The sequence below is a fragment of the Peromyscus californicus genome, unplaced genomic scaffold, assembly GCF_007827085.1.
Source record: "Peromyscus californicus insignis strain IS unplaced genomic scaffold, ASM782708v3 Scaffold_20__1_contigs__length_68692818, whole genome shotgun sequence".
Taxonomy (NCBI): domain Eukaryota; kingdom Metazoa; phylum Chordata; class Mammalia; order Rodentia; family Cricetidae; genus Peromyscus; species Peromyscus californicus.
The window spans coordinates 66496448-66547303 of record NW_026294503.1 but is presented as its reverse complement, the minus strand read 5'-3'; the positions used below and the strand labels follow the sequence as shown (position 1 = coordinate 66547303).

Sequence of the window (50856 nt, the reverse complement as noted above, 5' to 3'; positions counted from 1 at the left end):
AGCCTGTGCACACGGGAACTTCTGGCTGCTTCTGCTCCCATTGTGTGTACAAAACTGTGGTGGCTTACATAACCAGTACTGAGTGAGCCAATGTCTAGGCACTGGGAATACCAAACAAATAGCATAAGCAGAGACCTGTGGGGCTCACAGTCTGCCGGGGACAGGAAAACCCAGCCACTAACAAGGCAGCATGTAACGTGTCCTCATGGCGTAGGAAGATGAGTAACTTTGGTGATCTCCGTAGAGGCCTGTGTGCTTCTGCAAGAATGCTTGTTTCTCGGGTGGCCAGCCAGCTGATTTGGACACAGTTCTCACGGGCAGGCCTGTCCTTCAAGAACGAGACTTGTTGAGGGGTAGCATTCAGGATGCCTACGACCTGTCTCCTCCTGTGTCTCACCCTTCCTTGACCATTAGTCGATCACTTAGTGAGCCAGGCTCTTCACACCCAGGGTCATTGTCTATTTCCCATTTATCGGAAGTCCACTCATCCTTTGCAGCCATGCTGAAATTCCACCCCCTCCCATGGGCCTGTGATGCTCGGTTTCTCTAGTAGGACCCATCAAGCTGCCTCGCCTGAAAAGAGAAGCAACATTGTAGCTGCTGTCCCGAAAGTCCCCAGCCCCCACTCTTCAGGTGAGCAAGCTGGAGCGCAGAGGAATGAGCCATCTGCTCATAGCACTGGGGAGCAGCAGGGCCTAGACAGGCATCTGTACAGCTGTGGCACCCCCTTGAGCCTATCTGCAGTTCATGCTTGTCCCTCCTCAACCCTTCAACACCCCCTTGCTCCATGGACCCTTCCTTACGTGTGGCTCAACTCAGGGTACATTTTCTGCAGGAATGCCCTACTGAGCAGAGTCCTCTTCATTGGGGAGAAAGGACTCAACGTAATGCAGAAGTCTCAATGCCTTGGCACACAAGTGATGAAACATCCGGGTTAGTAAGTTTATGTTTCTTACATATCCACATATCCACAGCTTACATAATTTATTATTATTATTTAAACTAGGGCTTTTTGATATTATCAAATGCTAAACTGCTCCTTGGGGAAGAGACAAAGTAAAGACTTTCAGGCCAATGGTCCTTTTAGACCTAGAGTTCTGGCTTTGAATTCTGGTCCTTTTGATCACCAGTTGTGGCCCAGTGCAAACTTGTGCCCTTGTGATCCAGGGAAGGGAGGTTAAATAGCTCGCCAGGAACCACATAGCAGGGAGGGGCATAGGTGGGCATCAAAGCTCAGTGAGGTTCTGGAGTCTGCACTCCTAGTTCTGACACAGCCTTACTTGTCAGGGAACTCGCCGTGGAGGACACCTCACTGTGGTTACGATTGCAGCTGCACACTGTAATGAGGACACACTTAGAGAAAAGTGTTGCTAGGTGATGACATCACCATGCAAACATGGGAGCATGCTTACACCCAGCTGGACAGTACAGCTCAACCCTTACTATGTGGCCAGTTGACACCACAGAGATGTGCTAGACATAAGTTGTACACAGCTGCTCCTGGGGTACCACAGTGAATAAGCAGAAAGCATACACTCTAAGATAATGATTCAACACAGTGTAGCAATGCAGAAATCAGTAACATTTGTTGTCTTGTCAAGTATCACTACTGCTCATAAGTGTGTGAGCTGCAGCTTTTTACACCTGGCTGTGCTGTAGATGTGTGTACTACAGCCTCACTATGAACACTCGGCTCCTACCCTGTGCTTCGATAGCTGGAGCATCATCAAGTGACAGGAATTTTTCAGTCTATGGGACCTGGTCATACAGATTGCTGTTTGCTGACCTGAATGTGCAATGTGTCGTTGCAGGATCTGGTTGGTTGGTAACTTCGTTTGCTGAGTCTAGTAGGGAACACCCTATGTAGCTGGCCTTTGACTTGCCATGGTCCTCCGGTCTCTGCCCCCAGAATACTAAGATTCCAGGTATAAGGCACCATATCTTGTCCACGGGACTACATTTACTTGAGTTTGTGGGGCTCTCTGTAAGATGTGTATTGGTTGGTTCAGGCCCCAGGAGTCCGGCAGCAGCAGGACCTGATGGAGCTGGACTGTGAAACATTGGATCTGTCTCCTGAAGTACTTTCATTCCCACCCAGCAAGAAGGTGCAAATCCTTCCTGTACCTCTAATCTGTGCACATACTGCCCTCTGCCAGCAGCTTCTAGTACTGCACCTACTGTGGGCCTGAGAAAAGACTCAGGGGGAGAATCCTGGATCAGCTCAGGGCCTCTCTGGAGGAGGTGCTGCTTGGCTCCCTGGCATGCCTAGACTGGTCCCAAACTCTGAGTTGTCGGGGCCCTGTCTCCTGTCTCCCCTCCTCCTCCCTCCCTCTCCGATCACTGAAGGAGAAAGGAGGCAGCCGCCTCTTCCCGAACCTCCTCACTTTCAGCAGCTAGCTGTCGTTTCACACAGCTTTTCATCAACAGATGCCTGAGAACCTTGGTGCCCTGTCAGAGGTCCTGGGAGTGTGGGAGGTCTGTCACTCAGCAACACTCCCTCCTCCAAACCCCACTGGCACCAGCCCCAGCCCTGGCTACAAGGGCAGCCTTTGAGTAACTGTCTCTCAAAGCAGATAAATCGGGTGTAGGAGTACTGACAAGGCACAGTCAGCACTCCGCAGAGCTGCACGTAGACAAACTTAGGTGGCTCCCTGGAGGAGGGTGCAGAGGGCTATGAGAGCGGGAGCTCTGTAAAGACTCTGCAGGTCCCCAGGAATCTATCCCTTCGACCACCTGCAGGGAGATGACTGAGTGAAGGACAATTACTCTGCACTGTCTGTCTGTCTGTCTGCCCTATTTGGCAGCTACTTCCAGCACCACCTGAGGGTCCTCCTATCTCCTCTGCTGTGGACCTCCCTTAGGAGACCCATGGCCCCAACTCTTTCTTATGCTTCTCGCCATCCATCCCCAGAAGGTGTGAGATTTTAGAGCTAGATCTCTGGGGTTCCAGGTCCTTCCTGCTGGAACTACAGATGAAGCACCAAGTGCTGGATGAAAGCCAGCTCTGGGCCTGAACTGCAGTGTCCCGGTCTGGAAGGGACGAGACTGTCATCCAGGTGGAAGGACACACCGCAGCCAGTCCTGGCACTTGTTTCTTGTGCTTCTAATGACGGACACAGGCAGCTCAGCATGCCTTGTTTGTTTGTTTCTTCATTTTTACAGTGGGAAAAAGAGAAAGCATTGGTGAGAGGTTGAAATGAGCTAAAATGTTCAAAGTGCTGAATCCAGTAACTAGTGCCTGGCAAGCCCCAGGCAAGGGGTAGTTCCGTGTCTCACCAAGGTGTGCCCGCCAGGCTAGTTCCATTCCCGCCCTGCTCCACTCCAGTCCCACTGCATTCTCCTCAGCCCCCAGGAGCTTCTTTCCCGTGGCTCCTGATTCGTCCGAGCACTGTCCTGCGCTCATTACACGCTGCCCCTCTGCTCGTCTTCATTATTTGGAAAACTAGCACGCCCCAGTCCTGGAGTTCACTGGTTCTTACTTCCAGTCTCCTTAGTCCCTGGTGGGTGTCATTCTCCCCTCTCAGCTCTGCTACTTCCTGACTCATTTTACAAGCCTCCTTCTGACCCGGCAGTGGGTGTCGCAACTCGTAGCCAGACATAAAACTCCACTCTCCTCCTTGGGACCCCTGATCACCTGGGAAGTGAAGACCCGGTTCCCTGGTGTCTGCCTCCCCTGCCACTTCTGCTGGAAGGGTGGGTAGCATCTTCCAGGCTACAGTGGGAGGAGCTGATGTTGTGGCTCCTGGCTCCAGTTGCTGGCATCTAGAGCCCCCTAAGCACACTACCCGCTCCTGCCTCTAATTCTATGACCGGTTTCCTTCTGTGGGGGATGGGGCTCGGGTCCCTCGCCGTACAGATACAGGGGGTTTCCTGAAGTCAGCAGGTGAACTGTCCCTTCAGTCCCTGACCGGGCAGATGTGTGTGTTTATGAACTCCAAGGGCTTGGCTCACCTTCTGTCGCCAGCCGCGGTGGGAGGCCCCTTTTCCTGTTTCAGCTTTTCACTGAACAGGCCTTTCCAGACTCCCTCTCCCTCAACACTCTAAGTTTTTCCTTGATATCCTACTTTTGTGGGTTCTTTGCCTCACCGTCCTCACCTTGTCTTGTATTGCCTGGTGCCCAATACCTTGGCCCTACCCCGGGGTGTCTCCCTGGCTCCCATCCCCTTCCCGATTCTATCTCCAGGTCTGGCAGGCTCCATTATTATGTTGGCCCAGGGAGGGGGCTGGCCGTTCCCTCTCCACCTGAGGCGTGTGCCACCACAGGCCTGGCCCACTACTCCCGCGTCTCCCTAGGGATGAGATGGGGCAGAACTTCTCCTTCCTGTTTGGACAGGGATGGTGGGAGAGAGAGAGCATGTCATTAGTGATGACTTGGCTTAATTACAGCCCGCAGCAGAACTGGGCTTGTTTACTCTGCAAATGGGCAGAGGAAGAGGTGGATCAGGCATCAGACTTCCAAGGCATGATCAAAAGATCAAGGCATTCTCTCTCCCCCCGCCCCAGCCCTTTTGTTCATCTTTGAAAAAGAATCACGCCACCATAGCTTCTCTGTGAAGGCTAGAGTCAGAAAGGACCTTACACGCATCTCCCAGAGTGGCGGAGGGTGGAGGGATTGTGGAACAAAGAGATAGATGAACCACTCACTGAATGCCCCCCCCCCCCCCCCCCGTGGTATTTTGGAACAAGTGAGGGGAAGAAATTCACCTTTCTCAGAGCAAGACTACACTTGCCTGGACATACCTGAGAGCATGTGAGCTTGGAGGAAAATGCCGGCGATGACTGGGCAGGTGGTGGGTGGGGCTGCACAGGCCTCAGAGAGCTTTTCTTTTAAAGAAGAGAGAAGGGGTGGGGAGAGCACTGAGAACGCCTGGTCTATCATAGAGACCAAGGGTCTGCCAAGTGGTTAAGGCTTTGGGTGTAGAAGCCTAAGTGGGAAGGGAGAATTGAAGTAGGAGGACCTTAGTGAGACCCAGGGCAGGATTTGCTGGAGCTAAAGGATATTCAAACTGGGGAAAATACAAACAAGTCCAAAGAAGCTTGCGGGTGTGTGTGTGTGGGGCAAGTTTCCTGAGCCAGAGCTCTAACAAGCTTGGGCTCGAATTCTGTTACAGTCACCGTGCTGAGGGACATCAGGTGGTCACCATGGTCAAGATTACTATTTGTCATGGCCATGTGAGTGCAAAACATATTGTACAGTATGCCCCTACTTACAAAAAAGTACACCAAAGAAGCGTAACTGCGACCTGAAACCTAGTGGCCACTCCTTTGTCACTGAGGTCTCTCTGAACAGTACCCTTGGGGGAAGCATGGGAAAGACACCTTTCTACACACTTCCTTCAGGAGTCAGGGGCTTTCTTCTGCAACAGACTGGGGATATTCAGGTGATCAACACTGAGGACTTCCCAGGAGATAGCCCTGAAAGTCCGACGTCTGGAACAATGCCTCATGCTTAGCTCAGCTAAGTAGTTTTTCCTCTACAGAACAGTATTGAGGCAGTCCCGGTCCCCTTGTCTGATCTGTACCCAGGGTTCCCACTCTCTGCCCCCTCATCCAGGGACTTCCTCTCTGACTTACCACCTGGCTCCAGAGCCCCAGATCATGTGCCTCTCTGGTGCATGCTCCTTTGCCAATGGGACTGAATCCTGCAGCAGCTGAAGAGGTTCATGTCAGGAAGGTGACGAGCTTGGAGAGGGAGCATGGAGACAATTGGAGAAAAGATGCCTTTTCTTGAGGAAGCTGCCTGATTGGGGGCAGAAACAGGGCCCTTTGTGCTGAGGATGTGCAGCGGGGCTGGGTTTCAGCGTTACACTCGGGTGGTAAGGGAAGACAGGAGACTCGACAACAGACCCTCGACTGCTGGCTCATCCTCTCATTGCTCCAGTTCGCTCAGAAGCCTTCAAGTTTCTTCTCTCCACGAATGACCTTGATCTACAGAATCTGCCCGGGATGGCTGTTTTAGGTACAGGGACACTCAGTAGATCAGAGGATTGGAGAAACATGATCTTCATTACCCCCTGCAAAGCAGACAGACATGACCTCAGCTTCATCCGTTTGGAGCTGCTATGCTGTCCCTCTTGGTACCCCTTCCTATTTTTCCCTGGTATGATGTGCTTTCAGGGTCGGACTTTTGCTTTCCCAGAATATTCTGTATCGACATGGTGACCGATCAGAACACAACAGACTCACTCATTTTCTTTGGAACTTTCCAGGGTCCCTGAACCGCCTAAAGCTCCCCGGCAATGCAAAGCCTACCTACAATACAGGCTCCGTGAGGCTGCCCCTTGGAGATTCTTGTGTGATTCCGCACTGCCTACAGGGAGAAGGGGACTACTTGAACAGCCTGCTCCCTGCACCTGTCCAGGCTATCCAGCCTTCTAGATCCCAGCCCACACCAGAAAGTCCAACCTCCATTCTGCTGGTAAAGATATATAACCCACAAAAAGCACTCTTCAAAGTAATTATTTAAAGAATCCAAATTTCAACAATAGCTACATAGCATACTGTTTCCTCCCAGCTGGATGTGACCTTTGCCGTCCTGATGCAGAGCAGCTGTGATGACCCACAGGAACTCTCAGGAGATCAGGACTATTGACATTTTCTCAGAGGGAGAGGGATGGTCACAAAACCCATGACACAAGATCCTTGAGATACACTGACACCCTCATGAGATCATTATCTGGTCCCTCTTCTCCCAGGCATTCCAGCTGCTACGACATAAGAGGAAGCAAAGGACTGTGCTGGGGACTTTTCAGTGGTCCAGGTGCCCACGAATTACCTGTATTCCCAGTAGTAACCCCAGTACACCTACTTGTTTGCCAAGCTGGACCTGATGAACTCTCACTTCGGGCTGTTGGCTCCTTCCCTGTTTGGGACAAATAGATCTCACCGTTATTGTTGAGTGTGTGTGTGTGTGTGTGTGTGTGTGTGTGTGTGTGTGTGTGTGTGTGTATGTGTGTTCTCTGGGACAGACACAGTTTGTCTGAGTCACTCATTGACACAGGCAGTGTAGATAAAACTGCAACAACCATCACAGAACACATTCCAGTTACACCTCTTCAGTGGCCTCCAGCTTGGATAGCTCCTCTCTTGAGTCTAATATATAGCGTGCACACAGTAGGTTTTCAGTTCCGTACCCACTGACTGAGTCAACCTCTCCCAGCTTTAGATACTTACTACTCCAATGAACCTACAGAGGAGTGTGATTGGCCGTGAGTAACTGAAGGATAGCCCACCTGGTGTAGGGTGGAGCTAGAGGAGATCCGGAGGCCGAAGCCAGTTCCAGAACTGCATCACCTAGGAGTCAGTCAGGAGGGCACCTCTGTCTCCACTCAGACAAACTGTGTCTGTCCTGGACACACACACACACACACACACACACACACACACACACACACACACCAATAATAATAATAATGTCAGTTGACAGTCAAGATCTATTTATCCCTGACAGGGAAGGAGCCAACGTCCCCAAGGGAGATCAATCACACCCCTGCTATCTCTCCCTTCACCGTCACAGTCACCACAGCCATCACCATTACATCCTTGTTGACCACCCAAGGTTGGGCCTGTGTATGGGGGGCACTCAAGACTTCTTTGGGAATGAAGATGAAGGGTGCCAGGACCCCAGCTCCCCTTCTTAGCCTCCCGCAGCTGCTTTGGGGAGTGTGGGTGGGCTCCACTCACTCTTCAGCTTTCTTTCTTTGTAAAAATCAACTCTTTGAGAATTTTATATAATGTATTTTGATAATATTCACCCTTAACTCATCCCTAATCTAACCTCACATCCTAATCCCCTGATTTAATATCATATTTTTTTAAAAATAACAATCAGCTCCCTTTTTTATAACAATTGACTACCAATGTACTTGTGGGTGTGGAGCCATTCACTAGAGCATGGTTGACCTACCAGGAGCCACACCCTTGAAGAAGACTGAATACCTCTAGACAGGCCCCAGAAACTCAGCTGTCCACAGCCCTTAGTCAGGAGTTTGGGCTCAGGATCCCCTTCCCACCCCACGCTAGAATGTTGAAAGACTTGATCTTAGGCAGGCAACCCCAGCTTCTGTGAGGTCCTGAATGTAGCTGTCCCGTCCCATCCGAAAGGCATTGTTCTGCTCTGGTCCTCTCTGACTTCTCACTGTCAGAATCTTCCTGCTCCCCTCCTCCAGGACGGTCCCTGAGCCTCAGAGAGAGGGTGTGATGTAGATTTGTGGCTGAGCCATCCGTCGACACACATCTCCTCCTCTGCAGCATGTTCACTGACCCCTGGAGACCTGCTGCTGTGCACCCCAAGTCTTGTCCAGCGCGTGCTGCTTTGCCAGTGTCCCAATAAGAAGTCTCGCTATCCTGTCAGACTGGAGCTCACGCTTTGCCAGGCACCGAACGTGCAAGACTCACCTTGGGAGTCTCAGCTGGAGCCAGGTTCCTGTTGGAGCTAGAGATGAGAGGCAAGGACTGTGGGGTCTAAAACTTCCAAACAGCCTCTAATGTGATCTCTTCCTTCTGTCTGCTCACCCCTACTTTGACCAACCTTCTCTCTGAACACTAGAATGATGTCTAATCTTGAATATCCCCTGATGTGAGCCCAGGTCCCTTTCTCCTCGTTCCACGCTTGTCTCATGAGGGTCTCTGCAGCACCTGCGACATACACCAGGAATCTGTGTGCCTTTGCCTCTGACATCATCTCAGTCACGTAACACAGCGGTTAGGGAAACAGGCTTTGAAATCAGGTGCACTTGAACTTGAGTGCTATCTCTGACTTACTAGCTGAGTGATCTTGGGCAAGTAAGTCTCTAAACCTCCATTTCCCTAACTGTAAGCAGTAATGCATGGATTTATTAGCTCCTCCTTGTCAGATGTGGCAGCACAGGCCTGCAATTCCAGCACTTGGGGAGGTGAAATAGGAAAATCTAGAGTTCCTGGTACATCTCAGCTGTGTAGATAGAGACCATGTCTTTAAAACAATTAAAATAGGTATGCCATGTAGCAGTTGGCACAATGCTTCACACATAGGAAGTGAGCCACACACATTGACTGACTCTTCCTGCTATACCCACTCCCCCCACCCACCCCCACCCCCCACCCCCCACCCCCACCATGACAGCAACCGCTCTTACAGTTGCCGCCATGGCTTCTGCTACAACGTAACCTTTCACCCCTGCTTGTCTAGCTCCTTGGTGAGCACTTGTAGTGGATACCTGTTCTATCTAGGACCTTGAAGCACTGCCCCTAGAGACGTAGCAGGTAACTGCTCTACCTACCTATGACCTTGAAGTACCTGACCCTGGGGCGTGGCTCGGGGCTACCCTTAAGACCTGAGACACACATATGCCTCCTCCTTCTCTCCCTTGTGAGCTTGGATGCTGGGACGGACTCAGGCAGAAGAACAATGTGGAACTGTACCTCAGACTTCCAGGATGGTATGACAAATATCCCGTGCTGTACTGAGTCTTCCTCCCTCACAAATTCCTTTGTCCTCTAAGCAGACTCCGTGGATTTCTCATAATAAGCACTGTTACACTTAGGAGTTCAGCCTTCTGGATGTCCCTAAAACCCAGTCAAAATCAGCCCCTCCCTCTCAGTACATCTTGGTTCACTACACACAGAGCTCTCCAGTTACCCCAGGACTTCAGCCTGGGCCTCAGTTCTTGATGCAGGCACTGCTTTCTAGTCTGGGGACAAATACTGGTCATTCCAGGTCAAGGACCTTACATGGTTTATTGACATTTCCACATCGGAAAAGGCGGCAAAGTTAGACTCTGCCACCCTTGCAGTCCGGCTTAGAAAACCCCAGGCAAAGCCATCCCTTCTGTTACATTCCCTGAGCCTCTGGGCCAGGCTCTGCTGGGAACTCTAGATGCAGGGCTCCTGGGAGGGGCTGATGTGGAAACCATTCCTGGGGGTGCTCCTCTGAGATGGCTTCTGCCTCTCGGCTTCTCTTTCCTCTCCCCAGGTTTGTCCTTCCCTCCCCCTCCTCCCCTCTCCGTGGCCCTCTCCTCAGGGGAACTTATTCTACCACCCTCTGCCTTACCAGAGCTTGGCAAACCTCCACAGTGCTGTCACTCACAGGCACTGGGAGGGCTGTCAGATGCCTCGCTCGAAGCTACTTCAGAAAGCCCCCACTCCACCAGGCCACCCCGCGTTCTCAAGGGCTGATGTTCGCTATCCCAACATCGAGCAGCTCCTGGAAGTAATCAGAGAATTGGTAGAACGGTGCCCTGGGGGCCCAGGAGTGAAACCTAGGGATTCATACCTCTGACCAACTTTATCCAGGATGTGTTCTACACAGCTAGAGGTCGGCTACTGACCAGCTCCTACCTGGGCTCTCAGGATGGGACAGATAACCTCAGCCAGGAGAGAAAACTCCAGTGGAGGAAATGGTGGCTGCCTGAGAAGCATCTCACTGAGGAAAGTGCGTCTTTGAAGTCACCTTACGCCGGGCACTCCCTGACCAACACAGAAAGCCCACAGAGCGCTCATGCAAGCAGGGGTGAGATGGACGCCGGCTCTCACTTCTACTCTGTCCTGGGGCCCATCTACTGCTGGACAACTGTGGTCCTTAGCACGACCCAAACGGTGACTCCATGAACCTTCTTTTTTGATTTAGCCATATCTGTGAGGACAGAGCCTCTCCTTTCTCAGTACCCCCTTCCTCAAGAAGATCAGATGACAGGAGACAGGAGAAGCCTGGAGTGTGCGGAGGACCCCTCCTTGGAAGAAGGCAGGCATTTATCCCGTGCCTTGTTGGTAGATAAGCAGGAAGGTGGCATCACTGGAAAAGTAAAGCTAAGAGATCGCTGAGGGGGATAACTCTGCAGGTCGCTAATTAGGGACCAGATAAACTTTAAATTAGACCATTGCAGTGTGCAAGGGCAGCATATTCCACTTTCTATCAAAAGTGCTTTGTTGCTCAAAGGCTTGGAGATCTATACTCTGCATATTACCTCAGCCCTTCAGCAGGGGAAGGAGATAGTGGAGAGACGCCCCTTTCCGGTGTCCTGGGCTCAGTGGGGATAAAAGGAGACAGCCTTCTTGTGGCCCAGTATCGTGCGACTGACTATACAGCTCCAGCTCCATCACGCTCCACCATGAATCGGCAACTGAATTTCAGGTCTGGCAGTGACAAGGGCAACTTCAGTGTGCTTTCTGCCGTGGTGCCAAGGAAACCCATGGGCAGCATGGCTGCTTGCCAGGCAACTGGCCACAGGGTTGGGGCTGGCTTCAGCAGCAGGAGCCTCTACAGTCTTGGAAGGAATCGGCAGACAACCTTCAATGTGGCAGGCGGCAGTGCTCGGGCCGCAGGGCACAGCTTTGGGCATAGCTCTGGGTATGGAGGGACTCGAGCTAGCGGCTTCGCCAGCAGCATGTTTGGTAGTGTGGCCCTGGGGCCCACTTGTCCATCTGCGGGTCTGCCTGGGGGCATCCACCGTGTTACTGTCAACAAGAGCCTGCTGGCCCCACTCAATGTGGAGCTGGACCCGAAGATCCAGAAGGTGCGGGCACAGGAGCGGGAGCAGATCAGGGCTCTGAATGACAAGTTCGCCTCCTTCATCGACAAGGTGAGTCTTTTCGGAAGACATAATGATGCTATATAGTAGCAATTCTCCTGTTTCCTGGGCAACGGATGGATGTGATGGGGCCTGTATGGGTGGTCCCTCATCTCAAGGGGAAGGGAATAGATTTACAAGGTGCCCAGAATGGGGAATAAATGAAGGTTACCTCCTTTGGAAATCTTATGGAGAAGGTGGGAAATGGCTAGAGGTAGCCTTATTTTGAGAAAAGTGGTGAGTTCCTGAAGATCAAATTGTGGGAGGTGTCTGCAGGTTTTTTGTTTGTTTTTTTTTTTTTTTTTTTTAAGAATGTGAACAGCTGAGAGAATTAAGCACAATCCAGAAGGCAGGGTTCACAGTCCACGAAGGCACATTTAGACCTAAGGGAATGTCTCCTGGGTCCAGGCTCAAGCCACAGAAGAAGTTAGAACTCCGTCTCTTGGGCAAGTGCTCAGTGACTTGGGGCCCAGAAGGCTGGGAATGCACTTGTTAACTGTGTCTCCCAGGAAGGACTGCTGGTGGACAGTTAGGGTTTGACCCACAGGATTTCACAAAACTCCCCTTCTCTTGGGAAGTCAACGGCGAACGTCCATGGGGCATGATAATATCTGTATGGTTTCAGGTGGCTATGGGTTTGGGTTCCAGGTGCGCTTCCTGGAGCAGCAGAACCAGGTGCTGCAGACCAAGTGGGAGCTGCTGCAGCAGCTGGACCTGAACAACTGCAAGAACAATCTGGAGCCCATCTACGAGGCCCACATCAGCAGCCTTCGCAAGCAGCTGGATGCGCTCTCTGGGGACGGGTTAAGGCTGGACTCGGAGCTGAGGAACATGAGGGATGTGGTGGAGGACTACAAGAAAAGGTGAGCAGGCCACCAAAGCTCCAGGGTCAGAGGCTCATGTGGTCTTCCCTGGCTGTGGAGAGGTACCCGCCCTGTGGTAACATCTTCTCAGGCGGATAGGTAGGAGTCCCTGGGTTCACTGGCCCTCTGGATGCTTCCGTTGCTGGTAAAGGATTCTGTGTAGGCATTTGGGTATTTTCCTGGGATGCAGTGAGGAGATCCAAGGTTCTTACTGACACCACTGGCCTCTTGGCACTCACTTCTGGCATATCAACTGCTTTTCTTGTTGCTGAAACCAGTGCTTGACAGGCGGCAGCTTAAGGAAGAAGAGGTTTGTTTGGGCTTAGAGTGTGAGGGGTTACGGTCCTTTGTGGTGGTGGTGGGGTGGAAAGACAGCAGCTGGTAGCTCCGTGGTGATGGGCAGTGGCTGTTTCATGCTACCAAGCATGAGGCAGGGAGCTGAGGCCAGAAGTAGGGTCAAGCTCGAACTCCTCAGCTCTGTCCCTCCAGCTATATGGCTGCCATCTAGGGCCCATGACTAGAAGCTTCCACAACCTTCGAAACAGTACCACAGGCTAGGGACCAAGTGTTCAAATGTGTTCGTTTGTGGGGCACACGTAACACTCAAATCACAATGCCCAGAGATCTCACCAAACCCAGGACTTGCCCTATAGTGGAAAGAGGTTACTTGACAGACAGGCAGACCTCTGTCATCTTCTCCCCTCTCTCACAGGTATGAAGTGGAGATCACCCGACGTACCGCAGCGGAGAATGAGTTTGTGTTGCTTAAGAAGGTGAGCCTAGGCTCGGTGGTGGTGGTGGTGGTGCATGCTTTTAATCCTAGCACTTGGGAGGCAGAGGCAGGCAGATCTCTGTGAGTTCGAGGCCAGCCTGGTATATGACATGAGTTCCAGGACAGCCAGGGCTACACAAAGAAACCCTGCCTCGAAAAACAAGAACAAACAAACAAAAAATAAATAATATATTTTTAAAAAGGAAGAAGGTGAACTCTAGAAGCAGCCATGGGCTTCGGTCTCTCTTGTGCCTATACTCTAAGCGGCTCCACTCAGGACTTCATCCAGGACACCTAGAGAGGGGCTTAGGGGCTGAATTTCAGTGAGACCAGAGTTATGGCTTCCAGTAAGTTGGAGAAGAAAAACACATAGCCAGACACTGGCTAGGAAGAGACAGGAGGGAGTCCTGTGGGGTCACTGGGAGAACGTGGCTCATCTTGGTCTTCCTGTGTGGCTTGAGGAAATGCAAGCGCCTCTCTGGGCTGTGTGTTCTGTAGGTGAAACGAAGGAAGACGGGCCCTGTTCCCTTCCTCTGTTCCCAAAGGTTCAGCCAGTCTGAGGAAAGTTGATGTTGATTGACTGCATCAACATGTTGAAAGTCAGGTGGCTACAGGACAGGGCAGCAGCAGAGGCAGGGTGGTTGGTGGGATGAGGGATGTGTTGATGATGTTATGGGGCCTCTGACAGGATGCAGATGCAGCCTACACACTCAAGGTGGAACTTCAAGCCAAAGTGGACTCTCTGGACAAAGACATCAAGTTTCTCAAGTGTCTGTACGATGCGGTGAGGACACACCCATCCTCCATACTTTCAATTCTCTCTGGCTGAGAGACCCTGACCTTCCCAAAGGGACCACCTCAGATAAAGATGCTTGCAGAGACTAGCGTGACCAGCTCTGTCAGAGACCTCAGACCCAGAAGCCTGGTGGAGAATCGGTGAGGATCTGGGGGCCCTGACTATGTTTCTATCCCCAACTCAGGAGATTGCTCAGCTCCAGACCCATGCCAGTGACACTTCTGTCATCCTGTCCATGGACAACAATCGGGATCTGGACCTTGGCAGTATCATTGCTGAGGTCCGTGCCCACTATGAGGACATTGCCCTGAAGAGCAAGGCTGAAGCTGAGATGCTGCACCAGACTGAGGTGGGTTCTGGTGGGGGAGGGGGAGCCCCTTTCCTTCCTGGGAAGGGTCCCTCCACCAACACCATAGAAATGCTGCATGAGAGTTGGGACCAATGACATTCTATCCAAAGGGAGTTCTCAGCCCTGCTGTCCAACTAGTGTGGGCAGACAAATCCAACAGGGAGAGACAGCTAGTCCTCGAGGTGGCATAGACTGAGATGCTCCCATCGGAAAGCAGATGATGTTATGGGGGTGGGGGCACAGTGACACAGGGAAGGAGGAACCGAGTAGAGGTGGGTGAGCTGGGGCCAGGTGGGGAGAGATGGGGGACCCCCAAGCTCCTTTCTGCTGTGCATGAGGGTGTTGGAAGACCCTCAAGAGCCAGTTGGAATTCTAAGAGCGTTCTGACTAATAGATTAGGTGCTGGAGTAAGGCCCTCTCCTCTACTAACCCCCTTTTTCACAGTCATTAATGTGTCAACTTTCCATTTCTGTAGCAAAGTGGCGAGAGAAAACAACTTATGAGCAGTGGAGGTTTGTTTTGGTTCATGGCCACAGAGGTTTCAGTCTGTGGATACTTGGCCCCAGGGACGCACAATACATCATGGCGGGAGCTCGTGGTAGAGGAGGCAGCTCACTCACGGCATCCTGGAAGCGGAGAGAGTAGGAGAAAGTGGCTGGATGTCTCAGTTCCCAATACCCCTTCAAGGACGTGTCCCCAGTGACCTAAACTTCTAACTAGGACTTATGTCTCAATAGTGCCAAGCTGAGAAGATATTAACACATTAGCCTTCCTAATTTCAACAATAGCACCACCAAGCACAGATGGCAAGTGCAGTTCAATCTCACTACCCTCTCCTGTCCCTTGTTCCTGTCCACAGGCATTCCACATCCTCTTTCCTGAAGAGCTGGACCACTAGTCCCCCACCCTACCCCAATCCCACCTGTAACTCCTTCTAAAGACACATGCGTCCCTGGCCTTCCTTCCCCTCTGACCTTTGCCTGGGAAAGTTCTGCAGGAGGGGATGAGCCTCAGAAAGAACAGGGCAGGCCTTACTCACTGCTACATTTGTGATGTTGGGGCAGAGCCAAGCTGGACATTTAGGAGAAGCCCCTCGGAACACAGGGTGATGAACAAAACAGGTGTCAACTCTCACACTGGAGAAGGCAGAGGGAACTGCACCTCCCCTGTGCACCCTGAGAAGGAGGACAGGAGACAAGCTGGGCCACACGCAGGTTCTGCCTAAAGGACAGGGTGAGGGGGTTTCCTGGTCAGAGCTGGAAGGGCACCTAGGTGCTGGCTTCACCACCTCCAGGATCATCTCAAGCTCCCTGGGGTAGGTGTGCTCTCCCGTTCCTCTGTCTCATCACCATCTCCTGCCTCTGGGTCACTAGATTCAGGAGCTGCAGCTGGTGGCTGGCTGCCATGGGGACAACCTGAAACACACCAGGAATGAGATGTCGGAGCTGAACCGGCTTATCCAGAGGATCCGCTGTGATATCGCTAGCGTCAAGAAGCAGGTGGGCAGTGACCTGGTAAAGTTACAGTCCTGTGATGGAGACACAGGGCTGCTCTTGAGGAAGAAGTGCGTCTCCCTCCCAGGCTTGGGAGTCCCAGGAACAACCATAGGCCTCCTTCTCACCCTGCATCGGCATGGGGAAGACTCCACCTCTGGCTTACCCACTGTGCAGATTAGACAGCTGGGCAGGAAGGGAACAGTGACTTGCCCTCCCCAGCTCTTTACAGGGCAAGGTTAGAGCTCACGTGCTCAGGTAGCCTTGCTTTAAGTTTTTTCTGTGCCCAACACACCTGTCCCTTGTCTTTTGTGTGCAACTTGGGCCTCCTTCTTCCAAGTGGTTGGGTGCACGGGATAAGACAGGGCCCTCTGTGGCCACCCTGCATTCCCGTCCTCGTGGTGGGGGCAGGGCCCTGGTGGAAGAACGAGCTGCAGATGAAGTCCCCCGGATTATCGCACCTGTGCCACAGGACCTTTGTACTGGTCTCACCCGAGACAGCAATTTCTAAATGCTGGGTGAGTGAGTGTGTGTGTGTGTGTGTGTGTGTGTGTGTGCACATGTGTGTGTTAGTGTATATAAATGTGTATGTGCCAGTATACGTGTGTGTGAGTGTGTGCATGTAATTGTGTGTGTATTTGAATGTGTGTATGTGTGTCAGTGTATGTGTATGTGTATGTGTATGAGTGTGTGTGTATGAGTGTGTATGTGTATGTGAATGTGTGAGTGTATGTGAAGTGTGTGCGTATGTGAGTGTGTGTGTGTGTGTGTGTGTGTGTGTGTGTGTGTGTGTGTGTGTGTATGTGTTCCTTTCAGGGACCCTCTGAGGAGCCACATCAACACTGATAGTAATGGGTTGTTATTGACTTCTCCTTACATCCCTGGGACCTCGTGGAGGGGCAGGACACAGGGACACTTTTAAAACTATGGTTGTCTGGCTTACAGACTCCGTTATAAATGCCCTCTTGGTAGCCCTTGAAATTACAGAAGCCTGGGGGCTTCCTCAGAGTCCAGCATCCCAGCCTGTGGCTGTAAGTTAGGGCTATTTTATGGAAAGGCTGCCTTGCCTATCCAGGTCATACATGGGAGCATTCAGGAAGCCTGGGTAAAGCTCCTGCAGAGTGTGTGTGTGTGTGTGTGTGGGGGGGCTCCAGCCACACTCTGTCTTGGTGCTAACAGGCACAAAGGGGAGGGGTGCCCTGCAGCAGAAATCTGAGTGTGGTGGTGCATGCTGTCTGATCCTTGGGGGCAGTGTGGCTAGCACCTCAGGAATGATTCTTCTGCATCTGGTGGGCTGGTCCTGTATCCACGATGGCCTTGACTTCAGGCTTTAGACAACTTCAGCATCATTGAAATTTCTTCTTGCTCTCCTGGCCTCCATCAGCTCCCAAGGGTCCCATGGTAATGCCTCATTTTCCTGACTTCTAAAAAATACGTGTGTATGTATGTGTGGTGTATGTGCACACATGTACAGGTGTCCACACCCGGATGTGCACGGGGGTCGGAGGAGAACACCTGCGTCCTGATCTACCTCTCTGTCTGGAGACGAAGTCTCCCACTGAACTTGTAGCTAAGCTGGTTACCAGCAAGCCCCAGTGATCCTCCCTTCTCTACCCACAGCCACAGCTCTTAGGTTATAAGGGGCTCATGACCAAACCCAGCTTTTTATGTGTGCTCTGGGGATCTGAACTCAGGTCCTTATGCTGGGGCGGTATCAATTTTACCTTCTCGGCGGTCTCCTGGCCAACAACTTCAAACATTCATCTGCAGTGGAAAGTGTAGGCCCAGATCCTGGCGCTGCCTCTGAAGCTCCTTCCTGCACCTTGGGTCCCATCTGGATAAGGAGACTAATGTGCTACTTTACCGCGGGTGCAGTTATTTTTCCTGTTGTGATAAAAATATCCCGACATAAGCAACTTAAGGGAGGAAGCCTTACTTTGGCAGCTGTGGGAAAGTGTAGTTAAACATGATGACACTGTGGGAAAGCATGGTCCAGCATGGTGGCACTGTGGGAAAGCATGGTCCAACATGGTGGCATTGTGGGAAAGCATGGTCCAACATGGTGGCACTGTGGGAGAGCATGGTCCAACATGGTGGCATTGTGGGAGAACATGGTCCAACATGGTGGCACTGTGGGAAAGCATGGTCCAACATGGTGGCACTGTGGGAGAGCATGGTCCAACATGGTGGCACTGTGGGAGAGCATGGTCCAGCATGGTGGCATTGTGGGAGAGCATGGTCCAACATGGTGGCACTGTGGGAGAGCATGGTCCAACATGGTGGCACTGTGGGAGAGCGTGGTCCAGCATGGTGGCACTGTGGGAGAGCGTGGTCCGGCATGGTGGCACTGTGGGAGAGCGTGGTCCGGCATGGTGGCACTGTGGGAGAGCGTGGTCCGGCATGGTGGCACTGTGGGAGAGCGTGGTCCGGCATGGTGGCACTGTGGGAGAGCGTGGTCCGGCATGGTGGCACTGTGGGAGAGCGTGGTCCGGCATGGTGGCACTGTGGGAGAGCGTGGTCCGGCATGGTGGCACTGTGGGAGAGCGTGGTCCGGCATGGTGGCACTGTGGGAGAGCGTGGTCCGGCATGGTGGCACTGTGGGAGAGCGTGGTCCGGCATGGTGGCACTGTGGGAGAACGTGGTCCGGCATGGTGGCACTGTGGGAGAACGTGGTCCAACATGGTGGCACTGTGGGAGAACGTGGTCCAACATGGTGGCACTGTGGGAGAGCATGGTCCAACATGGTGGCACTGTGGGAGAGCGTGGTCCAACATGGTGGCACTGTGGGAGAGCGTGGTCCAGCATGGTGGCACTGTGGGAGAGCGTGGTCCAGCATGGTGGCACTGTGGGAGAGCGTGGTCCAGCATGGTGGCACTGTGGGAGAGCGTGGTCCAGCATGGTGGCACTGTGGGAGAGCATGGTCCAGCATGGTGTCAGGCTGTCAAGTTGAATCTGCAGTTAAGAAGCGGAGGATGATGAATGCCCGAGCTCAACTCTCTTTCTTCTTTCATAGGTCATCCAGGACCTAAGCCCAGGGAATGGTACTGCCCACGTTTAGGATGGGTCTTCCCACTTGAACCAACCTAATCAAGACAATCCCTCATAGGCACAACCAGGGCCTTGTCTCCTTGGTGATTCTATCAAATCAACGATATGAACAACCACAACTGGTGTGATCTGATTGTGTTTTATGTTCTGATCGTCTCTCTGTTCTTGATTCCCCAGTGCTCCAACCTGGAGACGGCCATCGTTGATGCTGAGCAGCGAGGGGACAGTGCTCTCAAGGACGCCTGGGCCAAACTGGATGAGCTGGAGGGTGCCCTGCAGCAGGCCAAGGAGGAGCTGGCTCGGATGATGCGGAAGTACCAGGAGCTCATGAGCCTGAAGCTGTCACTGGACGTGGAGATCGCCACCTACCGCAAGCTGCTGGAGGGCGAGGAGTGCAGGTGGGGGTGCTGGAGGGCAAGGCCATGGTGCCAAGGGAGAAACAGTTATGGTTTCTCTGGCTGAGGGGACATTTTAGAGGAGGAAGATAAGGAAAACAGTGTTGGAAACACAGAGAGAGGGAAGCTGAGGTTTGCCAGGTGAACTCAGCTGTGCGTCCTACAGGGGGATGTCAGAGGCCAGCCATATGTACAGGTGGCTGTGGGGTGATACAAATGGAGCTGTGGGGACAGACAGCTTGCCCCCATTGCTCAATGCTAACAATAGGTCCCAGTAGATCATGTCACGTCTCTATTTCCCCATCTATAGAATGGAGATTTGAATGTTGCTAGAAGAATGAATTAAATTAATAAACACACAAAAGCAGGAGTCCACTAAGGTTCAGCTGAATCACTGGTGGTTTTATTCTTTTTTTTGTTTGGCTTGTTTGTTTGAAACAGGGTCTTTCTCTGTAGCCAAGGCTGACCACAAAATCATGGCAATCCTCCTGCCTCAGCCTTCTGAGAAGTCTTACCTTAATTTTCTGCATTGCAGGATGTCTGGTGAGAACCCATCCTCCGTGAGCATCTGTGAGTATCCTAGAGATAGGTTGGGCTAAGGAAGCCAGGGGCCGTGGGATACAGGGATGCACCTCCAATCACCATTTTACTTCACCTAGAAGTTGCTGTTAATGTCCTGCAAATGTTCTCTGGCATAAGAACAACATTTCCCATCTTTTGCCCCCTGGAAAAAGTGTTTGAAGTTCACACTCAGCTCTTTTTTTTGTGGCCCATCTCCTGGGATACTGCTGTCTAGAGAAAGGCTTGGGAATGGTCACTTCCCCAGGATATCCCAGAAGGCAGGCACCGTATCTATTCTCTGTGGTTCCTCCATCACACAATTTGTCACATGTCAAGGTCTCTCTCACTGCACTGGCTGTGCACATTGACTTCAGAGGACTGTGGTGGGACGGGCAGGACATCTTCAGAGATGGCAGTTAGCACAGAGGTTGCCCCTTGCTGACAGACACTCGCGGCCCTTCTTCCTCAGCTGTCATCAGCAGCAGTTACGGTTCCTACGGTTATCATCCAAGCTCCGTGAGCTCTGACTTTGGGGCCGGCAATGCAGCTGGCAGCCCCAGCACCCCTCGAAACAACCAGGCCAAGACCAGAGGAGCAAGAGACATCAGGGACTCCCAGGACAAGAGCACCGCCGTTGGTACCCTGGCCAAGAAGACTACTTGATAAGGCCACCACCCCACTCACCTCAGTGTCTAGAGGAAGAATGACTTTGCTGCTGCCCAGAGATGCCCATCACCCTTGACCTATCCACTATCCACTTCAAGTTCTGAGTGACACAATCAGTCCTCCCATGTTAGGAGGTCCCATGGGAGCGTCTGCCTTTTCTTGCCTGCAGTTTGCAGGAGGCTCTGGAAGCTCAAGCCACCATCATCTTCTTGAGCTAAGGAGGCTATGATCAGCCAGAGAGAGGGAAGAGGAAAAGAGGAAGGAGGTGGAGAGAAAGGAGAGCCATAGAGGTCATATTCTCTATCATCTAGATTTTCTGCCCTTTTCAGAATGGGTGGGACTTTTGGCAGGCTTTCTCTGTCCCATTGGGCAGGCCATTGTAGAGTGACTGGATGGTTCAGGAAAAAGATGTGCACGTTTGCAGATGCCTCACGAGCTCCTATTCACAGAGCCACGTGGAGGAGATTTCTCTTTTTTACCACCTCAAGCTATCACCTTTCTTACCAACAATAGCCACTTCCACCTGTCAAGAACCTACTATGCGCCAGGTTGTCAGGAGCTGGCATGTGTTGCCTCTAGTTCTCACCTAACCCTGCAGAGAACACACAAGCCACATCTTTGGGACATATAGGGAAGCTGTTTCTCAGAGTGGCTGAACTAGCCCACAGCACATGCCTCCGAGCCAGCTCAAGCCTGGCAGGCTGCAGGATTCATGATGTATTGCTGGTATGTCACAATCACCCCCGTTTTCAGAGAAAGAATGTCGAGGTTACAGTCCTTGATAAGGGCAGTAGATTATGCTGGCTTTTGTGAAGATGGTGGCTGTGTTTGGTCCTTGGACCTCTCTCTGGGCCTGTGATCTCTCCAGGACTTTATGACTCTAGAGTGCCATTGCTGTAAGCTGAGTCCCATGGGTGGACTTAATCTTGTCTGGGTGGTCCTACCCAGCCTGAAGTCATGGCTTACTGTGTGAAGGCTGGAACCACCTTGTCCCTCCCTTGCATGGTCTAAGGACTCTAAATTTCTGCTGAATGCAATAAACTGCACATTGGAGCAATGTCAGAGGTGCACGTCTGTCAGCCTGTCAATCTCTCCAAACGTTCCACTGTCTAAAGACAGGGTGACCCACCTGTACATGTGCGTAGCCTACTGCGTAGCTGGAGGTCAACCCAGGGGACTGCTCAAGAGGTCACTTCAGGCTGCTAGCAGAGACAGAAACACTCAAAGCCATGCGCTTGTGCCTCTCACATCATCTACAAGAATGAATCAAATGTATTCAACACATAAATGCAACAGTTAACACTCTAAGACTCCTAGAAGAAAATACAAGGGTAAATTTGTAAAACTCTAGGATGGGAAGTAGATTAGGCAAAATGGATAAACTATTGAACTCCATGAATGTTAAAAAAAATTAAAAAATCTTTAAAAATAAGTTGCTTTGTCTTATTTTGTTTTGTTTGAGGCAAGTCACTCTGTAGCCCAGGCTAGCCTTGGACTCATGGCAGCCTTCCTTCCTCAAGCCGTGGGATTTCAGGTATGAACCGCTATGGCCAGCAGTGTTGTGAGGCCTTAAGCCAAGTTAAAGGCTTTTCCTGGGGACCCATGAACAGCATCTCAGCCCAGACAGGACACTGATGGCAGACCAAGGAGTGGTTCCATCTTAGTGGTCAGCTTAGTGAGCCGGTGGGTTTGCTGGGGCCGCACGCGGGAGTATGCAAGAGGGTTACACACAAGAGCATGGCTGACTCAAAGGGTGTCACCAAAGAGCCCATCCCAGCAGAGGTGACGAACTAGAAAGCTGTGACTCTGGACAACTGTGCTTCTGCCCAAAGTGTCATCAGTTCCACGGGACCGTCTTCTCCCCTCATGACTGTTCACTTTGTTATGACTGTGGGGTGGCCTCATGACTGATGGACTTTTCTGTGCTTCCTGAGTCTGGGAAATTTCAAGAGCTCCTCACATCTTATCAGTCTCCCTCCTCCCTTTGGGGGGAGCACCTCAATGCACAGCACACAACTAACACTATCGAGGAAGTGGAAAGAGCCAGGAGGCGTGGTGGTGTGCATTCGAGAAGCTGAGTTCAAGGCCACTGTGAGGTACACAGTAAGACCCTCTCTCAAGAAATAAAAACATGGTGGGGGAGGTGAGAAATTAAGTGAAAAGACATCCTGCAGGAGGAGAGAAAAATATTTACAAATCACTTCTCTAGTAGGTTCTAGTATTCAGAGTATGAAAGGAACTCTTTCAACTCAACAAGACAAGGACAGCCTAGATAAGAAAGTACAAAGGGGCCAGAGACATGGCTCTGCAGAATTTGATTTCCAGCACCCACATCAAATGGTTCACAATCACCTGTAATTCTAGCCCCAGGGGATCCAACACCTCTGGCCTTTTCAGGCATCTGTATTCACGTGCACTCAAGTAAATGTGCTCTCTCTCTCTCTCTCTCTCTCTCTCTCTCTCTCTCTCTCTCTCTCTCTCTCTCACACACACACACACACACACACACACACACATACACTAATAACAGCTTTTTTAAAAAAAAGAAGTGTGCAAAGGATTTCAGTGAATTTTCATCTACAGAAAGTATACATATGGCCAACGAAAACATGAAAATATGCTCAAAATAGGCATTAGAAAAAGTGGGGAGCAAATCCATAATTTATACCTTCTAAGACAATTATAATATTTATAAAAAAATCAGGCAATAACAGATACTGGTGAGGGAAGCTGGGACCTTTTGTGCTTTTGTTTTGTTTTGAGACGGATTCTCACTATGTAGCCCTGGCTGACCTGGAACTCTCTGTAGACCAGGCTAGGCTCAAACTCTTAGAGATCCACCTGCCTCTGCCTCCCAAGTGCTGGGTCTAAGGGTATGTGCCACTAAGCCTAGCAGAGAGGTTAGAATCTCTGTATGGTCCTTAAGAATTGGGCTGGAGAGTTGGCTCAGTGGTTAAGAGCACTTGTGACTCTTGCAGAGGACCCGGGTTCTATTCCCAGCCCCCACGTGGTGGCTCACAACCATCTGTACTTAAGTTCTAGGGGATCCCATTCCCTCTTCTGACCTCAGTAGGCACCAGGCATTCATGTGGCACACTGACACACACACAGGGAAAACACTCAGACACACAAAATAATAAAATAAATATGAAGATTGTCATGTACCAGCGAGTCCACTCCTAGAGCCACAGGCAAAGGAGATGGAATCAGTTACACGTGACATAGAAGCTCAGAGCAGTACTAGACAAAAGAGCACACACTTCATCAAAGAATGAATGACTAAAACTGAGGTATAGTACATACTCACAATGAGTTTTTTTTTTAATCCATGAAAAGAAATGCTGTTACAATGTGAGTGATTCCTGGGGGGAATAAAATCATGCAAAATAAAAGAAAAAGAAAAAAAAAGATTCCCCTGTTGCACCATCCATTCACAGAGGTGTTCAGATGAGGAATTCCAAATAGACGGAAACAGTGAGAAGAGCAGGCTGCAGGCACAGATGCAGGGCTTTCTTTGGAGAGATGAAATGTTTTGAAACTAGGAAGAGGTGGTTGTCTATACCATTGGAAACAGAGAAATGTCAATTGTTCAGCAAAATGATTCATTTTACTATCAATTTTATTTCAATAAAAGTACAAATTGAATGTGGGAGTGTTAGTAAAAGGGACAGAGAAACTGTGTTCCCAGACTTAGGGTCCCACGATCCATCAGTGGCAGTCTGGCATAGCCTGGGGGACTGTCCAGGGCCAGAAGGACACAGGGACAACATTGGCTCTATTCAACTGGCCTAGGGAAGGGCAAGCTAGTCTTTGATGGCCAAGAGATGACTATCTGGGACACTGGCTGCCATCAGCTGAGGCAACCTTAGGTTCTCTCACCGGATTTCCTGCTTATTTAACTGGCTACCTGTGTCTCAGGCTTGGGCCATGAGGGACAGTTGGCACCCCAGTGTCCATGTTCGCCCTTGATGAACAGTGAGCTGAAGCAAGATAAACTGACTAACTACGACATTTCCTTCATCATCCAGAACTGTGGCCCTGAAGCTTGGACCAGGATTTGTGTGTGTGTGCCTATGTGTGTATTCAGGTGTGTATCTGAGTTGGTGTGCATAGGTAGGCACACATACGTGTGCGGAGACCGGAGTTCAACTTCAGGTATCTTTGTCCATTGCTCCTCACCTTATTTATCTATTTGTTTATTGAGGCAGGGCCTCTCCTTGAACTTGGAATTCTTCAGTTGGATTTAACTGGGCTGACTGGCCGCCCGCAAGCCCCTCAGATCCTCCTCCTACGACTGTTTCCAGTGCTAGGAGAGCAGGCACACCCCACCGGGGCTGGCTTCAGGTGCTCCGGATCTGAACTCAGGGGCTCACAATTGCGTGGCAAGCACTTTGTCCGCCGGGCTGCCTTTCCAACCCTTTAGACCAGGTATTTAAGGTCCAGTCTTGCTGAAGCTCTCAACCCCTGTGTCAACCAGCTAATGTCAGCACCAAATCCCACCACTGCCAGAACCTTCTCTCCATCCAGGAATCAGCAGAGCAGACCAGTGTTTACTGGACAGAGAAGTCCTCTGAGGCGGGCTGTGTCTTCCTTTATCCCCGTGTGTGGTGGATGCCTGACATGGAGAGACTGTTTGATAAATGCTGAGTGAGTCATTTGGGAAGGGACACCCTCTCAGGCCCTCTGCTGTCACTGTCTCCGGGATGTTGGATGGGGGATGATGACTTCACCCCGCCACCAGCTGGAGTCACTGCCTCCCCTCCCAGGGCTATTATTGAGCAAGAATACATGGAAAATACTTGAAGTGAGACTACTGGAGTTAGAGACAGGAGCACTCAGGGATGGGAGGGACGGGATCCGAACAGCTCGGTGTTCACCGCGATGGTTCAGCAGCAGTCAGACCTACAGAAGAGAGCAGAAACCGGAGGCTGTGGGAGGCACCCGGAGGGCAAGCGTCTGCTCCAGGCATCTATGCTGCAGAAAACCGGGCTCTGAGAGGCCCAGGTCATAGGCTGCAGCCACTCTACTGGCAGCTGAGCCACGGTGCAGCTACTCATCCGCCGTGCAACCTCAAGGAAGTTGCCTAACTTCCTTGGGCATTAATATCTCATTTACGAAGTGGGGATAATAATAGCGCCAGCCTTCAGGGCTGTTGTGAGGATTAAATGAATTAATATATGTGAGGCGCTTAGAGCCGTGGCTGGGAGAATGAACCATGACTAAGTGTTAGCTGCTGCAGTGCGGTCACGGTCATCTTCATTATTATTATTTACAAGGTATCTTCCATCCACCTCGGGGAGTGGGTGGACCAGACGTTGGTGTCCCCCTCCTTAGGGATGTAGAAACAGGGGCATAGGAAGGTAGAAGCCCTACCCACTGTTACACAGGTAATGAGTGGCCCAGGTGAGGCTATGACATGGGGTCCTCAGAGTCACAAGTTCACACACTATGCCAGAGGTATGGAATTGGGCAAAGAGATGGTCAATCATGCTCAAAGGAAGTGTCCCGGGCAGACAGCCCATGGAGGGGACAGGGGACAGGGCTGTCCGAAATGGCATCTCTCCATCAAGATACATTCCTCTGTCCTTTATACCCCAGTTCTTTGGGGTGGGTTCATCTCTGGCCTTTTAAGTACCAAAAATGCTGAGCATTTCTCCTGCCCTTCAAGTGGTCTGATTGCGGCCGCCTCTCCAAGGTCCGAAGTCACTCCATCTGGCTCAGGCTGAGGGCACTGCCTACCTGAGGCCACAAGAGTGCAAGGAGACCACTCTTGGGGCTTCACAAACAGCATGCTCATGACCTGGTCCCTCTGCTGAGGAGGGCTGGAAGGACCTGAGCTGATGTCATCCGAATAGCCCAGCTCATTTTCTCTAATTTTGGAGATAATTACTTTGCTCAGAGAACCACCTGCCCCTCTCTTGGTGCCTCTAGCCTCTCCCATCCCCAATTCTACCCACACAGGGCTAGATTCTGCCTCCTCAGACATGTGCCGTTTAAGCTCTCTCAGGCTCAACAGTCTTCAGTGACTCCCTGACACACACAGAGATCTGGAGTTTCTCTACCCAAGGTCACCCTCTAATCACTTCAGCCTAGTGGGTCTTTCCCTCACAAATGACCTGCCCCTCACCATCCTAGGATGCTTTCCCTACTTCTTAAGGGTCAACTCAAGCCCTCTTCCCTTCAAAGATTGAAATCTAAGTCTCTCTTGCAGGCAGCCCATGAGCGTTAGTTTCCCAAGCCTCTCTGCTTTGTTCATTCCCTTCTCCAACCCGGCAGCTGCAGCCTCGGGGACTCAAGTCTCGCCCAGAGGTTTTCTCTTAAGAGGCTTCCTGACCCAAGACCTCTGGAAAAGGTCAGCAGATGTGCCAGTCAAAGCCATGCATGGTACACAAATGTGTTAACCTGATTGTCACCACACACGGAAGCACAGATGGAGAGAAAATACAATTTACTCGTACAAACAAAATAGAAGAGCTGAGTATAAACCAACATAACACAGAGATAAAGCTGATTTGATAAGACACACAGACACACACACACCACACCAAACAACAGCATAACCACACCACATACACAACCACCCCATACACACAACTACATACACACACCAAACACACACACACCAAAGATGCAACATAACCACACACACCACTACATACACAACCACATCACATACACAACTACACACACCAAACATACAACATAACCACACCACATACACAACCATACCATACACACAACTACATACACACACCACACACACACATACACATACCACATACACAGCCACACCACACACACACAGAACTACACACACACACACACAAACACACACACACACACACACACACACACACACACACACACACACACACACACACAGATAAAGCTGATTGGCTAAGCCACCTGCCTTGAATGCCCAAGTCAGATCTCCCTGTTATCTTCAGGGTTTTATTCTATGACCTTGTAGTCTTCCCATTTTACAGGTGAGCTATGCTGTGGCCCTAAGACACGTGTGGCTGGCTGAGCATCACCAGCTGTCAGTTCTGTCAGGGAGCCACCTGCATGGGGACAAGTGGGTAAGGTCTCTACCATCAGGCCATGGGATTCCTAAAGCGGGGGTCTGTCTTCCCCTGCCCCACTTCTCTCCAGATCTCAGCTAACGCAGGGACAGAGCCTTTGTACCCTTGGTGAACTGGGGCTCATTCTGGTTTTCTTTACACCCTCCCTTTACCCTCTAGCAAAGTGTGAGCATCCCAGGTACCTGATCTGGGCCCACCCTTCCTGTGGGTGGTCCAGATCTCCTGCTTCCTCCTCTATTATCATCCTCATCAGCAACACAGGGCGTTCCATCCCTCATGGCCAGTATCTGATTAACTCATTCATGCTACTGTGTAAATGACTTGGTAATAACCTAGTGAGCTGTTTCTCTCAGGGACACTTGCCTTTGTAGGACAAAGACACCAAGAATAAGCTCTTTGGAGGCAGGGCACTTTGGACTGTTCGCATCCGAAGTTGGTTCTATGTCCAACAAAGATGTGATAAATGAATCAACACCAACAGATGTGACATAACACCTATACAGTGCTTCCTACTGAGTTTTATACTTGGCAACCTCTTGATGACTGTGCCTATTATTTGTAATGGTCAATTTTCTGGGATCAGCAGCAGTCTGGGAGAGCCTAGGGTGTGTAGGGTCACCACCCTTTCCCTGTCCTCAGCATCTGAGGCCACTGTATGGGAATGTGCTGATGTGGAGGCCATACTGGAGAGGAAGGAGGGAAGCCAGGCTGAGCCTCTGGCTCTTTAGTCACTGACACCGGTTATTGGACTTTGAGAATGTTTCAGGCCTTAGGGAGCGCTTTGTTTAGATCCTTGTTGCTCCTGCGTTTATGTCTATTGCCCCATTCTCCCTGGGAGAAGCCAAGACCAGGAAGGCCAAATGTGGTGGAGAAGAAATTGAGTCCTGGGGTCTGGGTTTCCATCTGGTGCCACTCCAGGTGGACCAAAGTCCAACATCCCATAGAACTGTTTGCTGTGTCTTCAGCAAGGGGATGCCCACTGGTACGGGGCTGATCCTGGACTGCAAGGAGTCCTCAGAGGGAGGCATCACTTAGCTTACAGGACTCTCGACATATTCAGAAAACACCATTTCCCACACGCAGCTGTCACAGACAGAGGACCAGAGTGCAGAAAAGACAGGCCAAGCCAGAGACCGGGGTTTCAGCAACATTTCAGAGGAGCAGAGGGATGTGGGCCAGAAGGTGCTGAGAGAAGAGGTCAGGGATGTGTGGGGCCTAACGGCAAAATGTTGGAGGGCACTGAAGATGAGCCCAGTGGATGGGATGCCCATGGGCAGGCCAGGAGAAGCAAGGAACAGAGAGTGGGTAGGAGCAGAGGATGAAGGACATTATTGGCCGGGCTGGGGTGCTGCCGTATTTATCATGGAATGTACAGCTGGCCAAGCCGTTGACAGGGATGCTGTGCCAGGGCTGTGCCCTGAGAGCACTGAAAAACCCTTGAGCATCACACAGATGTACTGTGGGTACTCAGGCTGGCAAGCGGACAGAGGTGGGAGGAAGGGAGAGAAGTGTGCTAGGTGGCCCCTGGGAAAGTTCTGGGGACATCTGGGGAAGCTCTGCTCTCTTTACAAAAGGGGGGTCTTCAGAGGAGTGTTGAGGAAGTCGCTTCCACAGTCACCGTCTTACCACACATCCAAGAGCATGCCCAGGACTGAGAGGGGAGCAGAGCTCAGACGCCAGCTGTCCTGGTCCAGGAAGATCCATGAGGAGGCTGGATAGAGCACGAGAATAAGAGATGGGGGAACAAAGGGTGGGTGGAGGAGAGACAGGGAGAAAGAGGGAGGAGGAAGCAAGCCATGATGCTGTTTGGACATCAGCAATGAAGACAAGATGGCAGGAGGGAGAGGAAAGGAAAGCTGGGGAGACTGGGTTCCATGCCCAATGAACCCAGATGGAGCCCCAGCCTAGCCTGTGCTCAGAGTTTTCTCCCTTCAGGACCCTATTCAACTGAGAGCCCCACCTCACTCTGGGGCCCTGGTGGGGACCTTTGAGACAGGCCATTCTCCAGAGGTGAGGCAGCCATGGGCTGACCAAGGTGATCAGTGAAGGGGACTGGGGCTCATCATGGGAGCCAATGACTCAGGATAGAGGGGACCACAGATGGAGCCTTTGGGGGGAAGTCACCAAAAAACTGTTTGGTGTGATGCACAGCCGTACTCCCATTGAGGGCTTTCTGACTTTAGCTGTGTGAAGTCTGGACTCCTAGGAATGGCCTCAGCCAGGCTCAACTCCTGAATTCTCAGGTCTGGACACAGTATCTGGAGTTAGTGTTCATGGTTGAGGGCGATTCATGCCTTTCCTAGCTGATGCACACGGCAAGAGTGTGGGACATGGTGAAGTTCCCATGGTATGCCTTTGAACTCCCCAGACCATGTCCATCCTGTCTGTCCTCTCTACCTGCTGCCAGTGAGTCCCCACCAAACTCCATGCTCTTGACTCTTCATTTTCTCCAGTGACCCAAAGGCTTGTCCTCTCCTTCACCCACTTAACAACCTGACTGTGGATGTTTGGGAGGTGCAATGCGGACATCTAGCTCTCTCCAGAAAGTGTGATAAACATGTGGTTGCCATGATCCCATAGCTGTTGTGACCTGGGCTGCTCAACGCTAAAGATAGGGTCCTGTCACTCTAGTCCCCCAGCAAAGAGCCAATTCTCTCTAAGGCTTCTGTCTGCAGGAGGCCTGGGGAGAATGGATGCTCTGTGGGGTTTCTCTTTTCTAGGACAGAGGATACAGCTATGATAGAGTCCTTGTTGTGGGCAACTCTATCCAAAATGTCCATGTCATCTCTGCTCCCTGAACCCCTCTGCAAGGACGCCAACCACAGAGATAAATCTGAGAAAGATGGTACTGTGCCAGTGACATTCCCCTGGGGAGGCTGTGGCCTGGGGCAAATTACCTTATAACAGTGGGTTAATTAGATAAGACCCAAATTACCTGAGCAAGGTTTGCAAGCCCAGCAACTTGACAGTTTCATGTTGTTTCAGAGGTGGGGAAGGCCGATCTCTGGCTCAGCACAGAGAAAATGACTTCTTGCTCCTAGGCAAGCCAAACCCACGAATTAAGCTCTCCACTGCCCATCTGCAAGCCCAGCGCCACACGTATATAAAGGCAGCCGCTGGTCCTCACCACAGCCAGTACAACCTTCCTGGGATTCACCTTCCTCCCGTCCTTGTACTCCATCTCCACCAGCAACATGAGTCGCCAGTTCACCTGCAAGTCTGGCTCCGGCAACAGGGGCTTCAGCGGCTGCTCTGCTGTGCTGTCTGGGGGCAGCTCATCCTCTTACCGGGCAGGGGGCAAAGGACTCAGTGGGGGCTTTGGTAGTCGGAGTCTCTACAGCCTGGGAGGCGCCAGGAGCATCACTCTCAACATGGCCAGTGGCAGCGGGAAGAACGGAGGTTTTGGATTTAGCCGGAACCGGGCCAGTGGCTTTGCTGGCAGCATCTTTGGCAGTGTGGCCCTGGGACCTGTGTGCCCGGCTGTGTGCCCGCCCGGCGGCATCCACCAGGTCACAGTCAACGAGAGCCTCCTGGCCCCACTCAACGTGGAGCTGGACCCGGAGATCCAGAAAGTGCGTGCGCAGGAGCGGGAACAGATCAAGGCTCTGAATAACAAGTTCGCCTCCTTCATCGACAAGGTGGGTTTGCTGGAACGGGGGGACCTGGGAACAGCTCTCCTCTCCTCCTCCTGGAGCAGGGATCTCCAGTCCCTCAGGAGGCACTGCAGTTGGTACCCTTACTGTACACAACGTGTGCGTTCTCTCATCTCAGCATCCTGTAAAAGATTCTCTGTTGTCCGGAGAGAAAAACACCAGCAGGGGTTGTTTTTGCTGGTACAGGCTTTCAGGGACACTCACAGGAGAACCCTAGGGAAGAGAGCTGGGCCTTGCTGTGGAGACCTGGCCTGGTACCATTGCTGAGCCTTGTGGTCATGCGAAGCTGTACACAGGGAAGGCCAGGAGGAGGAGAATCAGCCTCAGGGCAACCAGAAAGCCAGTCTTCCTCCCAGGCACGCTGACCGTGTACCCTAGTCACCTGACTGGTGGATCAGGAGTATCAACGGGTGTGTGGTCACCCCAGGCCCTTTGGGCTACAGGATGTCTCCGCGGTGGGTGTTTGTATCAGCGGTTGAGGGTACTCTTGCAAGGTAGGGGTAGAGGCTCTCTGGAGTCAGAATTGGCCTATGACTGACTGTGTGGGTGGCTTTGGGGGGGGGAAATTACTTGCTCCATCTAGGTCATTATGTTCTTACCTCTAGTGTGGAAATCATGACCTTCCCGTGGGGCTTGCGTTAGTTTAGAAAAGAAGGCTCCTGCGAAGGTCTTGGCACAATGCCTGTCTCAGACTAAATCCTCCCCCAGTGGTGGCTGTTGTTGCTGGGGAGGGATGCTGGGAAGCAGAGAAACCTCAGACCTGGACAGGACCTCAGGGATCCTCCAGCTCAGCCAGGATGCTGGCTGTGGTATATGAGGGACAGTTTCCCCCAGCTTATGGGTCAGCAAAGCCATAGAGGCCAACGCCACACCCACAGCCATTTGGAGGACAGGCTGGGTGAGGGTTCACCCTCAGTCTCCTACCTACAGGTCTAGGGTCAGAGTTGGAAGGGATGTGTTGGCCCCATGACAGTCAAGCATCACAGCCCCGGGCCTTGTGGCCACAAGAGCAGCCCCTGCCCCACAGTGCTAGTCTTCCCGTGTGGAGGCCTCGCCCTCTGCTCAGTCTCAGGGGCCAAGGCTGGCGCGGCAGCTTCTTGTCCTCAAGCTAGTCACGTCTAGACCATCAAGGTGCTCTGAGGATTTAGGTCTGGGGGTGGGAGTGTTCTGCACCTGGGTGGGCTGTCCAGACCCTACAGAGGGGCAAATTCAGAGACACAGAAAAGCAAGATGAGGGTGGTCTTCTCAAGAGGTAGGAAGGAGACCCAAAGCCTGGTTAACTCTCAGGAGCTTTGCTCTCAAGAGCACTGTGGATCAGTGGATCACTTAATCCCAGGCAGAGAGGAGATGTCAAGACCTATTGGTGACCTAGCTGTGACCTAGTGGCATGTTGGGTACTGTAGTGTCCCGGATGTGGTTAATGCTCAGCTCAGGAAGAACTCTGGATTGGTTAAACCAAACTAAGTGCTGAATGATCTGTTAGAGACCAGAAGTTTGGTGCATGTCCTCAGCTCTCAGTGCAGAGTTCCACGTGGTGCTCCCACTTCTTGTGAACACAGCCTTGCTTAAGTGTGCCTGTGTTCACTGATGTTAAAAAAAAAAGAAGTCAAATTTTAAAAAATTGTGCTCTCCATAACCAGCTGGGGGGTGTATGCTAATGATCTCTGGTAAGTTCCCTGATCTGGTGACAGCCAGGCTCTGTCTGTCCCTCTGGTTCCATATTCCATGCTTGCTCCAGACAAGGTAGTTCTAGAGCTGCACATGTGTGTGTTCATGTGTTGGGGGGCAGCATCTGTGAGCAGAGATGGGGTGGGGCCCAGTGTGGGAGTCTGAAACACTCGGAAGCTCTTGGCTCCAGCCCCACTGAACTCTGCCATGTCATAAGATAAGGAGCGGACCTCATCTTCAGAGTGGGTGGCCTTTCCAAACAGATGCACCCAGTCTGGCTCTGTGCTGCTGCTTTTGGGTGTGCTCACACTTTACTCTGCTTGGTCACCGTGGGTTCTGGTTGATTGGAGGTCCACAGTGAGGGGACACTTGTCTGGGTTTAGTCCTGAGCTCTGCCCTTGACTAAACTTCTGGACCTTGGGAAGAAGCATGACTTCTTCATGCCCCGGTGTCTTCTCCACTGATCATGGCCAACCCACCTCTGATCAGAGCAGGCCACCTCTTACAGCTGTAAGGAGTAAAGGAAAAGACGCAGCCGGAGTGCTGAGCCTAAGGGCCTTGTGTGGCGAGTGTGATGGATTCCGTGGGACTCAAAGGTGGCTGGGCTTGGGTTCCAGGTGCGCTTCCTGGAGCAGCAGAACCAGGTGCTGGAGACCAAGTGGGAGCTCCTGCAGCAGCTGGACCTGAACAACTGCAAGAACAACCTGGAGCCCATCCTCGAGGGCTACATCAGCAACATGCGGAAGCAGCTGGAGACGCTGTCTGGGGACAGAGTGAGGCTGGACTCCGAGCTGAGGAATGTGCGTGATGTGGTGGAGGACTACAAGAAGAAGTGAGTGAGGACACAGCCTGTCACAGGACAGTGAGCCTTGTCTCTCTGAAGGGTTTAAAAGTTTGGTTTCAAAGTTTTGGAGGTGGAGAGTGGTGTTCTAGGCTATACCAAGTAGAGTCACCACATCAAAAACCCAGAACGTGCTCCCTGATCCCTGGCCTCCGGACTGGCACTGGGGACAAATGTATAAGTAGCTGGGCCGTGATCAGAGCTCTGGCCTAGGCTCAAAGTTGGGTAAACCTTTCACATTCTCAGAGCTTCTGTGATGAGAAAGAGCATGGGAACACTTGGGCACCGTTCACATTTGGTATGAGGCAGCTTGCTTCCTGCATTCCCCCTGGGTTCCCCAAGGGCCATTAGCTCCACACACTTCCTCCTCATTTCCAAGCTGGATCTTCTTCCGAAATTGGCCACTATATCCCTTCCTCCAGGAAGCCTTCCTTGCTCGGCTGACCCTTCAGTCTTTTGTGCCCCACTGGCTGGCACTCTTTTCCATACTCAGGGTCTTCCCTGGGTCCATCAGGGCTCTTGGCAAAGGGTGTAAGCTATGATCCCTGGCCTTCTCACAGGTACGAGGAGGAGATCAACCGGAGGACAGCTGCCGAGAACGAATTTGTGCTGCTAAAGAAGGTGAGCGGAAGGCGGTCCCAAGACCAGGGGCTGGCCAGAGAGGCTGAGCCTATCAATGTGCGCTGCCATCAGTCCCCAAATGAGCTGATGCAGAAGTAACAATGGGAAGGCTGGAGGACCATGACATCCAGGAGAAGGAAGGAAGGAAGGGGCCGGGAGGATGACAGGGGAGGAACCAGCGTGAGGGGCTCCCTGCAGCCCTGGGACTCGGCTCAGATGTTGCAGAGGTGACTTTTGCAACAGCCTGGCTGGGACACCCTTTCTGAAGGTTCTCATTCCTGCTCATGGATCAGATTCTCAGGATGGGAGATGAGGGCTGCACCTTCAACTGTCCCTACTGCCTTCCTTATGAGCCACACAGGAGAAGATAATGTCTTCTTCCTCCAGCCAGGCAGCTGGGCTGGGGATGAATGTCACCTTCTGGATGGCACCTGTGGTGACCGTGAATCTCTTGGCCTTCTTTCAGGATGTGGATGCAGCTTATGCCAACAAGGTTGAGCTGCAGGCCAAGGTGGACTCCATGGACCAGGACATCAAATTCTTCAAGTGTCTCTTTGAAGCTGTAAGTCTCTTTGCACCCCATTTTTCAGGGTAGTCAGCGGCTAAAACTCTAGGGACTTGGGGCAGGGAATCACAGAGGCTCCAGCTCTCAAGGAGGCCCCTGAGTCAGCCGCCCACCTCAAATGTTACTCCTGAGAGCCCCCTCTCCACCCCTGAGGCCTCATTCCATGGCAGCGGAACCTGCCTAGGGTCCAGCAAGGTATTTTCTTTGCACACGAAGGTAGCAATCTCATGTTCTAGACCCTATACGGCATCACTAGAGTTTGTCATTGGTCAAGCTGATCTATTCCCCCACCTATGGTCCCTGTAGGAGATGGCTCAGATCCAGTCCCACATCAGCGACATGTCCGTCATCCTGTCCATGGACAACAACAGGAACCTGGATCTGGACAGCATCATTGATGAGGTCCGCGCCCAGTATGAGGAGATTGCCCTGAAGAGCAAAGCCGAGGCCGAGGCGCTGTATCAGACCAAGGTGAGAGGCGGGGGGCGGGGCAGGTGAGGCAACACCATGATGTGAAGGCTTCTCAGCCTTCTTATCAGCCCAATTACACTCAGATAAGGGACAGTGCCCAGGTCAGAGTCCCCGGTGCCCTGGTGCCATGGCCCTTCAGCCAGGGATGCAGGGACCTCCACAGACCCCACGCCATCACACTTCTCCACCTCTGTGCTTTGGCCTTTCCAGTTCCAGGAGCTGCAGCTGGCAGCTGGCCGCCATGGGGATGACCTCAAAAACACCAAGAATGAAATCACCGAGCTGACCCGGTTCATCCAGAGACTCCGCTCAGAGATTGAGAATGCCAAGAAGCAGGTGAGGGACTTTGGCCTGTGGCCAGGGGCAGTGAGCCCAGTGGAGGGCATGTGAGTTGGTTGAGGGCCTTGGCTTCCCAGATGTCTCTAACAACAGAAGATATGAGTGAGGTCACTGCCTCCAGCAATTGGACGTCTCTGGGGCACCCTCTTTCCTGCTCACTCCCAGCGCCTTTCCTTGGGTATTCTTGTCTCTCTCAGGAAGCCCTCCCTGGCCTACAGACTGAGCTCAGACCTCCTCCTGCAGGCTGGGCTCCTCAGTGTTTGCCCTTCCCTGATCTGTTCACAGCTCTTGGCAGTCACCTGTTCCCCATGCTCTCTGGAATGAAAAGAGTCAGGGCACTGGCTGCTCCATGACCCCTCAGCATCTTGAGCTGTGCCTACACAGAGCAGTAGCTTCATGAATACCATTGATGCGACTGAGAAGGGAAGCAGGCTCAGGGAGTCCCCAGTAAAGTGGGAATGCCCCACATTAGCAGGTGGGGGCAGAAGATGCAGAGGGAATGAAATGATAGCCCACGATTCTACCCACCCACCTCACATGTTACTCCTGAGGGGCAGCATTCCCATTCTCTCTACACCAGATGAGAGGTGCGGTGAGGTTGTGCAGTATACCGCTGCTAGACACAATCCATGTTCTTCCTATGGGCTTTAACACAACCGTTCTGCAGTCACGTGTCCAAGTCATCCCGCCTTACTTCACGGGTGGCCATAGGATCAAATGAGATGAGGCATGGAATAGGTGGTGCTGAGCAAGGTGCTGGGCACACAGTGATGGGTGGTGCTGACAAGGTGCTGGGCAAATAATCATCATTCTGGGAGAATCTCCTTCCTGGGACCCTAGCCTGTGGGCCATGTGTCTGGGCAGGAACCATCATTGCATCTAGCACATTGTCTTGTAATATCTCTCCTCTCAGACCCTAAACAATTCAAGAACAGAAAGCCACTTACTCACAGTGCAGCCTGATGATCATTGTCTGGGCATTGAAGTGGTTGTGGTCTCCAGAGGACAGGGGGCATGCTTTCCACTGACCATATGTCTGGGAACAGGGGCATAGCTGAGATCCAGGAGGGCTTGCCAGCCCCTTCCAGCCAGAGCAGAAGTGTGGTGTGCATCCAGCGTGCCACTGGATCTTACTGAATGTGGGGAGTTTGGCTGCAGACAATACCCACTCCTCCTTCAGTTTTCTAACTTCTTGAATTCCTTGCTTAGGCTTCTAATCTGGAGACGGCCATCGCTGATGCCGAGCAGCGAGGGGACAGTGCCCTCAAGGATGCCCGGGCCAAGCTGGATGAACTGGAGGGTGCCCTGCACCAGGCTAAGGAGGAGCTGGCCCGGATGCTGCGTGAATACCAGGAGCTCATGAGCCTAAAGCTGGCCCTGGATATGGAGATTGCCACTTACCGGAAGCTGCTGGAGAGCGAGGAGTGCAGGTGAGCTTGGGCAAGAAGCCTGGGAAGCTTCAACAAAGGAGAAAACCTCACATCCAGCGTGAGCTGTTGGGGAGCAATCTCACCATGATTCCTGGTGAGATCAGGAATGCTGACAGCAGTTAGGAAGACCAGCTGGGCTGCAGGTGCGGCTCAGTTGGCAGAGCGCTTGATTAGCATGTGCGAAGCCTGGCTTTGATCATCAGAACGGCATACAACTGGACGTGGTAGCGCATGCCTGACATCCCAGCTTTTGTGAGGTAGTCAGGACTGTTCAAGGTTACCCCTGACTACATGGTGAGTCTGGGGACAGCCTAGGCTACATAAAACCCTGGGGGGAGAGAGAGAGCGAGAGAGAGCGAGAGAGAGAGAGAGAGAGAGAGAGAGAGAGAGAGAGAGAGAGAGAGAGAGACTCATACCCATGAATGCTGAATGCTCACTTCATCCTGGTTGCTGTGCTGTGTGGTGTGCTACATGAATCAGCCCATGCAGCCCTTACAACCTCCCCGAGTGTCTGGGAGCATCCCACTTCCTTTCTCTCCTGAATCCCACTCCTCCATTAGGTTTCCTTGTTTCCTCTTTGGGCTAGCCACTCCAGCTTCCCGGTGTGCTAGGGAGGGAGAAGGCTCACCGAGGCAGGATACTGGGAGTGGACATACAGTCCTCACACATGCACCTCTTAAAAACGATTATTCAGTCCAGTGTGTTGCCGGCTCACTCCCAAAGGTTCATGGGTAGCCTTCGAAGCTTCTGAGGCTCTGGTTGTACTAAAGCAGTCCTGGAGTTTCCACAGGTGCCCGTTGGGGCCAGAAGCCCACCTTGGGCTGGTGGGGGCAGCGTTTTGGAAGAGGCTGTGGGATGCCCCTAATTTTACTTCTCTCCATAACAGGATGTCAGGAGAGTACCCATCCCCTGTCAGCATCTGTAAGTATTCTGTGGGCTTGGAGCTAGGGAAGGGAAGGGAAAAGACTGAGATCACAAAGCCCAGAGGGCAGACCTAGGACTCTTTCATATTTATCATTCTGCTTCCCAGGGGATGACAGTAGGGGACAGCCACAGGAGAAGGGAAGTAAAGGGTGAATTCTAAGAAAATGATGCATGTGGGGGTCTGTGTCAGGCTTTCGAGGCTGGGTTTGCAAGTTACAGTCAGACTGGGGCTGGGGATTTAGATGGGTCGGGGGGACTAAAGGGACTCCAGAAGGGGTGCTTCAAGCTATCAGGACTGGATCTGGGACCATGGGTCTTAGATTGCCATCTGTGGGGAGCCAGCAAGAGAAAGAGGTTGGAGGCAGATTTAGCAAAGCCACTAACGGAGGGGACAGTGGTGGGTGCCCAAGACAAGGGAGTGCGTGGGTACCTGGTAGAAGGAGATGGGCTTGAGAATCAACGGGGCAAGACTCAGTCACAGTGGGTATAAACTGAGTAAGTCAGAGACACAGGGAAGGTGTCTTTGGAATATTCTCCCCAGGGTGAGGGAATGACTATGATCAGGTCCTCACAGAGCCCTGTCTGTCTTGGGGGGAGGAGAGTCCCCTCCCTAGCTCTGCCCGAGTAGGTCTGAGCCCAGCTCTCTCTCTCTCTCTGCAGCCATCATCAGCAGCACCAGTGGCAGCGGAGGCTACGGCTTCCGGCCCAGCACGGTCAGCGGTGGCTACGTGGCCAACAGCACTAGCTGCATCTCTGGAGTGTGCAGCGTGCGTGGTGGAGAGACCAGGAGCCGAGGCAGCGCCAGTGACTACAAGGACACCCTAACGAAGGGCTCCAGCCTGAGCACCCCCTCCAAGAAAGGCAGTCGGTAGAGAGGGCTTCCCGACCTCGGAACCCCAGGGCCCCTGGATTTGTCCTCAGCCACCCTCCTTCCCCCTCCACTGTTCTGAGTCTGGATAGCTCTGGGCTGCCACGTGTGGTGCGCGTCCCGTAGACACCAGGGCTTCATCAGCTTCAGCTCATCTCTGCTCAGGTCCAGTTTCTTCCCCCCCACCAGCCTTTGCCTCTGTCCTCACCATGCTGCCTGGCTTCTTGGGTCCCAGTCTGGGCTTTCTCATCTGCTGAGCTTTTGTCCCATCTCCTGCCGGTGACAGAAGCTAGCTCTCTATCCAAGAGGGCCACTAACAGACAATGAACTGAGAGTGGCCAGCCGACCCGACCCCGGCACAGTCTCATTTTGAGTGGGACCCCTCAGGGTGAAGGGACTCAGTGTTCACTTTCCTGCACCCAGAACCAGAGGAAAGAGGGCACTCTTGGCTTCTCCTGTATTCTTTAAAGCCCTCCCTGTTGCCTCCTCAATAAACCGTGCAATCTGACGTCTTGGTCTCCGAGTATTCAGTGAGCACAAGTCAAATGCTCAGGCGAACATGTATACACAACGGCACACATTGAGTCACATGCAAGTGTGCCAGTGTGTGTGCCCTGTGTGGGTCCAGTGGGTGACGGCTTTCTCTGTGGAGCAGAAATGAACAAAGTCTTAGCATGCTTGGCAGAAGGAGGGCTTCTCGCTGGTGCTGCAGGTGGGGGAATGCAGAGAACAGGCTGGAAGGAGGCGTTGGGGGCAGAAGGATGGGCAAGAAGAGTGTTTGTGCGGTGAGTCTGTGGCTATCGACAGACATCTGAACTGTGTCCTGACAAAAACTCTGGCCCAGTTCCGGGGTCTTTCCTAGAAGGCAGGTGGGTTGTGTAGCTGCCCTGCTCTTCACTGTACCAAGTCTCCTGGGAGAATGGACTCCTCACTAGAGACTCTCACATCCTGGGCCGCTGTTGTGCCAAGACAGGGCAGGAGGCCAAGTTTCTAGAAGCTGAGGCTGGAGTACAGTGGAGTAAGTCGTGGTGAGGCTGGGTGGTCGGCACCTTCTAGGATTATTGCCAAGACAGTCTTGCCTTGTGTGGAGGAGGAGTTCATGGAGTGAACAGATTCCCTAGGCCAGCTGTGTGGCTAGAGACGGGATGAAGGCAGAGGAGGGGCAAGGTATCTGTGGGTCATGGAAACCCAGAGTCCACGAAGTCAGTGGGCAAAGACTTGTTTGCAAGCTAACCATACTAATGGGGCTAGGCAGGGGGGTTTTGGCTACACAGAAGACTAAGGGTACAGAGCTGGAACAGAGCAGAGGAGGTGGGATGGGAGAGGGAGCAGGGGCTTGGAGGAAGGGCTGAGTGGGTTGGGCAGCTGGTACAGAGCTCAGAAGAGTGACTGTGGCTTGAGGCAAGGCCACAGAGCCAGTTTTGAAACTCCCAACATACAGGAGGCAGCCTTCAGGCATATTCCTTGGCTGGCAAGGTGAGCGTGTGTGCGTGTGTGTGTGTGTGTGTGTGTGTGTGTGTGTGTGTGTGTGTGTGTGAGAGAGAGAGAGAGAGAGAGAGAGAGAGAGAGAGAGAGAGAGAGAGAGAGAGACCCTACCATTTCCCTAGCAAAGGTCCTTTACATACTTGCTGCTTTTGTTACCTACTCCCTTTACAACGTTAAGAAATAAAATGAGATAGTAAAAGATGTTTCCAGTCAAGAGCATCTAACACATGTCTCAGGTTTATAGTGGGGAGCTTCTCTGGGTGTTGTTGATTTACCACTTGTATCTGGGGAGGAGGGAGTAAAGACTCCCCACATTGTCCCTTTATGCCCTAGGGCTCATAGGAGCTTTCTATGTGAACAGAGTTAACCTGGGTTCTTAGTCTATTTTTTAGAGCCACAGAGACAGAGCAGGATGCAGCTGGGAGCTCCATGTGAGCCCCATGGCAAGTCCCAGCATGGGAGTGCCTGGCTGGATAAGAGCCCAGGCAAGACTTGTGGATAACTTGGGGTAAAGGAATAGTGACAGTGTCTATCCAGCACTTCAGGTTTAGTTAGAGACTTTAAAAAAGTGGGGAGAGATTGAGGAAGATGTTTGATGTTTACTTCAGGTCTCCATAAATGCACATGCACACAGATCCCCCCTCCCCCATGGCCTCCTCAGTCCTTTGATAATCTGTGGGTGGTGGGGGCGGGGCAGGGGATGCCAAGAAGAGAGTATTGAATCCCTGGAGCTGATATTAAGGTGGTTGTGAGACACAGATTGGATGTTGGGAACTGAACTCAGGTTCTGAAAGAACAGTGATCACTCTTAACAGCTGAGCCATCCATCCAGCCCCCAAGGCTGTATTTATAACATGCTCCCAGATGCTGCTGCCCCAGGGACCTCATTCTGAAGAGCAGAGGACTTGGTGATATCCAAAGTCCTTTCTAGTCTAAGAGCACTGAATGCCCCAATGTCAGAAGCCCTTCTGCCCCTCTAAGGAGCCAGGGTAGAGGAAATGAAGGACCTAGCGGAGGGCTCTTCAGATTCAGGGCCCTGACTTTCCTTAAGCTCCCTCACTGTAAACGAAGTTTCCATGCAAGGCACAAGCCGTTTGGACAGTTGAGCGCTTGGACCTGGACTGTGCTCTGGAAACTGGACAGGGCAGAGGAAACGGCAGGAGCCGTGGTGACACTGAGTGACTTCAGTGGGAAAAACCTGGGAAGACGATGGGAAGTCCGCTTGCCCACAGGAAGTCGGAATTAACTCCACGAAATGGGCAGATAGGGAGTGGCTTAACCTCGCCCAGGTCTCAGGGCAGAAGGAGGTGGAGGAACTGACAGCAGAGGCTGGGAGCCTGATGGTGGCTGCTGCCGTTCAGAAGAGCTGGGTCTAGACTGCTGCTGGGATGGTCCAGGAGTGCGAGGGAGGATGGAAAGGCTGAGAGGCAGGCAGGATCTGAGACATGAGGCTTCTCCTGCTGCACAACAGATTCCCTTAGTGGCAAAATAATTTTACCCCTCATTCAACCCCCGACACCACACAAAGGACCTGAAATGCGACTAGACCTATCACCAGGGGTGACAGAGATGCCGAGGTGTCCCGGGCTGGAGATAGAGATGCAGCTGGATGGCTCTACTGGGTGAGGTGGCTTCTATCTACCAAAGGAGATAGAAGGGGGCCAATGGGCTCCGTCAGGGCTAAGAGGACCAAGAGGTAGAGGACTGGTCGCCATGACTCCAGGAGAAGCAGAGAAGAAAGGAGCGCTAACTCGGTTCTCTGCAGAGTCCCGTTCTCAGGTGTAAGCAGTGACAGCCCGCGATGCTTGGTTCATGCCCTTGCTGCAGAGACACTTGTCTTGACCACCTCGATGGTCCTGTCCTCCCTCCTTTCTAGTGACCAGAGACTCCACTGTCTTCCATTTGTACTCACAGCATATGCTGGGCAGCTGTGGGCTGAGTTACCTCCCCACAGGGCTCTGACTTCGAGCAGCCACTGTGAGTACTGGTAGAAGCCAGCCTGGAGGTACCCAGGTGGGGGGCACCCCTCAGCTGGCCAAGCCAGGCACAGCAGTCCAGCTGTAGCTCTGGATCACACTGGATCACACAGGCCATCTCTGAAGGGTAAAGAGAAGGAGACAGGTCCCCAGAGCACCTGCCTGCCTTGGGGGCACTGTCACCTCCTGTCTTCCATCTATGAAGCCTCTTTCCCACAGCCCCTCCCTGTGGGCAGCCCCAGAGTGCCAGCATGGGGTAGAAGCTAATGTCTGTGACTCCCATGGGCCACTCTCCACAGGCTGGCAGCAGCACCTGTGCCATCCCTCCAGGTGAGTGTTCTTTGTCCTGAAACATAGACGTCCCAAATCTAGGGTGACGGAGTCAAGACAGAGTGAGCTCTGTCCTCCACAGCCCACACTCTTTCCAGACACCACCCTGCCTCCCAGGATGGGAGCCAGTCCTTGGCCCACCCAGCTGCCACGCTTTCCCAGTCCTTCCCGATGCCCCATGGGCTTCCTGCCCATTCTCTATTGAAACTTCTGGTGTTTTCCATTAGTGGAATTCTGATGGTCTGGGTGCCACACACTGAGCTGGATCCCCCTTTCCCTGGGTTTTCCTTCTGCAGGCTGCCATAGGCTGGGCACATTGCCACTCTAGGTCACTCTAGATCACACAGTGCCCCCCTCCACCACCACAATGGTAAGGTTGTTAGGCCAAGATCTGATCTCAATTCTTGTGTTCCCTTGAAGCCTTGGTTGAGGGTGGCCAGGCAGCAGAGGCAATGTTGGCCTAAACAAAGCTAATGGATAAAGAAATAAAGAGAGAGGTGGGCCCGGGGAGGGTGGCTGGTGTGTGTGTGTGTGTGTATGTGTGTGTGTGTGTGTGTGTGTGTGTGTGTGTGTGTGTGTGTGTGTGTGTGGACTTGGAGGAACAGGTGTTAAAGAAGACTGGGACTGGGATGGGAGTTTGCCATGAGTTCTCAGTGGAGAAGCACCAAGAACATCAAGAAGGAGCCAGGAAGCAGGAAGTTTGCCCAGCGTGTGAACGGGCTTCAAGACTTCAGTGCAGAGAGGCCAGTCCATCCCACCGATGTCCAGCTACCACCTCCATGACTATCCCTACGGGAAGGACATTTCCTCTCTTCTTGAGGCCCAGAATGTTTATGTCTCACACCCTTGGTTTTGGGAGGTTCTACCTCGTATGTAACTTCTGCTCCCTGTCTACATAACTAATATGGTATCTATGCTTATTCACCATACCAGCTGAAGCCTGCCTCTCCCCAAGAGTCCTCAGCTCTTGGCCTTCACTGGGCCAAAAGTTTCAGGTCCTATGAATCAGTCCTCTGGGGTCCTCATTCAGCTATTCACCTTCATTCAGCATCACCTTCTCCCGGCCCCAGCTCAAGGAGAGATGAGTTCTTCAAGGCCAGATTGCTGCCTGAGCTCTTTTTGTCCTCTTCACTCTTGACTAGAATAAAATCACAGCCATGGCTGGACCAATGGACAGTGAGAGAGGCTGCTGTAGACCCACTAATGCATGGAACATGAATAGACATTCATGAGAACAACGATCTAGGTGTGATTCCATCCCTGAGAGGGAAGATGTGCCGCCCTTACTGGCCTTGAAGACTTTGAGGGGTTTGGGAGCCAGCCAAATCAACATAGAGGGCCTCTGGGTCACTGTGGAAAATCCCCCAAACAGTTGTAAGATGGATGAATCATGCATGGGATTTCCCTGATGCTGGATGGGGCAGGGCGGGGGTGGTTAGGAAGGGTCCTTCTCCATCCTCTACCTAAGCACACGGGAGTGTTAGGATGAGGAGCCCACATCAGCTGAGGCAGGTTCATAAAAGGTTACCTGGGACACCACACAATCTGAAGCCACAAAGGCCAAGCCGGCCCCTTTGCACACGAGACAAGTCAAACCCAACCCTAGGAGCTCCTTAACCCTGATCAAGGGTAACCAAGGGACTCTTCTCAGTTGAGTGACTGAGTGCAGCGGGGCCAGCACCCTTTGAACATCCTTCACTGTCCTGGGTAGCACTGCCATACCTGAGCACCTTCCCCAGCCTGGCCAGGTGTGCAGGGAACAGTGGGAGCCAGTCCCAGGAGGCTCCGGGCCAATGTAGACAGATGCTGAGCCTGCCATAGACTAGGGGCTCAAACACGGTGCGGAGGCAGCTTTTTATATTGCTAAAATGGGACTCAAAATGCAATCATTTCTTAAAGGGGACAAGTAATAACTACCTCAGAGAGAAAGCCACTTCACTTTCTAGGGTGTATGTAAAGGGAGCAGAGTTATTTGTATGGCACAGCACTGCACTTGATTTCCTTAGTGTTCCAGACTCATGTAAAGTAACTGAGTGTGTGCGCTGCCTTAGCTGTGCCGTGTTGAATACGTACCTCAGTGTCCTCTACACACTGGGGATAGGACAGCACTGTCAACCATATCATTTGTGGGCAGCTGTAAAAAGGTTAGGGTAGGGGAAGCACGCAGAAGAAGAGCAAAAGCTGGTGAATGCCGGGAGCAACAGTGTTCATGAGGACAGAGTTAGTGTGAGGGAGGCTGGGGCTCTGGACCCTGATGCTTCAGGGCCACCTCCTCACCAAGTCCATTGGTTTTCCTGTTTCAGTTTCCTCCTCTTTCGTAGTGAGGATGGCAACGGTAATGGTAATAACAGTCATTGCTGTTTCTTAGAGTGGCTGTGATGGAGACACAAAGAGCCAGGCCCACAGTAAAGGTGCGGTAAATGTTACTTACCATCATCATCATCACCACCACCATCATCATCATCACCATCATCATCCTCATCATCATCATATATAACAAAAGCTATCCAAAAAAACTGTGAGTAATTCGGGGGGCTTGTTTCCTCCTCTCCTTCATCTTGTACCCCAGGGGCTAACTTAGAGCTCAAAGCCACATCTTTCTTCTCCATCTCTGCCACCACAGTGGGACACACACCCCTCCTGACTTCTTTCTCAGTCCAAGTGCCCAGAATCACCACCTAAACTAGCTTGCTCCTAACACACGATTTGCAGGGATGCTAGTTGTAAGTCTTTGGTCAGTGTGACCCATTTGTCCTGAGAGTCTCTGGTGGGGGGGCACAGTTTGGTGGTTTGATATTTTCTTATACAGTGTGTCTAGGACAGAACTGTCACCAGATGAATTCTAGGTCTGAGAAATTGTGTCTTCAATTCTCTGAACCTGCGCACAGACAGAGTCCTCTCTTTGTGGCTTAGTTCCCCTCTGATTTGATTTGTCTTTGATGCACCAGGAATGGTGGGCAGGAAGCTGGAAACCAAGTCACCGCCTGACATTCCCAGGACCGGGTGTGCCAGCACTCGCCAGCCAATGGCAAGAGTGGGCGAGCAGAACTCGGGCTAAACATCAGGCTTGCGGAACAACATACCCACTGTGGTTGACTATGGGGGGCAGGCATCTAGAAACTGGGATTGGAGCCAAGGCAGGTGAATGGAGCATGAGCTGCTCTGGGTAGAACAAAGGTAGGAGAAGACAGGAGTTGCCTCCAGGCCTTGAGGCTCCCCAGACCTGGAAGGTGAAGGATGAGGCGAGACCATCTCCTGCAGCCACAAGAGGAGGCCCGTGGAATGGGAGGAGGCTGGGGACAGGTGTGCTGACTAGTAAGGGGTGCTGGTGACCTTAGCAACTTGCTGACAATAACCCGTGATGCATGCAGAGAGACCCCAGACTTCCAGTGAATGGACTACGTAGTCTGTAGAAATTCTACTTCATGTTTTAAATTTTGAGGCTTTCATGTCCTAATGACATCCTGCACGCTGTTGTTATACTTTAGATCTCAATGTCTCTCAAAGGCCCATGTACTAAAGGCGTGGCTATCAATGGAGGAACCATTGGGAGGCAGGGTCTAATGGGAAGGTCACCGGGGTATACCATTAGAAGGGTTTGGGGACCCTGTTTCTTTCCCTCTGCGTTCTGGCTGCTGGTGTGAATAGCTTTATTCGTCGCGTGTTTCCATCATGCTATACTGCCTTGCCGTGGCTCCAAAAACTACAGGCTGAAACCCCCCCAAACCATAAGCCCAAATAAACCTTTCTTCTTCAAAAGTTGGTTTTCTCTGTGACCTTGTTATGTAATAATGGAAATCTAGCTAGCGCGGATACTCTTGGGTGATACTGGGTAGCGGCAGAGAGCTGCATTGCCTAGCCAGCCACGTGACCACGATGGTAAAGAAGTGGTACCTCCAGCTCGCTGTACTGCAAAGCTGTATGCAAATGGTAGAGTGTGTACTCAATGTATGTCTGGTGCTAAGCGGATAGCTCAGTCAGTAAGGTATTTGCTAGCAAGTGTGAGGACCCCAGTTCCATTCCCGTTGCTGGGGAGACAGGTTCGGGGGTCCTCGGTGCTTGCTGGCCAGCCAGGCTAGCTGAGTCAGCAAGTCCCAGGTTCAGTGAGAGACCCTGCCTTATCATAAGCTTTCCCATCATAAACCTTTGTCATAAACTGGAATCTATACGTATATATGTACTAATAAAAATGTATGCGAGTTTATTGTAAGTTTTGTTGGCATAGTGGATGTGTAAGGTATAACTTACAAATAAAACAGAATTGATACTGCTCTCTATTATAAACCCTAAAAGCCAATCAGTCCCTCAAAATGCTCCCGTTGTGCTTTCCCACTTAGAGCCACAGCTGGCCTGTGGTGGCTGTCGACAGACCTGGGCGGCTTCCGTCAACACTGCCTCTTTTTCTCGTCTTAAGATGAAAGCAGAACAGTGAAGAGGAAAGCGGGGACTCCGCTGTCCCCCAGTGATGTGAAAGACCTCTTTGCTGCAGTGGACAAAGTTTTGAGTACTGGAAGACTGCTTTGCCGATTTTATCAGTATTCATAATATACTACCTACAAGTCCCAGCATACTTAAATTTAGTATACATTATTAACATTTTCTCTGTCACTTAATTTCGGTAGAGATGTCCAATAGATTTTAAACCTTCTAATAGCCACACAAAAGAAAGAAGTGAAATTAATTCAAGCATATCATACTTCACCAGCTATATGTGTACCTATATAATCACTTTAATATATAATAAACATGAGCAATGGTATGGTTTACATTTTTTTTCATGCTGTGGTAGTTTGAATGTCATTGGCCCCTTTAATCTCATAGGGAGTGGCACTATTAGGAGGTGTGGCTTTGTTGGAGTGAGCATGGCCTTGTTGGAGGAAGTATGTCACTGTGGGGGTAGGCATTGAGGTTTCCTATGCTCAGGATACTGCCCAGTGTCTCAGTCAACTTCCTGTTGCCTGCAACATATAAGAACTCTCAGTCCTGAACCACATCTGCCTGCATGCTGCCATGCTCCCCATCATGATGATAATGGACCGAACCTCTGAAACTGTAAGTGAGCCACCTCAATTAAACATTTTCTTTGTAAGAGTTGCAGTGATCATGGTGTCTCTTCACAGCAATAGAAACTCTAACGAAGACACATGCCAAATGGCTTAGTTTGCTTCCTTCTGTTGTGATAAATGTCACGTTCAAACACAACTTGGGGAAGAAAAGGTTTATTTCATCTTGCAGCTTCCTCCCCATCATGAAGAGAAGTCAAAGCAGGAACTCAAGCCAGGAACTAGGGTCAGGAACTGAAGCAGGGGCCGTGGAGGAACACTGCTTACTGGCTTGCTCCTCATGGCTAGCTGAGGACCATCTGCCCAGGTGTAACACTGTCCACAATGGGCTGGACTCTCTCATAACAATCAGTAATCAAGAAAATGTTCCACAGTCTTTCCTACAGGCCAGGCTGACGGAGCGTTCTCTCAGATAAGGTTCCCCCTTCCAAGCTGACTCTGGCTAGGTGGGAATAGTGGTGTGTGTGTTAGACGATGAAGCTCTAGATGAGTAAGAAAGGGGTAAACCAAGCTGTGGTTTATAATACTTTCCAATTCCCTTGGTGTAAATATTCTCACAACAGTGACATCAAGCCACAAGCATGATGTCACCAATCATAGACCCGAAAGAGATGAGCCATAGCACATTGCGGGGTAGCATTTCTATCGCACCGATTCAGCGGCTAGAGATGGCCCTGGAAACTCGGAGAGGGATGAAATGTGGGAAAAGTAAAAGGCAATAGGAGTAGGGTTTTGTTTTGATACTAGGTTTTAACAAAGAGAACACGGAATGGACTGGGAGATGAGCGGGGGTGGGGGGCGGGGGGGGCAGGAGGGAGTGGAGAGGGGGAATGCCTCCCAAATGCTCCGAAAGACAAAAGAGCTGATGAGTCAGCTCACAGGCCCGAGAAAGGGTCTAGGCCGTTGCGTGCCTGGCTTTGCCTTGGATGTGCTTGAGAGAGAGCCAGGGGCTTCCTCTCCGCCTGGGCCCCAGGCCCGGGGGGCCTGAAGCATGAGGCAGAACACAGCCAGTGGGTTTCCTGGAGTTCCAGAGAGTGAGAGCACCCAGACACACCTGCTGCCCTGGGATCCTCATCTTAGAGGTTCCCAGTCAGTGGTCGAGGAGGGGCCAGGCTCTTGTGGAGTGATTGTTATTCTTTGGTTCCTTAGAGTCCCAGACCTGGATGTGGCCATGCAGAGGGAGCCCCAGAGTCCAGCGGGCCCTCTTCTCTCCTGACCCCTGCCTTTGTCCTCAGCAAATCCGCAAGCTCTAACCTCCGTCTGCACACAGCCTGGAGCTGCTCGCAGAAAGGGCTTGTGCTCTGAAGGGCAAGAGGCCTTCGTAGGCCTGAGCACAGGCTAGGGGGATCTCCAGGGAAGGGCGGGGAAAGAGCATCTGGGAACATCATATAGAGTCTCCTGCCTGCAGGATGCAGACTCAGGACTCCCAGGCCCCTGGGCCAAGTGCTGAGCATCAAAAGTCAGCAGGAAGGCCCAGGAACAGGGAAGATGCAGAGGGAGACGGGAGTGGGAGGTGAATGCTGAGGCAGAACAGAACAGTGCCAGACACTGTTGTTTATGAGGAACTTCTCTGTGTCCGATGGCGAGCTGGGTTCCTGGAGCTATTCCCTGCTTAAGCCTACTTCACAACCTTACTAACACCTCATCTTGTATAATTCAGGAATTTAGGTCCAGAGAGGCCTTAGGACATGCTTAGCCATAAGAGGTGGCTAGCAACCATTCTTCTCTGCTACACACTGTGGTGCATGCTGGGAAGGCAGGCAAGAGGTCATCTTGCCTTCATCTTGTGTCTCCTGGCACCTGAGGATATAGAGCCAAGGCTGGAGCTATGAGAGCCCTAAGGGCATGCAGAGAAACCAGGGACTTTGGGGGGGGGGCAGAAAGAAGGGGAGGGCTGGAGTGAGGCCGAATGTGGTCTTGTGGTGGGGCAGGAGCTGCAGGAGGCCAGACAAGGCCCCAGGACTCTGGAGGGGCAGATGCCTAGAGGTGGGAGCTTTGCAGGCATGCCTTCTGGTCTGGGGGTGGGGGTGGGGCGCTGATAAAAGTGGTTCCTTCTCTAAGTGGGTGCTACCCCAGCTCTTTAGCTCCCTCCTCCTTCCTCCCCTGACTGGCACCTCGGCTGAACCTCCTGCGGCCTGCTGCTGCTCTCCACCCTCACCCTCTCACCTCTAAGGACTGTTACTCATTTCTAGGTGCTCATTTGCGGTTTCCAGACACTCGGTTGTGTAATTACAGAAGCTCAGCAGCCACCTCCCTAACTGTGAGGCAGGTGTACCTGCCCATGCCAGCTGAGGTTTAAAGTCAGCCTGGTTGCTAACCCTGCCTCTACAGGCTACCCTTCTCCAAAGTGCTAGCGAGGGGACTGCTGGTTAGGTGGGAGAAGAGGCCTGAGACTTGTAAGTGAGGAGCAGGGCTCAGCTTCCAGGCTGGGGCATGAACGATGGAGACCTCTACTTGCTCCCAGGTCCCCGTCCAAGACTGATCTCAGAAGGAGGCCAGGGTATGGAAGAGGTGAGCATAGGCGGGGTCACACAGTGTTTCCTGGGTGGGCTGGCACACCTCTGTAGAGTAGGTGACGAAGGGTAGAAGCAGGCAGACAGTGAGGACACACTCGGTTGGCCAGGGAAGAAAGCCACTGGGGTGCTAAGGGACGAATCTCCTGGAAACATCAGAAAAGCAGATGAGGTGAGGACAGGCTGGACCATCCACAAAAGGCAAGAACTCAGGATGGAGAGGCCTGGGCTGGTCGGCTCACTCCCGTCAGATGGTGGCAAAGGACGGTTGGTCCTCCAGCCCCCCTTTCTCAGTATTCTTCCCGACTCTCATCTTAGGGCTGTGGAGGAGTCTGGAGGGAAAATCAATCGGAGACAGGTTGACTCAGGGCTTTTAATCTGGTAGCACTGACCCGATCTCAGTGCACTAAGACCCCAGGACCTCAGAGGAGTCCCTGTAGACAGTGAGCGCTACCTAGTCACCCTGTTTCACTAGACCTACTCAGGTCCTCGAGGGGCAAAGTGGGACTCTGGTAGAAGGACAGCTTTCTTGAGGGGA

The 50856-nt window shown here is 52.1% G+C and overlaps 2 protein-coding genes across 2 annotated transcripts; both read left to right on the top strand.

Annotated features, from left to right (window-relative positions):
- The first annotated feature begins 11087 nt into the window (after positions 1 to 11087).
- On the top strand, positions 11088 to 20486 carry LOC128116365 (keratin, type II cytoskeletal 74-like). Its single transcript, XM_052747544.1, has 9 exons — positions 11088 to 11558; positions 12195 to 12409; positions 13122 to 13182; positions 13870 to 13965; positions 14162 to 14326; positions 15700 to 15825; positions 19045 to 19265; positions 19798 to 19832; positions 20293 to 20486. The coding sequence occupies exons 1-9, from the start codon at positions 11088 to 11090 to the stop codon at positions 20484 to 20486; spliced, it is 1584 nt and encodes a 527-aa protein (XP_052603504.1).
- Positions 20487 to 30765: 10279 nt separating this feature from the next.
- On the top strand, positions 30766 to 39205 carry LOC128116364 (keratin, type II cytoskeletal 71). Its single transcript, XM_052747543.1, has 9 exons — positions 30766 to 31209; positions 33510 to 33724; positions 34294 to 34354; positions 34821 to 34916; positions 35226 to 35390; positions 35601 to 35726; positions 36939 to 37159; positions 38046 to 38080; positions 38744 to 39205. The coding sequence occupies exons 1-9, from the start codon at positions 30766 to 30768 to the stop codon at positions 38953 to 38955; spliced, it is 1575 nt and encodes a 524-aa protein (XP_052603503.1). The 3' UTR covers positions 38956 to 39205.
- The last annotated feature ends 11651 nt before the right edge of the window (positions 39206 to 50856 follow it).

Bases quoted from the DNA above. Each gene is read 5' to 3' on its own strand.
- LOC128116365 (XM_052747544.1), top strand. From the start codon at position 11,088: ATGAATCGGCAACTGAATTTCAGGTCTGGCAGTGACAAGGGCAACTTC. The intron at 11,559-12,194 runs GTGAGTCTTTTC...TTTGGGTTCCAG, and splicing joins TCGCCTCCTTCATCGACAAG to GTGCGCTTCCTGGAGCAGCA. The intron at 12,410-13,121 runs GTGAGCAGGCCA...CCTCTCTCACAG, and splicing joins GTGGAGGACTACAAGAAAAG to GTATGAAGTGGAGATCACCC.
- LOC128116364 (XM_052747543.1), top strand. From the start codon at position 30,766: ATGAGTCGCCAGTTCACCTGCAAGTCTGGCTCCGGCAACAGGGGCTTC. The intron at 34,355-34,820 runs GTGAGCGGAAGG...GCCTTCTTTCAG, and splicing joins AATTTGTGCTGCTAAAGAAG to GATGTGGATGCAGCTTATGC. The intron at 34,917-35,225 runs GTAAGTCTCTTT...TGGTCCCTGTAG, and splicing joins TCAAGTGTCTCTTTGAAGCT to GAGATGGCTCAGATCCAGTC.